This window comes from Oryzias latipes (genome assembly GCF_053564925.1).
Source record: "Oryzias latipes strain Hd-rR chromosome 1 unlocalized genomic scaffold, Olatipes_Hd-rR_3.1 chr1_Y".
In the NCBI taxonomy this organism is placed as follows: domain Eukaryota; kingdom Metazoa; phylum Chordata; class Actinopteri; order Beloniformes; family Adrianichthyidae; genus Oryzias; species Oryzias latipes.
The window spans coordinates 2727701-2799442 of record NW_027616335.1 but is presented as its reverse complement, the minus strand read 5'-3'; the positions used below and the strand labels follow the sequence as shown (position 1 = coordinate 2799442).

The 71742-nt window shown below is 39.1% G+C and overlaps 3 protein-coding genes and 1 long non-coding RNA gene across 5 annotated transcripts; all 4 read left to right on the top strand.

Moving 5' to 3' along the window:
- Positions 1-9910: 9910 nt before the first annotated feature.
- On the top strand, positions 9911-22440 carry LOC144990251 (nephronectin-like). The gene is made up of 7 exons (XM_078943288.1): positions 9911-10719; positions 11643-11767; positions 12571-12663; positions 12780-12902; positions 13087-13206; positions 19073-19204; positions 21891-22440. Exons 1-7 carry the CDS (start codon positions 10634-10636, stop codon positions 22097-22099), a joined length of 888 nt encoding a protein of 295 aa, XP_078799414.1. The 5' UTR covers positions 9911-10633; the 3' UTR covers positions 22100-22440.
- On the top strand, positions 14185-18452 carry LOC111948193 (uncharacterized). Its single transcript, XR_013654257.1, has 3 exons — positions 14185-15026; positions 15522-15746; positions 15913-18452. It is a non-coding gene; the product is annotated as an uncharacterized LOC111948193 (long non-coding RNA).
- Positions 22441-39965: 17525 nt separating the features above from the next.
- Positions 39966-60245, top strand: LOC101155989 (mothers against decapentaplegic homolog 1). The gene is made up of 7 exons (XM_004065930.5): positions 39966-40248; positions 45831-46392; positions 50956-51219; positions 51322-51438; positions 54920-55153; positions 55961-56217; positions 57366-60245. Exons 2-7 carry the CDS (start codon positions 45993-45995, stop codon positions 57507-57509), a joined length of 1416 nt encoding a protein of 471 aa, XP_004065978.1. The 5' UTR covers positions 39966-40248; positions 45831-45992; the 3' UTR covers positions 57510-60245.
- Positions 60246-62236: 1991 nt separating this feature from the next.
- Positions 62237-69364, top strand: LOC101173367 (metabolism of cobalamin associated A). Of its 2 annotated transcripts, none has more exons than XM_023957606.2 (7): positions 62237-62363; positions 62673-63098; positions 64449-64571; positions 64728-64898; positions 65404-65489; positions 66542-66691; positions 67764-69364. In XM_023957606.2, the coding sequence occupies exons 2-7, from the start codon at positions 62693-62695 to the stop codon at positions 68046-68048; spliced, it is 1221 nt and encodes a 406-aa protein (XP_023813374.2). In that variant the 5' UTR covers positions 62237-62363; positions 62673-62692; the 3' UTR covers positions 68049-69364. The 2 variants fall into 2 exon arrangements, with proteins under 2 accessions (XP_023813374.2, XP_023813369.2); XM_023957601.2 differs by having other exon boundaries at positions 62256-62400.
- The last annotated feature ends 2378 nt before the right edge of the window (positions 69365-71742 follow it).

Sequence of the window (71742 nt, the reverse complement as noted above, 5' to 3'; positions counted from 1 at the left end):
CGTGGTGACAAGTCTCTTTCAAAACCACTCAAGAGACAAACTGCCAAAGTTACATTCACAATCAGACATTTATGAAGTTGTGCCAACCTAGCCTAACACATGCAATTTCTAGTACCAGTACTGCTGAAACATTCTTTCTTCGTATTTTATTTAGAACAAAAAGACTGAGCCAACAGTTCCAAAACGTTCCCATTTGCAAACGTTTTGTTTAAAACAATAGCTTGGCATTTAAACATGATTTTTATCAGCATGATATGACATGTTATGGGGAGACACAAAACTTTGTCTAAAAATTGTAAAGCATCTGGAGTAGTTGTGCAAATTGTGAAAGCTAAGCTCAAACTAATCTTTATTGCTTTAAATGTCAGCTGTTGTCACTGATTTAAAGTCCCCCTCTGAGTTCCCAGTGGTCTTTAATTAGGATTTAGAAGTTTTTAGCGAAAATCAAAAAACCTATATTGTTTTCAAGGACATAGTTTCTACAGATCGACAATACTTTATTCGTCTGCGTCGTGGTTGGGTGTGTTGGTGCAATCAATACGACCCTTTGACCTTTTATGAGATAAATAAGCCATAACTTATACCTAATGACATTTCTTACTAAAACTCTTGATTCACTGTTGCATAGCACCACTAAATAGTAGGAAGCTCCTACTACAAGTAACCAAAACATTAGATAAATCATAATGAAAGTTGCTTTAAAATCACAAAAACTCTTTCTAATATTCTAATACCCTGCAGTGAACATAAGATGGAGCAGGTACAAATGCTGACTTACATGCATAATTTAAAACATGCATATTTTTCTTCTTCTGAGCAGCCAATCCAATTCCTCATCAGTGCTTTCAGTAGTAAAACTATGATATTACTGTTTTGTTTTTGATTTGTGGTTTGGATAAAGCTGTTTGCTCTGTCTTTTACAGGGAACACCATGACCACCATGTCTTTTTTTCTAGCTAATCAGAAGAAGGACCAAAAAAAAACCACTAACCCTTTTTTTTTAAGTCTGGACACTGAATCAAAGCTACATTATAATGAATATTTCGGAACTGCAGCTGCAGTTGTTGGATGCCACCCCTGAGCACAGAGGACACAGTGTTTGAAACTTATCCTGATGTTCACCATGATTATGACATCTTTACTTGACTATCTGTGCAGCATGAGTAACTGTTTCCACTGTGGTCGGGCTGCACTAAACCACTCCACCACAGTCTGACCAAAAAATTGAAAATAACGGGTAAATGTGTAGTAAATTGTAAGTTTAGTTGATGTCACATTTCAAGTGATTAATTTTGTTTCCAGTTTTTTTGTGTGTATTATTTTGCACTTTTTAGTCTAATAGTAAATTTCATTGTTGGATGTCTGTGAGTGCACTATCTTGTATGAGTCGATTTCCAAGCCTTATTGACTGCTATTGCTAAAACAACGTAACGGAAGCATCATCTCATCAACGTTACAGACGAAAAGTGGAATTTCTGTATGTTTTTTTTGTTTTCTCTGTTCCTTGTGTCTTTTGAACAACAGGACCGTTAGTTTTTTCATAACATTAAAAGGGCACATCTCCACCCTAAGATAGAGTACTAAAAGAAAGAAAATAAATGAATTTTTTAGCACAAAGTCATAAAAGTACGAGAAAAAAATTGTCATTTTACACCACTAACTAAAGTTGGTGATGTACATTACATGCCGACCAAATCCATCAATGCAGCCATTTATGGTGATGCCATAAGGCTTTAGTTTATCATAGGAATTTATGTGCCATGATGCAAATTTTGGACCTATACTGCTGACGACATGAATGGAAATCTACTCCTTGTGGGTCAAGAATCTTTATCGCCAGTCTCTTGGGGAAGCCACAAAGCCCCTCTGAATTGCTCATAACCAGCGATGTCCCTGAAGTCACCCAATCCAACCGTTTCTTTCTCCACCCAAGACACGATTTCTTCCAAATCTGTGCGACATTTTCCTGCTAATTCTTTTCAATGTCCTTGTTCAAAAATCTTATGTTGACTCACTAAAAGACTTAGCATTTCTTTATTTGTGACAAAAAGGTTGAAGTAACTGATAACAATGCGGTCCACGTCTCTTAAACTAAAATATGATTTTGGTTCTTTTTTGTTGTTATTGTTTTTTTTATTTTTCTTAGTAGATTAATAAATGTATGACTTTAATCTCATAAATTCTCAATTTATGACTTGTGAAAATATAACTTCAAAACTTTGACTTGTTTCCCATAACTTAATGACTTTATTCTCATAAATTTTACTTTATTCTTATTTATTTATTTACTTTTATGGTGGCCCTCATAGTCCTTGTTCATCTTACCTGTTTCCACGGCACTCAGTGCTGCCCATAGCTCAGCGTGTGTTAACATAACAGATTGAGCCCCAGTGGGCACCTTAATTTCATCATTTCATTGATACGAATCAGTTCTGTGGTTAGAGAGAGTAAACAAGCATTGAATCCAAGAACCTAAAAGTGGTGCCAGAAATTTAGATGAATAGTTGATTCAAAATGCAGAATGGGACCTTTGAGAGCTAGAAAATGAAACAAGAATTATCATCTAAGGAAATCAAACAAGAAAAATGGAGAGCATAAATCTTTATAAAATCAAGAGCTAATAGAAAACAAGCCTCTTAATAGGGAAAATGCTCAGGGAAGAGGCATGTAAGCAAACCTTCTGAGCTCATCTTAGCGCTGGTCAAGAGGGTGTTTTTATATCATTGTTATATCAATTAAATGGGCAGGGAGAATACCACAAAAAATGATGAAAATATCCAGGAAACTCTAGGTCTAAGTGTCTGAAGCAAAACAAAAATGTGCACTTGTACAAATTAACACTGTCAATTACTCATTTACATTTAAAATACAGGTTAACGTATGGCAGAAATGAACACAGCATGCTGCAGTAGCAATCCAACCACGGATCTTAGGTCATGAATGTCATGAACCCTAAAGACGTTTTCTGATAAATGTACTGCTGTGCATCATTGTGCTTTAGTGGAATCTATCAAATCCATTCTTGCATATGAAAGTAGACCAGCTTTAATGTCCATGAAGACTCTCATTCATCCAGGTTGATTCCATCATAGTAGTAGGTTTAGGGGCTGTCATCTGTACTTAGTTTTAAAGTTAGAAGGCGTTTCACCTCTTATCCAAGAGGCTTTGTCAATTCTTGAATTGAATCTTGCCCATTTCCTTGAAATTGGATCCATAACCTAAACACAGCAGAAAAGCCCATACTTGTTAGTATTGTTTGTACTGTCTAGCTGTCCCTCTGGGGCTAAACGTTGCAGCTCATTAACCCTTGTGCTATCCTAGGCATGTTAACATTGGGAGTTGGGTCATCTAGACCCCACAAGACAGTGTGCTGAACCTTTTTTCTTCAATGATTTGTGATCTTTACTGGTGTCCATGATTACATGAAATCTTTCCACCTTTATCCACCTTTGTCATGGTAGGGAGAACACGTCAATGTAAGGGTGGGGTCATCTAAGATAGCACAAGGGTTAATGTCCATAATAAATAACAATAAACATACATGTAGGTCAATCATAGTTGAAACCAATTACCTGTATTAAATGACCTGGTCATTTTTTTTGCATAATCATAAAAAAACAAAAACGTTTGGATTTCCTTAAGTTATTTAACAAAAATATTAACTTTCATTTTCTAAATAAAGTATTATGAAGGGATTTTTTTTACTATATTTTTCATGAATTTTGAAAAAGTCGTAAATCAAGTATAAGTGGGCCTGTAGAGAACATTTGAAAAGTTACTAAAAATTGTGCATCAGCTTTGTGTTGAAACATTTTTCAAAACAGAAATCAATATTTCACATTTCATGTTTTAACATATTCATTCACACATTTTTTTTTAATTTTAGACATGCATCACATTGAAAATTGTGCTTGAGTCTTTAGTCAGTGTGCAGGAGTATCCGGGTCTTTATCCTACCTAAGTATATCAAATATATTTCTGCATAGAAGCCACACGAACATGTGTGGCTGCTGTCAAAGGCAACACTTCCCTCAAGGTCAGCTTCCCCTTTTCTGATCCTCTGTTAGGTAAAGTAAACAGCTGATGTTGACTGAAACAGACCACCAAAGAATAAGTTTCCATGAGGGGGTACGTCCTCTCAGCAGAGACGAAATTTTCCGAAACACATTAAAAGAAGTTATGCAAATGGTTTACGCCAGTGCTGGTGTAGCTGTATTGTTATAGTATTCTGTATACACTGTGGCTCATCTTGGCAGGAGTCTGGGTTTGTCTTCAGTCTTAATCTGCAGGGCTCATCTCGATCTTACATCACTCACAGTCAATGCAGGGACACACTCACCAGTCTGCGGCCCAGCATTCTCCGTGAGCGCATGCAGGCAAAGCCAAAAAAGGATCCGCAACCTGGATAAACGTGTCTGCTAACGCTCACCAGCACCTGACCTCTGCAGCACAGAGCACTCTTTCCACTCTGTCACAAATATGCATGTTCTGATAAACATGCCTCCATGCCTATTATCTCACGAAACAAGCATTTTCTCCACTTTAAAGGGTGTGAGGAAAAGGAATAGAGGTACATTCTGTCTTTGTGTTCTCAAAGTTGTGGTTTGCTGTGGCAGAACCGGGGTCATTGGCATCACCCTCCTGGTGTTGTTTGTGTGTACACGGCAGTGAACTTTGCCAGATGACTGCCGCCTTTTTATCTGCACTGGCATGGCTTGATCTAGCGAGCTGCATGTGCCAAACAGTTTATCACACGGCGCAAGAAAATAAACAGAGGCTTTGCGTGAATGCACAAAGAACAACACATAATGCCAAGTAATGTGTTTCTTCGAGATTTAAAAATAAAACTTGAGCAAACGCTCCCTATAATTACTTTAGCTTTAAAATATTAAAAAAATTACAACATTTTTTAATTTTCCTCACATAAATCTGAAATAATATACAGATGACTGACAACGTATAAATCAGGCAATTAAAATCATAAGAACTTTTGGTTTTTTACTTTTCAAAATGAAACTTTATCTTTAATTTTCAAAATAACTGCTTGTTTGTACCCTTAAATATTCTCAAATATACTGCATGTTTAGCTCACAGAACCGAAACAAATATAAAAGAGCTTTCAAAAATAAAAATACAAAAACACAACATATATGCTTTTTTACGTCCAAATGTCAACCGCAGCCTGCCTTGCAGAACATTGAGGCTGCGTTAGAGCTTATACTCCACCATCATCGGGCTCCTGAACTTCTGTAAAACCCACAGGTTGGAACGTTAGCTAGTCATCTATCAATGTCTCTTTAAGATTTTCTATTTCTTTTTACCTCGCACAAATGATTGATTATTTGTGAGATTGCACAAAATCTCTTGCACAGTTATGAATATTGCATTTAGACGGTAAGGGATACGCCGGTTTTTGCCAAAATTAAAAAACTTGTGTTGTTTTCTAGGATATAGTTTCTGCAGATCGGCTGGAGTTAATCAGACATTTACCTCTGAAATGTGGCGTGGGATTGTTAGTGCAGAGGAAGCCCATCCCTACTTCCAGTCATACTTTTTTTAACTCTCTCTCCTGCTAGCTTTCAGGCTCTCACAACCCCATCCTAATTTTACCAGTGCAACAAAAATGGCTAGGTATATTGGCGCTTTCCAGCCGTACAGTTTGGAGTCAGATGCCAGCTCAGACAAGGAAGTTGAAGAAGAACATTGATCTATTTGTAAGTGGATGGATCGAAATGGAGCAGAGCAGGAAGCTTATCACCTGCCGGTTCCTGATTCACTACCATATGAATAATGAAAAACCCACATGACACAAAACATGGCACAATGCCATTTTAAGCTTAATTTTCATTATTTATGTCCTCCATCATTACAAAATGCTATAAGAACATGCTAAAAACACCAAAAACTAGATTTTCATAAGAGTGGATCTTTAAGGGCAGGCCTTTTGCAAACCTGACAGATCAACCTGAATCAGTCCAAGGGGCAAATACAGACATCAAATGCACCTTTTGTTCTATAAAAGGGGCTTCAGCCTGCTATTAGGCCATAGTTTCTAGTTTGGTTTTAGTTCATATAGTCTAAGCTTAATGCATAGCTCATAATTAAAAAACTAAACGTACTGTGTTCTGATACTTCAAAAGTGCTGGTAACAGAATTTCTACTCTGTAAATTCTATGGTGGTCTAAGATAGAAATTTACAATTGCTTCACAGGCACATTCTGAGATCATTCATCCTGGACTGCAATGGTAATAATCTGGTAACATATAGTGTGTGTGAATACTGCCAGAGGAGCTGCATGCAGTGGCATTGCCAGTAACAGTTTGCAGCATCATGTATAAAGAGCCCAAATGTATTTCTAAACATTTTTTAGAGGTTTAACACGTCACCAGATGGCATTATTCATATCCCATTCCAACTGTGTATTTCTGCAGCAAAGTTCACAGATGAAGACGAGATTTTGGAAAAGCAGATCTGCATGGCAAATAACGTTCACAAACAGTGACAGTTGTTTGCGCCAGCTTATAAACACAAATCGAGGATGTTAAGACATCACCTTGCTGGAGAATAGCAAGACAAATGTTGTGATGTTCTGTGCAGAAATTCTTTAGCTTTGAGCACATGATTAAATATTTTTTACCAAAATAAAAGATGTTTTAATTTCAGCTGTCATGCCAGCATTAACACAAAGTTATCATGTGTTAAACGTGACCGGATGATTCCCATTTTCTTATGTACGTAACTGCACAAAAGGATGATACAAATCTGTGTTAGAAACAAATCTCACATTTGATCTGTTTAAGGTTTTAAAGCCAGAGCACGTGTTTCTTTTAGTTTGAATATGTGGATTTTACCCCAGAAACACATTTAAATATGAATAGTTTAGCATAATTCCCAATCTAAACATTGTAAGTGGATACAAAACTTTACCTTTAACCACAAAGCAATATCTGCCGCTGAAGGCACCAAAAAAGATTGGTGCATTTTGCATAGCTTATTTTAGTTTATTGCAATGTCATAACTCTTGCTGTAACATCAGGAAACAATTTCCAAATTGACTAAATAAATCATGTCGCTGCAACACTTCAATCAATTTAATTTCACACTTATCAGCATTTTCTCTTTCTACAGAAAAAGAAAGATAACCCAAATAAAAAATTTCCTGAAAAATGAAAGCTTTTTGGCAGAGCCACCTCAACTTGCCAAATCCTTAATCGTTGTTTTGGTACAGAAGCTGCCTGTGGTGTTGTGCTAAGCTCTGAAAAGCTCTGTATCTAATGGCTGCTCTGCCGCTCAGTACACTGTGTACCTCCACTTCAAGTGAAGCCCACAGCCATGCAGGCTGGTGTGAAGAAAAGGTTCTGACACAAAAAAGGAATAAAGGAGTTTCATTTTTAATTTTAAATACTCAATAGCTTCCTTAATAGAAGTATAAGCAAAAATGTATCACATCCTCTGGAATAATATCAGCCTTTGCAAGCTTAGAATGTCTCTTTTTAACCAGCTTTGCATCAATGTTTTTGCCTTAAAGTTGGTAAAGCGTTACACAACTCTCTTTTGGAGCGTGCGATGGGAGTCAGCGTGAAAGCTTAAAGTTGATGTTGACAGAAAACGGCAACATTTTTTTCTTGTCAGAGCACCCCTGCTGTCCTCATCACGCCTTGGAAGGTGTCCTGTCTGGTGACCTCATCTCTGGCCTCCGACCTTTAACCTCTCACACCTTGACAACTCCTTTGCTTAGCCTCTCTGATCCCCGACCCCGGATTGTTGATCATCCGAGGGTCACCTGTTAAAAGCATTTTCCAAACAAAATCTGTCACGGGTATGTGGTGGTGAAAGTCCCAGGTCATAAATCAGCGAAGCACCCTCAAAAAGCACCTTTTTTTTCTTCTTCTTTTAAAAAAAGGAAAAAGGGATAAGTCAAAACACAGGGGTAGTGTGTTGTTCTCTGCTTCTGTGAGGATTTTCAATTCTTTTTTGGGGGTCTTCATTTCTTTCCTGCGTGTGAGTTTGCCATCACATGCTTCATTTTTCCTTACACTCATCCATCTTTACAACAAGATGCAAAACATCTTTTTTTTCTTTTCCTTTTGTGTTTTTTTTCTCCTCGAGCAACGTTTATCCCAAATTTGGTACAAAGTGTTCATCTGAGCTCCTACATCAAGTTCTTGTTCTGGAATGTATTTAGTTACCTTTGCTTGACATTTCCATTTATTTCCCTTTTGTAAGCTCTTCATAGTAGGTCTAAACTCTGGCTGCTTCTTCTTGTCTTTCTGTCAAGCAGGTGTGTATAAAACAAATGATTCACAAGCACAAAACATGAAGACAGCAGTCAGTTTTATCAAGATTATATTCCCAGGTTTTGAGTCTTTCTTTGAGAAGATTTTTTTTAACTGCAAAAGTTTAAATCTACGACAAAAAGATCTCAATCATCGTAATAAATATTAAGGTTTAGGAGAGAAAACAAAAACAGTTTTTGAAGGGATGCAAAAAATCATTTTCTAGTCATAATCCACAAATCTTATTAACTAAGAAACAAAATAACTGTAAAATTAGCACAAAAAATCTTGAATTTTAAATATGATGATGGAAATGCAATGATTCAACTTTTTTTTTCTTTAATGGAGAAGAAACACAAAGCACAACTCTTCCACTTTGTGGTGTCATTACAAAATACCACTACTTGTATAAACATGTACAAAAGTACAACTGACAGTAAATATGTAGGTTCTGTGTAAATAGACTCTAGCGCAGCAGTAAAACCTCCAATTCTTGACAGAGTTGAATCTTTTCAGACATCTAGATTGTGTTTTTAGGTTGTTCTTTTTTGTTTGATTTTTGAATAAGTAAAAGGGACTTCAGTTGATAACTGATCCTTTTGTGAGACATCCCTTTTCAAGTTGAGGAATCAAAGACCTCCACTGGGGTACTTGTCTCATGCACTTGTAAATGGTACAAGGAATTGAACTGGGGAGGGGGGAGGTCTCTCTGCTCTTAATCCTAAAGGCACCCACACAGACCCTGAACCAGTGCTAACAGATGAAAGACAGAGCTAAATTCTCAGATGACATTTGCACTTGTCCCATCCTGAACTTGCATCATCGCTGGGATTTGACCCTTTTTTGACAGGCAGGTCCTGATACAATTGTGGTGTTTGACTTGGTGAGGTTTAAAATTAAATCAAAGAACATTTGTTCAAGTTATACTTTTTTTTAAATGACTTGTTGGTGTGTTCAATTGAACTAGTGCTTATAAGTGAAGTTGATGTTTTGTTAAGGTAAGGTGAAGTTAGGACTCAAAGAAAGGAATCACAGTCAAGTTAATATATAAAATATTGTAAGGCAGTTACTTCAACATAGGATAACCCCCTGTCAGCCAATTCTTACTGGTTAAAGAAGTAACGCGATACTTGGAGTTCAGATTAAGTTGTGGGTAACATGAAGAGATTTCAGTAAGTGCTCACGCTCATCGCATGGACAGGTCTCTCTGCTGTTCTGTGCCCGATCAAGAGCCTGAGCAAATATTGCAAGCCTGTTGCTGTTAAAATGCGTTACCTGTACTTACCTGCTCAAGACGAGTAAAAGTTTCCGAGCAAAGAGTGCTTGTCGTGTGCAGTGATTTCCCTCCCCATGCACGTCCTGAAGAGTTGCGCAATCGCCATCACCGGGAAACCACAGTACGACAATATCTATACACATGTATACATCTAAATAGCAAACTGTGATGCCCCCATTCTGTGTCAGTAGGCATTAACAGAGACATACTGTACCAGTGCACTGTGCAGATCCAAGTTGAAATGAGGGCAGCTGTCAATCAGCTGACTCTGCACTTCCAGCATCCACGGCTTAAGTCAGAGACGTCCAAACTTTTTGCAAAAGACAGATTTGGCTAGGTGAAAATGTGAGGGGGTCGCCAATGGGGGGGGGACAAGAATAAAATTAGAGTATCTCTTTATTCTTGTCTCAATGCAAATAAGAAAAACATCTAAAAGTTCAGGACAAGAGCAATTAGATTATCCTCCATGTTGGTTTTTGACTCCACCCACTGATCCCATCATTAAACATGTCACATGCCCAAAGCTTAGTCTCTGATTGGTTGCCACTGACGGTCTGACGGCCACACCCAACGCTCAAATTGTGCTGCAGGACCTCTTTTTTTTTTTTCATTTTTAAAATACAACCGTTTTAAACATGCAGCCACATTTGTCTAGCTAAAGTGAAAAAACTTTTAGATTAGACGTTATCAGTGTCTCGTTCACTGAACAATAAATCTCATCAGCGAGCAGCTTTTGTTCCCGTTATAAGACATCTCAAAGGACAACTTTTTTTACTCCCAACCTAAAAGTTGCACTTCAACTGACCTCACCATGTCAGAGACATTTATGAAAAAGAGCTTTGGTGATAACCCTAACATTTTTTTGTGCGTTCCTCTGTATTTTTCTCTACTCTCACAGGTAACACACCTTTTACTGTCAGCACCATACAATTACACCATGTGACCCCCACTTCACCGTTCAGACAAACACAAACTGCAGTTTGTAGAAGACGCTCTTCAGAGAACAGCGACCTGGTTTGACAGGATAAAGATTTCAGAAAGATCTAACATGTAGTTTTAGGCTGAAAGAAATAAATTCTGATGGATAAAATGACTGATCTCATGTTACAGTTTTTGGGGGTGATTGGACATTTGATTCTATTCTCAGTGGCCCATCATCAGGAAAGGTGAGAGGTTTTTTTATGTCGTCTGGTTTTACCTTGGAAAAAAAACATTTGAAATTGTCTAAAAATTAGGTTGTTGTTTCTAAGTGAGTAACATGGCAATCAAGCCCAGAATGTGCAGGTAATTAACTTCTTCACTGCAATTAGTGTGAGTTAGTTATGCGATCAATTCTTTTTTTAAACCCTTTTTTGTTATTAGAAAGTGAGAAAACTGGATGTCATAAACACCAACCTTAGGAGATGATGGAAAATTAAAGCATTTTCGTAATTAGTTGTCATCCAGTGGTCTTCAATACACCAGTTCAAATTAATATGCTAACTTGAGTAGAATAATATGGAATTTAAATAAGATTCATCAACTTGTATTAAAAATCTGCAAGAAAGAATTAGAACTTCTACCAAAAACAACTCTTTCATAGGCACTTACTAATAGCAGTTGAGTTCTGATTGCAGCTCCTTCATGGCAATTTTGTTCTGTAGCTTATTCAAGCTCCTCAAAACTTTATTTTGTATTCTTTACTTATGCTTAACTTTAAAAACTGCATAGGCTACAGTTTACATTGTTAGGTTGGTTCTTAAAACAATTCATTTTTACATCAGTTGCTAAAAGTAAAGTTTCTTTTGTATATATAGGAAATGTGTTAAAATTCATTGTAGACAAACAGCAAAAGGATTATGTTTGGCTATATCTAAACATGTGTCCCTAGCCATCAGTAAGCCTGTAAATAACTACAATAAACTGGTTTTTATTTTATACCACTGAAATAAATAAAAAAATGTTAATTAAGTATTTTAAAAAATTACAATACCATTTTACATTAGCTCTATCTGACATTGTTTACCCTCTTAGATAACGCGTTCCTTAAAGTTTAGGAAAGGCACTTTGTCACATGATTTGTCACAATATCCTGACACTCTTACCTCAGTTTCCACAGGTTATTGAAAGATACTTTGGATCCCATTCAGGGTCATGGACAGCCTGGACTCTGTAACTACGGCTGGGACATTTCCTGTTGTTTTGGATGGAGGAATGTTAATGGCCTTTGTCAGCGTAAGCCATTTTCAGTGACTATTTGTCTACAATGATTTTTTAGCCAGAAGCCTTTAGTCATACAACAAAAAGACACAAAGGCAAGCAGTAATAATACATTTTTTGGAACTGCAACTTTTATGTCTGTTATTTCTCTTTAGAATTTAACCTTTTCCCCCTAAATACTTCAGTATAATTTAACTGATTTTGCCATTCCAATCTTTGTACTGAAGTGAAAGAGTACTGTAAAGAATTTTTACTCAAAACTTCAGGCTGAAATATTTGGATCTTTGACTCCAATTTCCACTTCCAATTTACACTTTGAGCACAGAGTCTAGACGTCTATCCCACTGAGGATCTTTGAGGATGTGCTGGTAAAGGCTTTATGCTATAGTCCATCTCCTTTCCACATTTATGCAAGGCAGAACGTGACATCTTTTAGTAGACTAGTGGGACGAGCTCAGGCATGATCCTGGGCTGAGCCCCGCTGTTACTGTTTTGAGATGAACAGCCTGTTGTTGTCATTAAGAAACCCGGTCTACACAGCCTGCCCAGCAAATGGCAGATAAGTTAAAACGTACTTGGTAAAAACATTTGAGCATTTTGCTTCCTAAGGGCCATCGGGAGACAGGACACACAGCCCCAAACGAATGATAAAGTTGCATGCTGTGATTGGCAGCTGTTAAACTGCTGAAATAAATGACCTCTCAAAATTACCTTGCGCAGAAGATTTATTAACAGTACTTTTGTTTTCATAAATCAGAAAAAGCAAGTAGTTATTCTTTGCAGATTTAGATGTGTCTTTTGTTTGCCGTCTTCCACAGCTGTTTGTAGAAAGCCCTGCGTTAACGGGAAATGTGTGGGCCCCGACAAGTGTTCTTGCTTCACGGGGTACCGAGGACCACATTGTGATGAAGGTGGGGTGCGATTTAGCCTTATGTTTTTCATTTCTTACCATTACTTGTTTCCCTCTGCATCATTTACCGCAAGGATTTTTACCAACTGCTTAAATGATGTTCCATATTAACTGCAGATGTGAATGAGTGCGGTTTGCTGGAGAGGCCATGTTCCCAGCGCTGCATGAACACACCCGGTAGCTATCGTTGTTACTGCGAGTCTGGATACTCGCTAAATGCAGATGGATACACCTGTACCAGTGAGTGACAACGTTTTAACCAAGGAAAGAAATCAAATAATATCAACAGTGAATATTTCTTAATTCAGTAATGAGACGACAGTTTAATGGAGTTGGCAAAGGTTTTTTTTGTGTTTGAAGCAACTTCTACACTCTTGTTAATGTTGCTTATTCCTACGTCGGTGTTTACGTTTTTGTGTTCCAGAGGAGAGAGATTGTTTCTCAATGCGCTGCCAGTTTGGATGTCAGTTCGACAGAGCTGGAGCAGCTCGCTGTCTTTGTCCTCCTGGTCTCCGTCTGGCTGCTGACAGTAGAACCTGTGAAGGTAGAGTTTCAGCAGCGACACATTTCATGACATCACAAAAGTAGTAGATGGTTTACATTTCTGCACTGACCGCATTTAATCTGGTTATCTCTCTGGAGTTCTATTCAAATTTAGTCACTTTTCGGTGCGACTCTGTCCGTATTCGGGAGAGGTTGCTGTTTTGCCAAATGATATATAAAGTGTTGATATATTCATTTTCGATCAAAACATAAGCTGCAATATGTGTTCAAAGACAATGTATGGTATTTAAGTGACTGTGCAAGCAAGAACAGTTTCCTTTGAAGCTGTTGTGGGGACTGTAGAGTAGGTTGAGTTTCATGTGTGTTATTGGCCTACTTCCATATTCTTCACCCGCTGTCTCCTGTTCAGGGTCACTGAAGTCTACTGGAGCCAATCACAGAACCCACTCTAAGCAGGAAACGGGGTACACCCTAAACATGCTACCATCCTGTCACAGGGCCACACAGAAGCAAACAACCATAGACAATTATTTGTGTGACCACTTTTCAGAATCCCTATTTAATTAACTGACATGAATCTTTTAGGACTGTGGGAGGGAAGCCAAAGTCGCCACAGAAAACCTACATGTTGTACCCACAAGCTCCACACCCAGGATATGAACCAAACTGTGAGGTGTCCATCCATCCAGAGAGTCCTTCAGAGTTTTGTCAGTTTGGAGTTATGAAACAAAACCCGCTTGTATTGAGCATGTAATCTCAAGAAAAGCAGAACTTGATAAGCAAATGCTTCATGACCTTCAGTCCCCTTAACAATCAGAAAGTTGGGTTTAGATGGAAAGAAAAACAGTTTCAAACTGCAGGAACTGTTTCAGGAATTATTCAATATCCAAGGCAGAAATAAATGAAAACCATTTTCTCAGCTCTTCAAGACTTTACTTCAGCTGACCACAAAGGCAACAAACAGAAAAAAGGCACCTTCAGGAGTACAGTGTTCACATTATCGGTCAACAGTAGCGGTTCTAGGCACGGGCCGTCCGGGCGGTTGCCTGGGGCGGAAAACTGAAGGGGGGCGGCACCGGCGGCTCAGCCCTCGTAAAATATTATATGCACCACTATTGGTTTACTTATGTCACAGTTTGTGAGTTTGTAACAGCCTGAACCTGGCCGCGCCGCCGCCCTCGCCCCGCAGCTGCGCTCTCCTGTCTTTGAGAAGTAGACACAAATGTGTGTGAAGAAGGAGAAGGGAGGGGGCGCAGGGTGAGCACGGAGCGCCGCCGCGTTTGCGCATGCGCAAAAACTTGCTGGCTCATCTTTCAGGGGAGGCGACGGTCGCGGGCTTGATGAAAAAAATAAAAGTAAAAACTGCGACTGCGCCGTCATGTAGCGAATCAGCGCCCCTGGCTATAGCTGCACGCGCTCCTGCTGGAAATGTGTGAAGAAAGGGGGGGGGGGGGGGCTGCGGGGAATCAGTTCAATTGTGGGACGCTTCCAAATTAAGTGGCTAGGTGGGGACAAGGGCGAGGGTTTGAATCTACTTTATAAAACCTTTTTATAAGTCAGTCATAAGGTGACATTCTATAACCTACATTTTAATAAAGGTATAAAAAAATATATTCTGCTTTTGTGGGTTAATTTTGTGTGAAATGCCCAAATGAAAAAATGGCAACACAAAACAATGCTGTCACTAAGGTGACAGTTGGTTCAGTCGAAGGACTTGATGCCTTCTCGTGACGTGAGGACATTTATGCCAAACAAACGCCAAAAACATCTAAAATATGGAGAAAAAAAGGTCAAAGCCATCTGGTGCCCAATTTAGAAAGAAAAGAAAAGAAGAAGAGGAGAAAAGAGATAAAGAAAAGGGTAAGTCCTCACAGCTTGATGCATGTTTTTTCTAAATTCTAATGCTACCTGCCCTACAACAACGTTGCCGATGAAAACTTTATTTTGGTCGATGACCAACACTGAAGTAGGCCCAAATGTTGCAAATAGCATCATTTTTTTATTTTTAGATTTTATTCTTAAAAATTTGAGCCTGCATATGAAGTTTATTTTTTATTTGTTTTACAAATGTGTTATATTTTTAGCCAATAGAATTTCCATAAATCTGTGGGTAGTTTTAAAAAATAATATTTACCATTTACTGCAACTCTATGGGGACAAAACATAATGTAACAGGTCATAACTAAAAATGTGCCAATCAAAGGATTGAAGACGGAAAACATGAGCTAGTTTTTCTTCTCTGAAGTAGAGATCGATATAGAACATGACAATTTAAATTTCCAATTCATAAATGTTTTTATAAGGCCTATATTGTAGTCTATGGTCTTTTGAAGTCAGTATCAAATGCAATTTCAGGGGCACTTCTAAGATATTTTGGATCGTCTACCACTGCTCAAGATGAGACATCTACCTCCCTGCCAGCTATCTCATCAGCCACAGTCACAGTCTCACCCCCTCAGGATGAGCTACCATCTACATCCTCTGCTACTCATGTAGTTCCACAGTTGTTACCTGAGCAAAGTTTTGATAGTGAGGCTGAAGACGTTGTTCCATCTACGTCTACCCAGCTTGAGACTTCAGGTGGGTTTTTGTGTGTGTGAGTGTACATGTGTAGGTAAAAAGACAATTGTTCAACTACAATTGAATGTAATTTTTATAATTCCGACTTTTGATGAGTAGGCCTATTAGTGATGTTTGACACCAAAATGTGCTTTGAGTAATGTGCCAATGTGCCCTATGATGATAGAAATGCCTGGTGATGAAACCCCACTGACCCCGACTGCTGAGGACCAGCCTCTACCAACTGACCCTGCAAAGTGGCCCTCACCTCTGACTGACAGGATACGGATGGAGCTGGTTCGAAGAGGACCAAGTAGCATACCACCTGACTTTGTTTTCCCAAGAAATGACAGTGATGGGAGAAGTTGTCATCACCACTATTTCAGGAAGACACTAGTAAGTGGTGAAAAAATAGCAAGAACTTGGTTGATGTATTCAAAAGTGAAGAACAGCCTCTTTTGCTTTTGTTGCAAATTGTTTTCCAACAAAAACATTAATTTAACAACTTCTGGTACAGCAAACTGGAAACATGCAAGCACATACCTCACAGCACACGAAAAAAGCCCAGAACACCTCAATTGTATGAAAGCATGGAAGGAACTGTCAGGGAGGATCAGAAGTGGGAAAACAATTGATAAGCAGGAGATGGCACTTCTGGAAGAGGAGCGGGTGAGATGGAGAGCAGTGCTAACCCGTCTCATTGCTATTGTGCAGTCACTGGCAGTTCGGAATTTGGCTCTAAGGGGACACACAGAAACACTGTTCACATCATCAAATGGGAATTTTTTGAAAGAGGTTGAACTGATGGCCAGGTTTGATCCCATAATGAAAGATCATCTTAACCGTGTATTAAGAGGAACAGCAAGTCACAACAGCTACATAGGCCATCATGTGCAGAATGAACTTATTGATTTGTTGAGCAGCAAAATCCTATCCGCTATAGTGGATGACATCAAAAAGGCAAAATATTTTTCAATAATTCTGGACTGCACTCTGGATATAAGCCACACAGAACAGTTGTCAGTTATAATTAGAGTGGTGTCACTGATGGAGAAGCCTCAGATCAGGGAACATTTTATGGGGTTTTTGGAGGCAGAGGAGTCCACAGGCCAGCACTTGGCATCCATGATCTTAAACAGACTTGAGGAGTTAGGAATTTCTTTTGAAGACTGCAGAGGACAATCATATGATAATGGGGCAAATATGAAAGGCAAAAATAAGGGAGTACAAGCCAGGCTCTTAGAAAAGAATCCCCGTGCTCTGTTTTTGCCATGCGGTGCACACACATTGAATTTAGTTGTGTGTGATGCTGCTAAGAGATCTGTTGATGCTATGAGCTACTTTGGTGTCCTGCAAAAGCTTTACACTTTATTTTCAGCCTCTGCCCAACGATGGGCCATACTGAAGAGTCAGGTGAGCATCACTCTAAAGTCGTGGACAGAAACAAGGTGGGAGAGCAAAATCAAAAGCATCGAGCCCATGAGGTACCAGGGAGCTGCAGTGAGAGAGGCTTTAATAGAAGTGAGAGACAAGACCAAAGACCCAGTTATAAAGGCTGAGGCCCAGTCTTTGTCTGAAGAGGTAGGGTCGTACCGCTTCAACATCTGCACAGTCGTATGGCATGACATTCTATCTACAATAAAGCATGTCAGCAAACTCATGCAGTCTCCAAATATGCATGTGGACCTAGCTGTGAGTCTTTTGAAGAAGACTGAACAAAGTCTCCAGAGCTACAGGGCAAATGGCTTTGTGAATGCACAGATGGCAGCCAAAGAAATGTGCAAGGAAATGAATGTCGAGGCTATTTTGAAACAAAAAAGAATAAGATCCACAAAGTGCCAATTCTCGTATGAATCACACGATGAGCCTTTCAGTGACGCACTTAAAAAGTTGGAGGTTGAATTTTTCAATGTTGTTGTTGATGAAGCCTTGTCAGCCATCGCGGAGAGGTTTTCCACATTGGAAGTTGTACAAAACAGATTTGGGGTTTTGACCAATTTCCCAAGCCTTGGAGACGAGGAGCTGACGGAGCAATGCGAGGCACTAGGCAACATACTCCATTTTGAGAAGAACTGGGATTTGGACAGTAGAGAGCTTGTTCAGGAAATCAAGAACTTGCCTAACTTACCATCAACGACTCCAAGTCTCCTTGAGCTCATCTCTTTCATGTCTGATAAGGATCTATCAGAAATCTATCCGAACTTTTGGACTGCTCTCAGGATTGCACTCACCTTGCCAGTCACTGTGGCTCAAGCAGAGAGGAGCTTTTCAAAACTAAAATTGATCAAGTCGTACCTGAGGTCAACAATGTCACAGGAGCGACTCACTAACCTTGCCGTTGTTAGCATCAATCACTCAGTAGGGGAGCAGATATCATATGATGATGTTATTGACGAGTTTGCATCAAGAAAGGCTAGGAAGGTTAGGTTTTAGTTGGTGTTTTCTGTTATTGTATTGGTGCTGCAGTTATATTTATTTTAGCGTGTCATTTGTGTGATAAAAGGTTTGTGCTTTATAATATTTATTTTATATTATTTATTCAATATTGAGTTTGATTCAATATTTTCTTAGCTAACTGTATTTTTGCCATGCTTATGGTCTTTTATTTTTTGTGTTCTTATAACTATTATAATGCTGTTCAGAATTCTGACATCTTTTGTATCCACTTCTTAATTTCAATGACAATAAAACATGTCAGTTGACAAAGACAAACAAAGTTTTGTTGTGACTATGGGGGGGGGGGGGGGGGGGGGGGCGCCTGGGGAGGGTCTCGCCCGGGGAGTAATTCAGGGTAGAACCGCCACTGTCGGTCAAACATCAGAAAAAGCAACATGTCAGGCTTTTTATGGCAGTTTGCAACAAACAAACAAAAAAATCCTCTAACACAATTTATGTAAGCGTTTAGAGACAAATGAGTTATACTACAAAGGCTGCAATGGTAACTAGAACTTAATAAATGATTTAGATTCAGGCAATTATCAGAAACATATCCTAGTCAGCTGTGATACTGTAAGTAAAGCTGTTTGGAAAATCCCCTAAACAACGTAAGGGAAGCATGTGAGTGTTTGTGTCCATTCTTGTCTTTGAACAGCAGCACACCTTTCAGAACAAAGACAAAGCTGCAGGGCCTAGGTACTAATTTGTGTCCTTTGGAAACAAATTGCTGTTTTGAGCAAAAATCACTGGCCGTGTGTCCTTAAAAGGTTAGGCATGTGTGTGCATGTTTGTGGATTTGGAAAAAAAAAAAAAAAGGTAAAGGGCAGACTAAGATGTGTTAACAAGCAGAGAGAGATTTTGACTGCCATTGTTTTGTTTTGCTTTTTTAATCACGTTTTTTTTTTCTGCAGATGTCGATGAGTGTAAGGAAGGTGATGTGTGTCCATCACGTCAGACCTGCAAGAACACTTTTGGCAGCTTTGTTTGTGTTTGTGCGAAAGGTTTTGTGATGGCGACTGTGAAGAACTCTGTGGAGTGTCGAGGTAAAAAGTTGCTTGAATGAAATGTTGCTTTGTGTGGGAAAAATGCAGTTGTTTCATGTTTTTGTTGAGGTGGATGGGTTATGATTTGGGCAGCCTGTGCAATATGCGCAGAAAAAAGGATAGTCAAACATGAGGGAATCCTTCCATTAACATTAAAATCATGTTTTTGGTGTTTTTAACATGTTTTTGTAGCATTTTTCTCATAATGGAGGACATGTATTAAGAAAATTAAGCTTAAAATTGTGTTTCTGATTATTTCCTTATTCAAATTATTGTGAATTTAAAAAAGCCATTTGAAAAACCTGTAGCAGTGACGTTAAGTCCTACAGTCAGCGAGCCACAAGCTCCTCTGCTCAGCTCCATTCTGATTCATCACCTGCAGACAGATAGATCCCCGTATGTCTTCATTTTTCTTGTCTGAGCTGACATCTGGCTGAAAACTGTACGATTGGATAGCTCTAAAATTCCTCGCCATTTTTGTTGCACTGGTAATGTTAGGTTGGGGGGTGTGAGGGGCTGGGAGCTACCAGAAGAGAGTGTAAACAAAGAGATGATGGGAAATGAGAGCAGGCTTTGTCCGAGCCACCAGTCCCGCCCACAGCTCAGTGGCAAATTTCTAATGAAGTACTGCAGCTCTGCAGAAACTATGTCCTTAAAAACAAAACAGTTTTTATTTTATTTTAGCACAGTCATGAATAAAAGACCACTGGTAACACTTGCATAATACATCAAAAGATGAATGGAGTGAAACTTTAAGGGTACATTCAAACTGAACACATTTGGTTTATTCAAAGTGAACCAGAGTTCGTTTCCCCTGATCTGGGACAAATGTTCCGTCTGAATACACCCAAGCAGACCCTGGTCTGAGACCTGGAACCGCTCTCTGGCCCTTCTTTTGAGGTGGTCTCCATAGGTTTCCAATTGGACTGAGCTCCACTTCGCTCTGAGTATTCTCAGTCTGTGCTCAGAGTGGAACAACTGAACCAAAATGCCCACCATAGCCTGTCGTTACAGGATGTTAACACAGTAGCGGAGCAACAATGAGACACAGCATCTCATTGAAATGCAGTCGACTCATTAACACAACTCTAACGTGATGCACAAGGCTTCTCACACTGTTTTCCACATAATCTATGTGTCATTAACACTTATCAGCGTACCTTCTTGGCCGATGCCTCCTCAGTAACCACCTTACAGCATGCCTCCACTGGACCAAAACAGCAAGTAAAAAGTGCAATAAAAAGAGACAGACGTTCAAAATTGGTCAATAAGTGAGACATCCTGACAAGGATTGCAAAGCGCAGGACTTCCATTATTTTTTCCTTTATTGGCCTAAAGAGAGATCTTTAGTCATATGGTTTTGTTTACAAGCTTTGGTTTAGAGCTGAAAGGTCCGGTTGACGGCAGTCTGAACCTGGACCAAACGCAAGGTGAAGGATCTGGACCAAATTAAACGGACTCGCTCTACACCAATTGACTTTTTCAGTCTGAATACACCCCAAAAATTTGTTCACAGCTAAAAGTGTAGAATGTTTTTGTTGAAGAATGCTGGGTAAAAATGTGGTGATAAAAAATACTATTTTGCACTAATTTAAGATTAGTTCAAACAGACCAGTTAATTTAAGTAAGTGCCAGGAGATGAACATGACCAGAGGGTTGAAAGTGAAGGAAAATCTTATCAGCTTGGTCCTAATTCTGATAGAGTTCCTAACAAAGAAATGTCAGTGTACTATTAGAAAAACAGGGAATATGATATAGAGGAATGGCTAAAAACATGTTTCTTCAATGACTTCCCAGAGAAAACAATGACCACAAATTCATTTTCAAGGCGGCTAAAAAGCTTCCAAAACATTTTGCCCTTTTGCAAAAATGTTTTGAAAAATCTTGGATCTTGATGATTACAATACTTTAAAATAATGTCAAATGTGACCATTTTGATTAGTTTAATTTAAGTGAACAGCAGCAAATAATGAAGTTTCTCTCAATTGAGCCCAGTAAGATTTTAAATAACCTAACATGTCAATTCAGACGGAGAAATGTTTTCCAAATTGCCAAATTTTACATTCTTTTTAGGCTTATAAACTTTATTATTTTTGTGGGTTTGAGAAACTTTGACTTGACTGTGGTGAGTTTACGAGTTCACAAAATGCCCAGGTACAATCAAACATTTTTAGAAAAATATTCTGCTGGTAATATTGAAAGGAAATATGTAAGTGATCGTACAGCACAGGCTGCACACCAGAATCAAACCAGGAATCCATGATGACCACTAAGCCACAGGATTTTTCCCCACACTCTCAGATCTTCACCATGTCAGCACTGTAAATGACTAAATGGATCACAGTCCATCCCCACATGTTCCTCTCATCAGTGTTAATTGGCAGCGCGAGGGATTTTGCAGAACTGCTTGGCACCAGAGAATTCAGAAACCATGTTTATTTGATGAGCACTCATAGCTCACCCACTCAGCTGTGGGCTCACCCACAAGCTGTTTTTATTTTAGTCTGTGTGATGAGGACTGCAAAAATTATCTCTCAAGCAGGCTCGGAGCAGCTGGTCCGGACATAACAATGAAGCAGCTCCAGCTTACTTTCATGCGTTCCCAGTTATTCATTTATCTGCTTCACAACAAAAGAGGCACATTTGACAGATTTTCTAATCCCTTCTCCTCCTTTTTCACCTAAAGATGAGAATGAGTGTTTGACTGGGTCTCACACGTGCAGCCGCCATGCTCGGTGCGTCAACATGGACGGTTCCTACACCTGTCGGTGTTTGGGGGACTTCTTTGGCGACGGATACACCTGCTGGCCCAGAAGAATTCCACAATCCAGGAGTATCCACTACTTCAACTACAAACTTTCCAAAAGGATCAAACCAATACACTCTTCACTTTAACTCTATGAGGGCCTTCAAAGCAAAGCAAGGGGAAGTGGATATTGCAGACAATTTAGCTGACATAAAAAAAGCAAAGTGAAATTTCTATTAGCTGTTGTTAGCTATTTCATTTCTTTTATGAGGAAAACTTGTTGCCACGCTTTACGTTTTTTCTCTCCATTTCCTGCGCCTGCAATATTTTGCTTAAAGTAAAGTTACTTTATTTCTGTTTCCATTCTCCCCCCAGCTAGTCACAGAAATGAAACCCTTGAATGTACATTTTATATATTTTTTCATTTATTCAAAATGAATTTTAGTGACTTTAAACTGTGTCAATAAAAGGCTGACCTCTGCTGGATGAATAAGGGTAGACGATGTGTCTTTTCTTTCTTTACATTCAGGAGTGTAAACTCTCTACATTGACATAAATAAAATAAAATTCAGATATTTTGAAATTAAGGCATTTTTTAAAACTCTCTAAAGAAATCTATAATTAAAAAAAAGTTTTTTAAATGAGTTATAGATTTGATCAAATATGAAACACTGAATGGTTTGGAAAGCTTTAGCTCACAACAAATTTTGTTTAAAATCTTATATTAAAAAAATAACTGAAAATATTGTTCAAAAAGCACACATTTTTAACAAGGTGTAATTGTGTTATAAAGAGTTAATTATCAACAATTTTTTCATTCTTTCAATACAGCAAGTAGTCATTTTAAAACACGAATAACAATAGATTAGTTATTCTCATCATAAAGTTTTAAAAATGATCAAACCTTTTCCCGCCAAAATTTGACGTTTCATGGAAGCAGCCATTTTTAAAAATAAGCAGGAAAAGCCCTTCTACTGCCCCTAGTGGAAGGATAGTGTACTATATGGAAGAAAACATGGATCGTTATTCACAATTTGTTTTTATGAAAGGTTTTATAGGTGTTGATCATGTAAATGAAAAGGGGGTCTCAAAAATGTTTGTAGCAAATATGATACAAATGGTTCTACGATGTAAATTTACAGTTAGGGAGCAGATGGCGTGCAGTTGGTTTAGAGGCATTTGAAAACCAAGGCAAAACAAATCGCAGACTGATGCTTTTCATGTGTTTATTCTCTGCCCCTCTCCTCCTGCCATGCCATAGGGAATGTTTTCAGACCAACTACGTCACATGCAAGGCAGACTACCACACAGCAAGAGAGCATAGACAGGTCAGACTGAGCAAATACCAAGAATCTTTTCCTGTCAGCAGCTGTCTGGAAGCCTCTTACCACCTGCAGAAGGTGCAGAGAGTGCCAACGGAAGGTTGCTTTTGATCTTTTCCCTTCATGAAATCAAGATTCAATTTTAAGTTTCCTTCCCAGCCTCAAAGATCTTGACCCTGTGAGGGGAAGGGGGGACTGCAATGCTTGAAGGTAATGGCTGTAATGATAGCAGATGAAGGCAAAGGGCACCGTGTGTTGGGTCAGGACTTCACTGGTAGTCCTGGAGGCTTTGATTCACTGAGAGAGTTGGGTTTGTAGTGACAACAAGCAGCTGCTGCCTGCTGAAGGACCCTGCCACTGACCCTATTCATCGCAGCGGCAGGTGTCACATCAAGTCCCCGCCTCGCCCTTGCATGCACACATTCACACATGTGCCCCTCTGGCGCACACATATGCCCATGTGGAAAAGCAGCAAGGATTGTGCACATCACACACACACAGGCCCAAGTGTGTGTGAGAGGGAAGGGTGGGTGTGTGTATGGGGGGGGGGGGGACCTGGAACTACTTACAGAGAACAAAGAGCGAAATCAGGAAAAAATGCAGCCTCTTAGAATAAATCTCACCACAATGCTGAGAAAAATCCCTAACCTCACCCCCAGAAACGCTAGAAAAACCTGGTTTCTCTCTTTTCAAAGCAGTCAAAAGTGTCTTACAAAAGCAGAAATAAAAAACATTTTAGATAAAAGGATCCAGGCCCCTTTAAGGAAAGGACCTCACACCGAGATGTGTGTAATTCCTACCAGAAACTGGTTTATTTACCAAAAAATAGTAAGAGTTAATGCCGGAGTACATAGGCCACAAATAAAGGACAGCAAGGGATGTGTGTGCCAAACAGGGCGTGTGGTAAAATGGGGAAAATTTTGATTTTTTTCTTCTGCTTGTTATTTTCTCCTTCCCTGTTTACACGCCACACAGGACTTCACACGGAGGAGCAGCAACAAGAACAGTGGACCGGTATTCGAAAATGACTTCTGCGAGAGAAAACACAGCAAAAAGCATGTCAGAGGATGACTGCGGGTGGACAAGCACACTAATGGAAGCTGTTGCAAAAATCCAAGTTCTGCTGCCTCAGCTTACCTTGCATGAAGCAGAATCAACATTTATCCCCAAGACAGTGAGCAAAGAGGCTGACAAGTGCATAAAGCCAATGACAATACGTTAGCAGAGATGCTTGGAACAACTGTGCCACCCACGTTGCTGAAAGAGTGTCCTTTCAAACGCCACCACTGAACTGTAAAACCACTAAAACCCTGTCTTCCACATACTGTCCTTTCACTTTAGCATTTAAAAAAAAGCCTGTGAATTCTCCCTGTTCTTTATCAGAAAAGGCTTTTTCACAAATGATTTCAGTGTTATGTTTCCATTGAACCTTTGAGACTCATGCAGAGGAACGCTGTGGTGTTTCCATAAACGAATTCAAACTTTTAGATGCTGACCACTTAGAGAAAAAAACTTGAAACTTTGGCGTAAAATTATAAATCTTGTTAGCAAGCGCTTCGCCTTGCCTCGCCTCAGCCCAAAAAATCAGCAGTGGAGCTGAAAGACTGTGACAGCTCTTTGCCTGCAGCATTCACATCAGATTTTTTGTTACACACAGCTGAATTTGACTGAAACAAGCTTAACTAAATAAAGCTTGCCGTATCGCTTCTGGGGCCGTATAATTCAATGTATTCATGAGGCTTGATTTGAAAAGAAGGACATGAAAATAAAGCTTTTGTTGGATTTCAGAGGTGAAAATAGAACGGCATCACAGCGGCTTAGCCAACCTGATGTACCCGGTTATGTGCCACCATTAAAGTCTGTTGGTATCATGAAGGCAGCAGTGTCCTCTCTGTCACTTTTAAAGCATATTATGTTGGGTAAAACCATGTGAGACACTGCTTTCTGTGTGACCCCGAGACAAAAAAAAGCCTCTGAGTCTCTCTGTCTTGTAATTCCTTCTCAGACTAACATATAAAAACCAAATGAAGTCTTTGAACTCTATTCAATCTGTTTTTTTTTTCTTATTTCCTTTTACTTTCTCCAAAAGGTACGTACAAGAGCAGAAACAAAGGCATCATGAGATAAAAGCAAAGATTTAAAGTGACCGGAATTCAGTTTGCCTAAATCATTCTTAATATGAGAGAGGGAAAGCCTTGTTTGAGGGATTATCCCTGATAGAACAGGAAAGATTTCCTCTTAATCTATATTGGAATGCCCACTCTGGAGAAGGTGAGGGGAAGTGGTTGGGACCAAAGGTTTTTTTTTTTTTTTGGATGCTGGTATACTGTGCAACAATAAAACCCAACGGCATTGAAAAGAAGCACATTCCATTTTTCTGTAGCTCTGATTACATTCTTTGTCCGTTCATATTTTTGTGCGTCCATTTCTTGACTAAATATCATTTTATTCCTAGGAGTTCAATTTATTTGTATTTTAGGCTTCTGTCTGCAGGTGGTTTAGTGAAAAACATGCTTTAAAGCCCAGTCGTACGATGTCAACGGCTGCAATAAATTGTAGTTCCTAGAATGTGGAGTGGATGAGTGAGCATGTTTTTCTGTGCATGCGTCCATATAACCGTGTGTGTACACTGTATTTTGGCAGGAGTAAGTTTTAGTTAGTGCTGAACAGGACCAAACAGTGCAATCATTGTTAGAAAGACCACAACAGCTGCAATCGTGGTGAGCTGGCTAATAAACCTGGCCTCAGTCATGCCATGCACACATCCAGCTATATCCCTGCAGCTCTTTCCATTTCTCCTCCATTCCAGCTCTAGTTAAGAGGCCTGGGGCATCAAAGAAAGGATAGAGTGGGACTCGAACTAACTGCAGGAGCTGGCAGCGGTCTGCAGACTGAGAAGCGGGAAAGATCCCATGCAATTCCACTTCTAGTGGCTTTCAATAACAGAAATGCCACAGTAGGGCCCTCTGTATAACAGCTTGATACACATTGTGCCACCATTCCCACCTGTTTTAAGAGGATCTGAGAGGTGAAAACTTAACTTGTGAAGTTATATCCACCTTGACTGAGCCAATAAGTAGAAAAATATGCAATGCCCCTTAAACTGACACTATTTCAATGCATACATGCAGTGCATAAGCTACTTAAAATGTAAAGACATCTCCATTTGCTTAAGAAACCTTGCCATTCCTAAGCTCACACAAAACAAATCAAACCAAACACCAGCGTCTACCAAAGCTAAACTTGAGAAGGAGCCGACAAACCTCAAAACCTCACCTCAATCTGACCACACTGCAACTGCTGCGGATTGCGTCTCCCATCACTGACAGGTTTTAACCAACTGCTTTGGTGGAATGTCGTTTTTTTTTTTTTTTATTTTAGCTTTATTCTGTCTATTTTTGCTCCAATGGCCCCAATCAACACTGACCTTCAATGTTTGCTTCGTGTTTCTTGAAGCCTGATTTACAATCTGATTTTCCATCAGCATGTAGAAATGTTTAAAGTGAGTCAGGTTGCTGCCAAGACGCTCTCAAAGACATCTTTGGCTCACTTTCTAGGAACACTTGAACTTTTCGTTGTGTAACACTGACATCTCCTGGGTGACGTGAAGATGTGCATTCAGTCAAGTTTACAATGTGATTTCACTGCCCATCCTATTGAAAACAGCACAAGACAACACATATCAGCTTTAGCCTACATATGCATCCCAACATACTATGTATAGTAGATTACATAATAAAAGGAAGGGAAAAAGAACAAAAGGATTTGTCACAAAAACTCAATGTAAAAGTTACAAGACTATTCCAGAAAAAAGGGAAAATTAAAGAAAGATAAAAAAAAACATAGAATATTTTCTGAAGTAGCACATTTGTCTAGGGGAGTGCCTAAGTTTGCAATTTTCTTGAAAAAGATTCTGTAATACATAAAGTGCTTAGCTTCAAAAAGCAGAACATGTGGCATTTGCCACCTTTCCTCGTTTGTTCTTGTTCTTATTTGTTGTAACTTGCTCCACTGATGAGATGCCTCAAAGGAAAAAGATTGAGGTGAAAATAAAAAAAACAAGCCCCGCAACTGACTGGCGACCTGCCCAGTGAGTACCCCACATTTGTCCAACAGGTGCTAGGATAGGCTCCAGCGGCAACAGGACCCAGCAGGTTCTGGAAATGGATGGATATAGAAATAAAAAACTCTGAAAACAGTCTCACAGAGATAACAGAAGAAATTATATAAAAAAAAAAACATTTGACACAACTCTATTATGTAAAATTTGTAACTGAAGATCTATGGTTCTCTCTTCAGTCCAACATGCAGTCTTGATCTGTACATTAAACCACCATATATCACATTGGGATTGGGATTGGGACTCAAAAAACCTCTGGGAAAGGTTCTCTGTTTTTTTTTTTAAAGACTCCATTGAGACTCCCCACCTGTGCTTGTGTCGGTGCACACATCCAAGCTTGCTTTTTTATTTAGTGGGTTCCTCAAAATCAAACATAAAGAAAGAAAGGAAGAAAAAAGAATACTATTTCAAAATCTTTTTTTTAATTTCAGAAAATTCCAGGACTCAAAGAAGTGCATCTTACAGATGTAAAAATCCACATGGCCTCTTCTGCCCACATTAGATCTGCTGATCCTGTCAACAACCTCCAAACTGCATCTGTAAATTTATCAGTTCCACTGCCGATTAATATGATGTTCTCTCTCTAAAAACAGCACCAATTGAGGGCCACAGATGGGGTAAATGTAGGCCAGCTTGTGGCACACAGGACAAACTATCAGAGAAGAAACCAAGCAATCTTTGTATAAACCCTGCAGGGGAGTTGAACAGGTCCTGACAGGAATTGACAACAATGACCTTCTACTTTACAGTCAAAGGAGTAGTCGTTTTATTTTGTTTTCATATCTGGAGAACAAGACAATAGTAAAAAGCAAAGTAAATGAAAAGTTGAACCCCAAAACAGTAAAAACCTTTTCCTTCAAACTAAAACGAAATGTGAATCTTGTGAAAAAAACTGTAGAAATACAACAATAGAAGTTTGTGTTTGTGAGACAACAAAAAACAAAATTGTAAACTGCAAAGAACTGAATGTTAAGTAAGGGATAATGGCTGATGAGGTGTCTTTTATCAGGAATTAATGGACAACACACATCGGATGGTTGCTTACGTGAAGTCTGTTAATTTCTGATAATGGACACTTCGAAATGCTTAATACCACTTATGCTATGCTCACTCACAGAAGAAATAAATATTCAATCTATTTTAGTACTTTATTTTTGCTATTTTTTTGTTTGTTTAAAGGGCCTATACTATGGTCATGGTAATGGCTGCGCCTCAACTCAACTGCGCAGCAAAGTAAAGGAATATGCATGCTGAGCTTCAGGATAGACGTTAGATAAAGCTGTCAAGGTGTTTCAGGATAAACCAGATGCAGGACTAAACAACAAGGTTGAGGGAAGTTCTTTTAATAACAGAACACACCATTCTAGGTGGGGAAAAACTCCACAAACGTAACAGGATTCAAAAACAACATGACTCAGGCCAGGAAACCAGGACACCAGACTGAAATAAAGCAAATCTCCCACACAGAGAGCACGTAAATAGAGCTCAGACAACCTGCACACAGGACCCAACAGGTAACACTAAACAGAACTGAGGATTGGGACAAAAACATCAGTTCAGAGAGAAAGTTCACCTCTTTTTTTTTGTCCAGATGCTGAAGCTAAAGTTTGTTTCAAAGAAGCCAGCACAGTGATATAGAACATTTAAACTATGTGACCGGAATCTCTTTTTTCGGTGTACATTAGCATTGTCCATTACCACTTTTTAATCCACACCCAGCAGCCAATCAGAATCAAGCATTCACCCGGACCATAGTATAAGTAAGGGTTAACGGCCGACGGAGTGTGCATTACCAGAAATTGACGCACGCCATTAAAGTCTGAACCGTCCAACAGTGTGATATTTGTAGGAAACTACAAATTTGAAGACACAACATCTGAACACGAGTGAGCACAGGCAGATCTTTACAAAGGATGGTGAAATCACCAGTCTTAACCCTTGTGCTATCCAAGGCACTTTAATGTTGGGAGTGGGGTCATCTAGACCCCAATAGACACTGAGCTGAACCTTTTTTCTTCAATGATTTGTGATCTTCACTGGTGTCCATGAATCACATGAAATCCTCTCCACCTTTGTCATGTTAGGGAAAACACTTCAATGTAAGGGTGGGGTCATTTTCACCCCACAAGATAGTACAAGGGTTAAGTTGATCATTGTGCTTAAAGTTGTCATCTGACCTTGCAGCATTCGACACGGATTCTCACATGCTTTTCTGTTTTTCTTTACGCGGCACGCGCCGGACAAGCGCTGCTGTGACGTCATGCTAAAAGCTAGATTGTAGTTCCTTAACAAAATTCCCTTAAAAACAATGGCAGAACACCACAACAGTGAGACACACCAACACTTTGAAATGTGGACGGATGAACGCAGGCTCATTAAAACAACTGCTAACTTGATCCACATTGCTTCTCATTGTTTTCCCAACAATCTATATGCCATAAACTCTTAGCAGCCTGCCTTTTTAGCCAATGTCTCCCCGTCACTGCAGTTGCTGGCATCCTCTGAGTGAAAGCACACATGGCACATCGCCTTGCCAGTAACCGCCTTGCAGCACGCCTTTCACCGTACCAAAGTAACAAGTAAAAAGTGTTGTTCCCGACAGTCAAAACTGGTAATCAAAATATAAAGTTAAAGATAAGAATGGTAAAGCGCAGCACAACCGTCTTTTTCTTGTTTTGATCAGCCCTCGTAGGTCCTGGCCAATTACTGAAGAGCTCTTTAGTCAAGTGCCTATGTTTACAAGCTTTGGTCTGTAACAGAACGGTCCACTTGATAGCAGTCTGAATACAGACCAAACGCAATGTTCGGGACTCGATCCGGAACAAATTCAGTGGACTTGATCCGGAACAAAGGATTTTTCCAGTCTGAATACACACTGAAAGGAAAAAGAAAACGAAACCACTGAAATACACTTGCAAAAAATAAATCAATAAATCCAACAAAATACAAAACAAATAATTCATCAGACAGGTGATCAATCCAATCCTACAAATTCTTATTAAATATGCCAAACTCTACTATGTTTCTCTTTCATTTCAGAGGTTTATTTCATTTATGCAACAAACTTACATGGTAAACTTCTCTCCATTTGCTTATTTCATCAATATTAGTGACCAAAGTGCAACACTTCATTCTGTATTTATTTCTGTTGGCTGTGAACATTATTCGTAAGTCTTTAACAAATGAAAAATTCTACAGCGATAGGCTCCAGTAACCCTTGTGATCCCACTCACGATGTTGTAGAGAATAAATAATAAATGAAAGTTATGCACTTATGGCGCTAATATTGCTTTAAAATGCATAAACTACTGATCTGTTTGCTGAAAAAGTTCCAGTAGGAGCTTTGGAAGTTTTCTTTCTTCCTTTTTAAGAAAGAAACATAAATTTGATGTTATTTGTAGCAATACATGTGTTAATTTTTGTGAATTTAAACAGTTTTGAATGAATAACACTGATTACTAAATTGAAATAAAATGTAATAATCGAAACAAATGACATTTTGCTTCAAATAAACAAATGAAGATACAATGTTAAACAAAATAATCTTTTTGTCCTTCTTGAGTGAACAGCCTTCACTTTACAGAAGGAAAATTCAACATTTCCGTTCATATTGGTGTTTTACTGTGTTTTAGTGTGAAGCACTTTGTGATTTTTATCTTGAAAGGTGCTATACAAATAAAGTTTATCACTGTAGTTATTATTATCTTATTAAAGACCCACTGCAATGTATTTTGGTGTTTTTACTGTAACACGTTCTTATGGCATTATCTCATTGAGGACAGGCGATATTCGGGGCAGGCAAACAGAGTCAGAGACAAAACAGGGTCAGGAAAGCAGAAGATCAGGTCTGGCTATAACGCTCAGTAATGCTGGTAGAGTGGCAAAAACAACACACCGCACTGAGTGAGGCACAGTGCAGTGCTTAAGTGTACTGTGAGTGATTGCAAATAAAAGTCAGGTGTGTGTCCAGAAACTGTGCGCCAGGATTGCTGGAAGATGAAGTGTACTCAGAACTCTGGAGACGGTTCCCGTTGGTCACCAGAAAAAGGAGGCAGAGCTCTGACTTCTGACAGATAGTTCCAATATTGCTTGGTGTTTTTGTTGCACTGCTAATGTTTGATTGAGGTTGTGAGGGGCTGTTAGCTAGCATTAAGAGTATGAACAAAGGGATAATGGGAAATGAGGGAAGGCTTACTTCGTACCAACAGTTCAACCCACAACAAGTTTCTTATGAACAACTGCCGCTCTGTAGAAAAACTATGTAATAAAAACGACACAGGTTGCTTGCTTTTGACTAAAAACAGCATCATCTTAAATTAAAAGACCATTGGGAACGATTTTAAAATAGATCAAAGATTGTCGGTGTGGGACTTTAAAATCAAAGTTTTTCGGTTTTGTTTTGCTTTTTCTACTCCTGCATTATTTGGTCCATATCCTTATGTAGGAAATACTGCCTGTGATCCATTGCTGCATTTGGGAGTAATTTTGCAATTGCTCCTATACAGTTCACTGGAACTTTGGCACCTGGCAATGAAAGTTGCGTCAATGGTGGTGGCAGGCTTTGCCAGGATGCATCATATCTCCATGCTGACTGAATCAACCACAGATCTGTTTTTCCAGCAGCCAAACTCTACAGAGTCAAGCAGGGACCCTAAGATAAGTGACTTCTTGGGTAGAGGGACAATTTTAGAGTGCTTAAAGCATTGGGACAGTTCCAGTAGATCTTGATCTTTTGAAAACATGAGCAAAGATGTACCGCAAAGGTTTTTAGACAGTAGGACAACACTTTCTTTGTGAAATACCTGAGGCAGGAAATGGAAATGAATGTAATTTAATAAATAAACAGTTGGTGTCTGTCTGTGCTCTAAATGTGGGGAAGGAAGACTAAGAGTCCCTAGAGACAAGATTCAAATATTAACACCCTAAGTATTATTTCTAGAAGGACTTGAAAAAAGCCAATCCAAAGGAGCCATGAAATGTAAGCTGACCAGATGCTCTGCAGTCATGCTTCGCATTGCTCCAAAAAAATGGATGGACCTGCCAAAAACCTTGAAGAGCTAAATGAATTGCATACTTGAAAGAGTGCGTCAGTCATCGCAAAGTGTCTGAACCCTCCGCTAATTCATGGAAGTCTTTGTAGCTAATGCTGTAACCAATCCCACCCTTGGAGTCCACTCTCACTCTGTCTGGTTAGAGACAGGCAACTCTCCAAGGTTTCTAAATGACTCCTTCTCTCTAACTCTAACCTAGTTCAGATTACCCCTGTCTTCTAGCTTCATGGCCAGCATGTAGGTCTTAAGGTCCTATTTAGGTCAATGTTAATAGGAAAATGCCTGACTATTTCCAGTGACCCAAATTAAAACTTTCTTCCCCACTTCCTGGGATATTTGTTGGGTTTAGTATATGTGGCTCAGCGTGAGACTTAATCAAGATGATATTCCATGGACTTGCAGTTAAAGCTGGACAATTGTTCATTTGAGTGAAAGCCTGTTAAAAAAAACATGTTTCTCATTGCTCTATTTTTCAAATGCTTTCTACACACAAAGACACCCTTTATTGTATTCTAGCCAGAGAAGATAGGTAAAACTGACAGTTTCACAAAAACAATTATTAATACAATAATTATTCTTTAATTAACAAATCTTTAATTAACAATTACCGCCTAATAAAACATTATTACAGCAAGCTTTGCATTCCATTTATGTCCAGGTTGCCCAACACATTTTGGAAAAAAAAATCAAAAACAGAAAAAGTTACGTTCAGTAAACTTTGCCACCTCTTGCAGAATCATGATAGCATCCAAAAATATGAGGTGGACTCCAGTGCCTCTTCCTAAGGTTGTGGTGTGTTTTCCAAATTTAGTCAAAGCAAGTAAAAAAAAAAAGCACATTTTACATGGCAATGCCCTTCACTAATTGGAAGATGTGATTTTTTTAGTATAAAACTAAACAATTGGTGCATGAGCAACTATAGTCAGTTGTCACCTTGCAAAAGCATCTGTGTATTTGCTCATAGTCACAATACCCATCAACCTAATATTTTTGACACAGCTAAAGTTGTTGTACATGGTCCACAACATAAGGGTGAGCTGAGAACAGCAGGACTGAAATGTACCAAGCTTTGCAGTCTCACCATGGCTTTGTGATACATTTCATTAGAACTGTCCTCTGAAATGTAGCTTTTAGTGTTGGTCTCATTAAAGTCCTGTGACTGATCATGCACAAGGGCTCACACACAGGGGCTCAGGCATCTGTGATCATGCTAGTTATGGTTATTTTAGGGTTTTTTTAAGGTTGAATTTACTTTAAAATAAATGTTCTTGTAATTTATAAGAATCTGGGTTCAAAAAGTCAGATGGGTGTCAAACTCCAGGCCTTAAGGGCCTACTTACTCTCCACTAAACCTGTCCTGTCTTTCTTTTTAGTGGCAAAGCAAACCTGATCCACATGTTCAGCGGCAGATTAAGAAGCAATTTCAGTAAAAAAAAAAAACAGCAAAGCGTAAGCTCCCAAGGCCTGATGTTTGACATTACAATGACAGTGGCTGAGACAAGGTAGTCTTCCAAAGAAGACGACCGCTTTAGAACTCCCACATAACAGGTGTGATTGTTCACACCTGGTCTCAGTTAATTCCCACACCTGTGGGATTTTGTTCATTACCTTAAGTCACAGTCCCATTCACCCATTCACACACTGGTAGTGGCTCCACTGCCCCAAACTGACACAAACCTATAACCACCAGAAGCAATGTGGGGTTCAGTGTCTTGCCCAAGGACCCTTGACACAAGGGCTGGTAAGGCCTTCAAGCCTGCAATTTTCCAATCTGCACCACAGCCACACGGGATTCTGGGAGCATCAAATCCTTTTTAATCGTTATCTTAAAAAACTGTATGTTTTAGGAAAAAACATAGCAAACAGGCATTAGATAAAGCTAAAATCTTTGCAAGTTTTCCTTTTTGCTGCTGCATACTAGAACATTATTAGTAAAATGTTTTGATGATGTCCCCAGTCTTTTGTCTTTGCAAACAGAGGCAACATCCCATGATAAAACCATCTTTGTACTTCCATTTTCCTCATTTCTTGGAACAAATCTTTTATATTTTTACACACGTTTAGAGAGGCTGCATCGTGCAAAAAATATTTTATTTTATGGATGTATGACTCACACAGCTCCTGCTCCATCTTGAGCTTTTTTGGGTTCTACAGTGGTGGACAAAATTGTTGGTACCCCTCAGTTAGAGAAAGAAAGTCCTCAATATTCACTGAAATGACTTGAAACGTTCAAAAGTAACAATAAATTAAAATTTACTAAAAATTAAATAATCAAAATCAGCCATTACATTTGAGTTGTTGATTAACAGAAATATAAAAAAAAAACTAATTAAATAGGGCTGGACAAAAATGATGGTACCCATAACTTAATATTTTGTTGTACAACCTTTTGAGGCAATCGCTGCAATGAAACGGTTTCTGTATTTGTTAATGAGCCTTCTGCACCTGTCCACAGGTATTTTGGCCCACTCCTCATGAGCAAACTGCTCCAGGTGTCTCAGGTTTGACGGGTGTCTTCTCCAAATGGCATGTTTCAGCTCCTTCCACAGATGTTCAATGGGATTCAGATCTGGGCTCATAGAAGGCCACTTCAGAATAGTCCAACGCTTTTCTCTTAGCCATTCTTGGGGGTTTTTGGCTGTGTGTTTTGGATCGTTGTCCTGTTGGAAGACCCATGACCTGCGACTGAGACCAGGCTTTCTGACACTAGGCAGCACATTTCTATCCAGAATGCCTTGATAATCTTGAAATTTCATTTGACCTTGCACAACTTCAAGACACCCTATGCCAGATGCAGCAAAGCAGCGCCAAAACAGAACTGAGCCTCCTCCATGTTTCACAGTAGGGTCAGTGTTCTTTTTGTTGTATGCTTCATTTTTGAGTCTACCAACAGCTGATGTGCCTTATCAAAAAGCTCCAGTTTTGTCTCATCTGTCCAAAGGACATTTTCCCAGAAGCCTTGTGGCTTGTCAACATGCATTTTGCATGAGTTGCGATGTTTGTCTATAATTTTGTTTCTAATGTCCTGGGACAATTCTCTCCTTGGCTTTCTGTTGTCCATGTTCAGTGTGGTCCACACCTTTTCACCAAAAAGCAACATGACTATTTGGCTCCCTTTAAATAGGCAGACTGACTGATTATGGGTTTGAAAACAGCAGTGATGTCAATTATAGAACATACCTGAGTTCATCATGACCCCCTGGGCAATAAGTTCTCAGTCTTTTATGGAGGTACCATCATTTTTGTCCAGCCCTATTTCATTATTTTGTCTTTTTAAATAATTCTGTTAATCAACAAGTCAAAAGTAATGGCTGATTTTGATTATTTAATTTTCAATACATTTTAATTTATTGTTACTTTTGAACGTTTCAAGTCATTTCAGTGAGCATTGTGGACTTTCTTTCTTTAACTGAGGGGTACCAACAATTTTGTCCACATCGGGTTAATTTTTTTTGCTTTTGTCTCTTCTTGTTTTCTATAGGGGGTCAAAGCAAAACAAATGCCTTAACTGTGCCTGCTTCCTGTTGTAGAGAAATCTTTTTGCCAATGTCCTCTTGTGCTTACTAAGACGGTATCATTTTAATAGGTACTGTTCCATTACAGGTCGATTTTTAACTGATTTTAGAAGATAAAGCAGACTAGATTGATCTATTCTGGTAAAATAAGAAAAATGCTATTATATAGGAACATAATTAAAAGTGATAAATGGAGTTACTTTTAAAATCTTTCCCCCTTTTTGACTTGTTTTGTAATTTTACAAAAGATAAAAAAGAAAAGAATGAGGACCACTTCTGTTTATACCTGAACATTAATGAAAGCTTGTTTTTTATTCTGTGCTTTCAAATACATTATTGAATTATGTCCATAATGTCTGCTGCCCATAGTCTTGGGTTGAAGTATTATGATAATTTTATCTTTGGAAAACACCTAAATGGGATTCAGCAAAAAAACGTGCATGGCCTTTTGGTAGACTTGAAATATTATTAGTGTTTCGCATGGCAGGATCAGGGGGATGCACACCAATGGAATAGGGAGAGCGATGTTAAGCACAGACAATGGAAGCATTTCATTACACTAACATATGTTTCCTTCAATGTCCTTTTTTTCCTCCGACCTGAAAGCTATTCCACCTCCTCCTTCCTTTAGTCCCCAATCTTTTTAAAGGCACATCTGGAGATGAGGGCTGAAAAGATGTTCAGGAGCTGAAGAAATAAATAAATACAGCTTCTATCATCTTGAAGTTTCCATCAAAACAGAACAAATAATTTATAAAAGGGATTAATTTTATAAAACCATCTAGCTATTCCAATTACACAATAAAATATAAAAATCTGGAAGAAAAAAAACATTTAGTGTGGGATGTTTATAAAATGTTTGTATTTACTCTATTGGACTGAACCATTCCCTAAAAGACAAAAATGTCTCATCTTCAGATTATTTATCTTTGTTTCACAATTGTTGCGCAGGTCTGTAATAGTTATAAGTTGTTTTGTCCATGGCACTCCATGGCCCACACCAGGCACAATTAGACACAACGCAGACAATTCCATCCAGCTAAATAAACCTTGTCTCTAAACTAAGGGTGTATTGAGTCTGGATACATTCAGAATTGGTTTTCTCCAATAATCCGGAACAAATTTTCAGTCTGAATGCACACAAGGAGACCGTGGTCCAGGACCAGGAACCGCTTTCTAAACCAACTTTCGATGCGGTCTCAGTTGATTTTTTTAATCAGGCTGAGCTACGGTTTACTGAGTTTCCTCAGTTTGAATAGGCTCTGTGCTCGTACCGCACCAAACACCAACTGTAGCCGGTTATTATGAGACGTAAACATAGCAGGAAGTTAGCAACTATGACAATAAGACACAGCAACTCATTGAAATCTAGTCGGATGAATGCAGACTCATTGAAACAACTGATAACGTGGTCTACATCGCTCACACTGTTTTCCTGAAAATTTATGTCATAAACATTCATCAGCATACCTTCTTAGCCGTTGTCTCTTCAGTAACCGCCTAGCAGATTGCCTCAGCCGTACCAAAGTAGCAAGAACAAGTGTTGCACCTGACGTTAAAACAGACGTTCAAAATTATTCAGTGATATATAAAGTTTAAATAAGTCAACTATCCCGACAATGATTGCAAAGCGCAGGACTTACATTATTTGTAATTCTTGGCCAATGACTGAAGAGATCTTTGGTCACGTGCTTTTGCTTACAAGCTTTGGTTCGAATCAGAAATGTCCAGCTGTTTATCAGTCTGAATAAAGACCAAGCATAAGGTTCAGTTCAAGACTCGATCCGGACCAAATTAGGCTGACTCGGGCAGACTTTTCCGGTCTGAATACACACTTAGTGCTGCTTTTGAGCCACCTCATGAATGAGACAAGAATATGGTTGTGTCCGAATTCCTTCAATACTCACAGTGCACGGGGTGTGTTCGCCAATAGAGTGCCATATAAGTTTCCCTGAAGTCTCTGCAAAAAACCACTGTCTATCAATACTCTCTATTGCCAAATATAGACCACAATGCATTGCATTTGAATGATTTTTTTATGAAAAAAATTATGTTTGAGAAATAATTCATCTTTAAAACTCAGTGGATTCATTAATTGTCTTCATAAAATGTTCACATTTATTAGATTTTTACCTCGGGAAATCTTTGACTTACTTTTGATAAGAAAATATTCTGCTATCTGTAAAAATTGTGATACAACAGGATCTAATTTTTTAAACATAACATTTAAGTTGTTGTTGGCCATCAAGAGGAAACTCCATTTTTTAAAATGAATCTCTTAGTACTCTGGAATATGTGACAAAAATGAATTTTTGAGCAACTGCATCAGTGTGTGGTGGAGTGGACCATGCATGAATTATCCTATTTCATGATTTGATTGAAATAAGTCCATCCACCACCCTAATGGTGCTGTTCTGGATGGATGGGATCCCTGTGACAAAGGCATTTCAAGATGTTAGTGTCTGCTGCTTGGAATGGAGAGAGTAACTATGGGCAAAGTGAGAGAAAGGGAAATACATTCTGATCCATTCATTCTGATGAAAGCATAATGGAGTCCATTCCAGGCTTTTAGGGAGCTCAGATAGAACCAAAATGCCTTCCAATGTCTCTGTGATATTGCATTAGCCTGAGAGTGATGGGAGAGCTGCCACATCGCCTCCAACAGGCAGAAGGAATTATTATTTGCATAATTTTTTTATGTGAGAGGAATTTCCCTTTTAACCTGCCAAAAAAAACTAAGTTGTGTGCTATTGTTGTCTTCCAACATAAGGGTTCCTATCATCTACACAACATGACCTCAAACAAAGTAGTGAAAATACTTTTAACTATTAAAGATTTCTGCTTTGTTAGGATAACAATTGTATCAAGACGTTTTTGTAAGTCAATAAATAAAGTAGTTTTTAAGTGAGTTTTATATTACAGAAGGAAAACGTTTTGGGATGTACTTTGTCAACTAATCTGAATTTATCATGCCAATTCAGTGACTATGCTTTTAATAGCTATAGCTCTAGACACATGCTTTTTTTAACTGTAGTTTTTATTTTTGGCATATAAACTTTTGTCTGTGATAATAAAGTTGTGCATCTAGGAAGGTAAAATAAGAGGATGATAGTGGATGTGTGCGCGCGCCCGAGTGTGTCTGTCTGAAGGGAATCCTTTTTGCTTCAAGTTTGAAGAGCCTTCCCCCTGCCCCCGCCATCATGATCCCTATTATAACGATCATCATCATCATCCTCATCAGCGAGCCTCCACCCCTCCACCCCGTTCCCTTCTTCCCCCCACATTTATTCACGTGCTGCTCGCGCCCGCCTCACTCAGACATTCTGTCGCCAGCGCCGTGACGTCACGTGTGCCAGAAGCTTTCTGCGTCGAGAGCGTTTGCCTCCGCCTGTCTTCAAGATAATCTAGTCCCTCTCGCGGCGGAAACGCCAAATCTTAGAAAAACTATTTTAAAAATGTGACGTTTTTTTTCTTTCGTTTGAAAAATATCACATTATTACAAAACACTTGTATGTTGTTTTTTTATCGCAATACACAGGCAAAGTGGAGAATTTTAGCTTTACTCTGTATATACACTTCCTTTCATATATTTAATATCTATGATACACTATTAGCATTTATTCCAATTAAGATACAAGATATTTATTTCATTTCACGCTTGTATTCTTTGTTTCGTGGCACGTGTGGTCATGTTTCTATGACGTCTATTTAATTTTTTCCTCTATCAGGCAATTGCTTATCATGTCACAATCACAGCTTGAGGGAAACAAAATGCCTAAATGCAGTTCAGAAGTTCAGGATCAGACAAACTGCCTGTCAGGATTGCAGAAAAAAAAAGAAAAAAACCAAGCAGGCTTGCTCAATTCTCTTAGCAATTTACACTTTTTAACTCTCATTTAAAAGGTGTGTACGCCAACAAAATGCACAGTCCAAATAATATGGATTTACAGAGAAGTTATGGGAGGAGTTTTTATGCTTTGAAGTAAAAAAAAAAACACAGAACTGTTATGTAGTATAGGAACAGAATGGAAACCCTTTCCTTGTAAGAAATTGTTGACAATTTGCGAGAAGCTCTAACTGTTTTACAATTACATAATCCACTTATGAAGATGTAGTAGGTCTGCTCTGTGTTGGGGTCTGTGTCCCGCGGCGTAATACTGGCGCACAGGGGGAGTGTGAGGCGGCTCGGCGACTCTGTGACGCCAGGTCGATAAGACCCAACTCAGGCAGCGAGAGCGCTCAGGAGGGGCCCGGTGATTCCCAGAAAGCGTAAACTACACACAAAAAAAGGTACGGAGATATTTTTATTCCTTTAAATTTTATAAATAAAACTAATTCTAGCATATCTTGTTTATACTGCGCACCACTTTACCGAGAGGAAGGAGAAGGTTAGCAGGTTTAGGTTAGCAGTAGTCTGTCAGTTGGAAGCTTCAAACTTTCCCCCCATTTAATTCAAAGTCTCTGACGGGAGACTTATGTTGTTTTTCTCTTCTGTGTGGAAATCATGAAGTGATGATGATGAGAGCTCAGCATCGTTGCTTTCTAGAAAACTCTTATGAAGTACAGATTTAGAATGTGTGTGTGTGTGTGGGGGGGGGGGGGGGGGGAGCTGCAAATGCTGTTGTTTTCAAATCTCTTTAAATGACAGAATTTAGGCTTCATTTTGGTTCAATTTCAAAAATACTTTCTTTTCACATGAAAAAAAGCAATATTAGGTGATGTAATGCTATATAGTTGTATCCCATTTCAGCCACGTTATTTCTTTGTTTAATGTCAGAATACTGAATTATAAGGCCAAAAGTGATCATTTTGCAAAATGACTAATTACTTTGATCATGTAAACTCAGTTTATATGTGCATAAACTAAATACACTCAGCAAATAATAAACCAACAAGGCAGATCTACATCATCAACTTTTGTTGTTGTAGAAATTAAATCATCCTCATTATGAAACTCCACTTAAAGATGATCGACAAAGATACAAGCTAATCATGGAGTCTCCAACTTGAGTGTTTAATATATTTTGTAAATGAATTATTTAATGGCTTTGAAAAAATGAAGAACATAAATATTTTAATTTTTTTTAGTTTTTTTAGTCTTTGTAGACTGAAACAAGTCATGATACTAGAATGCACACAAAAATGATTGAGGATATGTAATAGACATTGTATAAAGATCAAATGACATTTATCTGTGCTTTCTTTTTGTCTACAAAAACACCAAAAATTGTAGAAAAGTTATTGATTTTACTTCGTTATGCAACATTCTGACATGTCTTGATGAAGTGTTATTTGATTTATTACACTGCTGTTAATGAGTAATCATAATTTAATCATGAACAATTTTCCATTCTATTTTAATGTCAAACAGTACAGCAATACTCTTAAAATGAGTACCTTGCAGGAATACTACTTGCTACTGTTGTTTGATTAATGATAACTACCTTTCGCTGAATTTGAAGAAGTACTTTTCCTTGCATTTGCACAGTAGTGTACTAGAGTTTTTCTGCAGTTGTGTCCATGGAAGGTAAACAAGGGAAAACACAGAGTGAGAGTCTTGCAGCAGCTCAGCCCAGATCTCCTGACATTATTGAAGATGACATATCAGATTACTCAAAGGACGGGATTTTGCCCTTGTTCGTGCTACAGCCTAAACCCTGTTGTTGTTTTGCATTCTCGGGGTATGCAATGATGAGTTATGCTTGAGAAATTGTGTGTTCTTCCTTTTTCTTTTCAGTCTTTTAGGACTGATAAGAAAAATAAATGTAATGTATTTATTTAGCTTATTGTCTGTGGGTTTTTTTTGTACACATGTTCGTAAAGAAATTTAGCTTTAGCATGTAGAGTTCCCAGTGTTATTGTTGTCTGTCTTTCAGCTGTGGCATTTCTTAGGGTGACTACAATCAGAAAACTGAGCTAAACTACACTGACAGATTCATTTTGCAAATGAAATATTTCTGACTATAGTGTAATGTACTAAAGTATGAATATATAGGATTAATTTGTTACACTTTTCTTGTGTGTTTGTGTGATCTGAGCACTGTGGCCTCATAGTGACAGGGGGAAGTGTCCACCCTAACACAACACAAACCCGACTCTTGAGTGCCAAGCATGTTTGAGATGGCTGCCTACAAACCCATGCGATTGCTATTTATGTCTGCTGTCCGGTTGCGTGTTGACTGATGTATCTGGAATGTAAAAATACGGCTGTAGCTTTGTAGTCAGGACAAATGTGATTCCAGGCCGTTTGCAGAGGCTGTTCCCATTCAGAGCTTCATCTCTAACTTATCGTGCAATCCTTGCCGAATCTGAGCATTGCACAGATTCGTGTTTGTGGGGGACCGTGGCCCGGTGACTCAAAGGAGACTCTGGTCAATGACTATGTCTAGTCAGAAGGCATCTTGTGTGTGTCTGTGGTTATTTTTAAGCTTTACTTATACATAGACCACTGGGTAAAATAGCTTTGGCAGAAATCTGCATTCATTGCTCATTGTGGACCCTAACAGATTTTAAATAATTGTGGATGTCATCTTTATTTTGTCCAAAATAATCTCTTTATACATAAGAATTAAAGATTTGAAAATAAACAGGATGCTTTTTTTTAACAGATCAAGCCTTTATTGTTCAAAATCTATATAAAGACCTGGTCCAATGAAAATATTTTTGGTGTTTTTATAGTATTTTTCTCATGATGGAGGACATGTAAAAAAAAAAAGTGCTCAAAATTTTTTTTTTGAGTATTTCTTCATTTAAATGGTTGTAAATCAAGAGCAGTTGGAAAAAGTCTGTAGCAGTGATGTAGGTGCTGCTGCAGCCGGCAGACCACAACCCCCCTGCTCCGCTCTATTCCCATAGATCCACTTGTAGATGCATTGATCCATGTTAGTCTTTGTTTTCCTTGTCCGAGTTGACATCTGACTCAAAACTCTCCTGTTGGATCGCTCCAATATTGCTAGGCATTTTTTTTTGCACCATTTATGGTAATTTGCGGCTAACAGGCCTGCAAACAACTCAGAGGTGGATTTCTAATGAACTCCTGCCGCTCTGCACAAACCATGTCCTAGAAAATGACCTTTTTTTTTCTTCTTAAAATTTTGGCTAAAAATGATTATGCTGAAGATAGCATAATCATGATTAAAAAATCCACTGGGAATGATATAAGTATAGATAAAAAGATGATCGGAGTGGGACTTGGATGTATTTGTCTTGCAATTCTCCAATGGTCAAGGTTACATTTTCAAAATGTTTTATGTTCTGTCCCGAGGCTATGGATAAAGTGCTAATGTTTACAGTATGGTGAAAGGAAGGCAAGCAGTAACTTTTTTGTTGCTTGGATTTAGAGATATATATTTTTTCTATTTTTCTTTTATAGTTATCAATATAACTTAAATAAGTATAACTCAATACTCATTCAGTTGACTTCTTATGTGTAACGTTTTGTCAATTTTAAAAGAAAGTATTCCAAAAAAGCCTTGGAGTCTATTTAGAAGCTAAGGATTTCATCAGAATTATATTTAATTGTTAAATATATTCAATAATTAGATTGGAAATTTGTTTTGGCAGTTCAGTTTTCTATGTATTGCTGATGGATTGTCACAAAAGCTATTTAAAAAAAAAACATTGAAGCATGATTATTCACTTGGTAATCCTGAAGTTTAAGTCAAATGCTCCTTACAGTCCCCTAGTTTGTCACTCGCCCCTTTTTTTCTCTTGATCAGTTCATCTTTCTTTCTCTTTATTTATCACCCTTTCTCCTACAGCACTCCGCTGTTTATAGCCACAGACTCCATTGAGCGGGGGTTAATGGAGGCCCCATCCAGAACCCTGCTGATAAATAATGTAGCTTCTTCATAATGCTGTTCCCCGGGGAGGGTCCAGAGAGCATCATTACTGCCTCCTCATCCTACACAGCCCAAGTTTAAATTGATTAACAGACACTGAAGCGGTGCAAAATGATCCATGTGGCTAGTGTAGTGGCTAACAGCTCGCACCAAGCGGGTCAAAGCCCCCGCCTGTCAGTGGCTCATGATCCCACTTCGGCCTTCCATTATTTTCGGTTTCTGTCCAGAGGACTAACGGGTGTTCAGAGCTGGCTGTGGGGGATGACAGAAGGGCATTTGTGGCTGTGTTGTTTAAATGAGGATGTGTGTTTTTGTACGAGGACAGACGAGTGTAACTGTGAAAACACTGCAGACATTTGTGTGACCTCCTAGTGTCCAAGTCGAACGGGCAAAAAACAAAAGACCCGATGGCCACATAGCTGTTTTTAAGAGTCCTAAAAAGCTTAGCTTGACCAAAAAAAAGTATTTTGAAATACATCACTAACAAGGATCTGCCATTAAACTCTCATTGTAGAATAGAGTAGTTCAGGCATCTGGATGGGACTAGTGTCTATACTAGATTATAAAAAGTCCTGAATATAGACGGAAATTCTGTTTACACTGCAAATGTACAATGAATTGTTCAGAAAAGTGCTGTTAGGAAAAAAGAAAAAGTATGTTCTTTTATGCAGACGTCCTAGTCTATACATAGATATAGGAAGAGCGGGGCGCATTGGCGCCTTCATATTTTGACTACCTCACAGACATCTCTAAACTAGCATTGTCCTGACTGGCAACACAGTGCCATATCAGACTGCTGAAATAAGCATGTGGTTAGACAAGCAGTTGGATATGATTGATCGCCAAGGGTTGGACACATGCAAGGAGGCCTGGCTCCCAGCTGCAGCTGAATCAAAGCACAGGATTGGTGAGGCTGCTCCAGATGTTGCAAAGCTGAATTTGGAAAACATTTAATTCAAAACAGGTTCCCTTTTTGTGTCTGTGCAGCTGTTGTGGAATTGCTGATAGAATAAGCCTTTACTCAAATGTAATAAACACAGATTTTAGTTAGTGTCCAATAAGGGACTGACATGGTTGCACAACTATAATAAGTTTTTTCTTCTACAGATGTTGACCTTATTAAAATGAAATCAACGGATGTATTTATAGAGTCTTTGCACCCTGTTAGCTCTAGGAAGTGGTACAACTTGTTCTTTTTTGAAGCCATGACAAATGTGTTGTCATTGTAAGAATTTCAAAACTGTTTAGGACCTAAAAGAGAAATGTTTTCCCAAAGATATTTGCATTTTTTTGTTTTTGGTTCTTTGCAAAATGCTAATATATCCATTTTTTAATTGGTAATTTTTGCCCTATTCAAGGTCCCCAACAGTATTACTGAAATAAAGAAGATCAGAACAACATGTTCACATTAGTGTACACAGAACTTTCAATAGTTGAAACATTCCTGCCTAGTTTACCAGTTTGTTGTTTTTTTTTTTTTTTTGTATGACACAGAAATCCAACTTCTTACGTGATCTTGAGGGTCAAGAATAACCACAAAGATATGTTGTCCGATACACAACAGTCTACGCAACGCATCCTCATCCTGTCAAAACGAAGGCACTCTCGGGCATATTTGTCCGTTTTTAAGAGGTGGCCTCATAGAAAAGTGCATTAAAAAAACTCAGTTGTGTACATTTTATTTGACTTTACTGAAGAAAAGATGTTTTTCTTCCACTCAGGTTTTTGTATAGATAACAGCTAAGGAAGAAACAATGCAATAATGCTGCGTGGGCTGCTGCTTCTAGTACATACAGCCCTGATGTGAGCCATGTTACTTATTAGCCGTAATGTGACAGGCCATATGGACGGGAAGCTTTTTGGAGCGGTGGCTGATGTCTTCTGGGTGTGTGACGTACCCTTAGCAGCTACAGTGATGACATTATTGTTTTCTTTGTGAGAGAAAGGAAACACAAAGAAGTGTTTATCTCTCCAAGGATGAGTAATTTATCTCCAGGTTAAGGATTTAACTTTCTCTTTTCTTTTTTCTAGTGACTGTCAAGAGGACACTGGACCTTTCAGCGCTAAGGAGTCCCTAAAACACACAAACAACAACAAAATCAAAGAACACTTTACCGTTTGCCTTCTGGAGGTGGATAGTGTCCTAACACTCCTCACACTTCTTTTAGGAGAGGAGAGGACAGTGCGTCCACCATGAATGTCACCTCACTCTTCTCATTCACCAGCCCTGCTGTCAAACGGCTGCTCGGATGGAAGCAGGGAGACGAAGAAGAGAAGTGGGCAGAAAAAGCGGTTGATGCTCTGGTTAAGAAACTGAAAAAGAAGAAGGGAGCCATGGAGGAGCTGGAACGGGCTCTCAGCTGCCCCGGGCAGCCCAGTAACTGTGTGACGATCCCTCGTTCACTGGATGGACGGTTGCAGGTGTCCCACAGGAAAGGCCTGCCACATGTTATTTATTGCCGGGTGTGGCGCTGGCCTGACCTGCAGTCCCACCATGAACTGAAGGCGCTGGAGTGCTGCGAGTACCCCTTTGGCTCCAAACAAAAGGATGTGTGCATTAACCCCTACCACTACAAACGGGTCGACAGCCCAGGTAAGGAATATCAGTGCAGTTACACAAGTATAGACTCTTAATAAAGATTTTCTTTTATTAGGTTATAAATGAATATGAATCATGCCGGCTGCACGGTGGCGCAGTGGTTAGCGCTCTTGCCTCACAGCAAGAAGGACCTTGGTTCAAGTCCCGGCTGGGGGACCTGAACCAGAACATCAATGGGGGACCTTTCTGTGTGGAGTTTGCATGTTCTCCCCGTGCATGTGTGGGTTTTCTCCGGGATCTCCGGCTTCCTCCCACTGTCCAAAAACATGCTTCATAGGTTGATTGGCAACTCTAAATTGACCATAGGTGTGAGTGTGAGAGTGAATGGATGTGTGATTGAGGATATTCTACCCTGCGACAGACTGGCGACCAGTCCAGGGCATCCCTTGCCTACGCCCAAGTGGCCGGGATAGGCTCCGGCAACCCCGTGACCCCGAAAGGGAAAAACGGTCAAGAAGATGAATGAATGAATGAATCATGCCTTTTTGGTTTCAAAAATTTGCCCACGACCTGTAGTTATTCATTGGCTGTTTACATAAAATATTATGAAAACTAATAAAAGTGATCATATGTGTTATATAACCAAATCAGGAATAAGATATTTTTAATTAAATAACGTGAACTTTGCTTTAAACTGACAACAAAGATATTCAGCATTCATTTATAATGTAACTGTAAAGATGAATAAAAAAATACTCTACCACTCAAAAGAATATTTCAATGTATCTAGTTACTTTAATGAACACAAAACACCAACTGGAGATGCAAAATGAATATTTAAAATGTAACCAATTTATACACCAAAATGTTCCCTTGACTTCTTCCCCCCCCCCCCATCAAACTAGCCACCTTGGACAGATATGCTTTATGTTTGCTTTATGTTCACTCTGGTTTATCCCAAACCAGCTCAAAGGGTTTGAGTCTGGAGACGTTGTTGGTTGTTGGTTTTTTGTTGGTACCATCTTCTTGTTTTGTTTTCAAGTAGTTCTAGAATAGCTTAAATTTAAAGACCCACTCCAATGAAAATTGTGTTTTTGTTGTTTTTAACATGTTCTTGCAGTAATGTCCCATCATGAAGACATATATAAAGAAAAGTACGATTAAAGCTGCTTTTCTGACTTTTTCTTTATTCAAATGGTTGTGAGGAGACGAAAAAAAGACATTTAAAAAAGCTTGTAGGTTTAAAAAACCTACAATCGGCAGGCCACAAGCTCCCTGCTCCGCTCCATTCTGATGCATCCACTTGGAGACAGATAGATCCATGTGTGTCTTTGTTTTTCTCGTCTGAGCTGGCAGCTGGTTCAAAACTGCACGACCGGATTGGATAGCTCTAATATTATTTGCCATTTTTGTTGAACTGCCTTATGTTAGGTTGTGAGGGGCCGTAAGCTAGCAGGAGAGTGTTGACAAAAACACCACACACCAACAGTTCCCCCCACAAGTCAGAGGCAAATTTCTGATAAAATCTTGCCTCTCTGCAGAAAATATGTCCTAGAAAATGACAGGTTTTTTGATATTGACTTCTGGGAACACCTTTACATTAGATCAGAAGATTATTAGAGTGGAACTTTAAGTTTTCAGTTGGTTTTTGTTGTAGAATAAACCCTCTGATCAATTAGATGCAGACCAAAGAGAATTGCATGGTGCTGTAGAATTATCTATGCACCACACCAACCCTGGATCCAGCAAAACAGCCCCATACCATCACACCTTCTCCCCCATATTTGACAACTAATTTCAAATTTTGTGGGAGTCGTCCTTTTCCCCTTTTTTGATCATGTAAAAGGGATTTCAGATTTTGGTTCATTGATCCCTAACACCTTCTCCCAGTCTTCACTAGTCCAGTGACTGTGTTTCCAGGCCAGGCAAGCCTCTTCTTCTTATCCAGACATCTTTATTTACTATAACTCATCCTGTCAACCCTATGGCTTAAAGTCTTCCTACAGTTACAATTGAGACTGGTCTTCTGCAACCACATTCAAGCTGCCCTCGAATCTGGTGTCTCTTGAGCCATCTATCATGCAGGTGTTAAGTCCCAGAACCTTCACCTCTGATGTGGTTGTGACTTTGGGTCTGCCAGACCTCTTCCTGTCAGAGTTTCCCCCAGTTTCTCAAAGTCCTTTGACTTTATGTGCAACCCCTCTGTAAAAAAAGACCCACATTTTTAGTGTATGATGGCTCGTCTGTCTGCTTTTGCTCCTACCGTTTTCGAAACTACACACTTCTTTCAGCAGTACAATATTGTTTGACTAAAGCAGCGGCACTGTGTTCTAGCACTACTTCCGTGCATAAAGAGGAATTCATTCATTCATCTTCTTCCGTTTTGTTCCATTGGGGGTCATGGGGCTGCTGGAGCCTATCCCGGCCACTTGTGGGCAGAAGGCAGGGGACAACCCTGGACAGGTCACCAGTCTGTCGCAGGGCCACGTATCACATATCCATTCACTCTCACACTTAGGGACAAATTAGAGTTGCCAATTAACCTATGAAGAATGTTTTGGGACGGTGGGAGAAAGCTGGAGACCCCGGAGAGAACTCACGCATGCAGGGGGAGAACATGCAAACTCCACACAGAAAGGTCCCCCATTGTTGTTCTGGTTCAGATCCCCCAGCCGGGACTTGAACCGGGGGCCTTCTTGCTGTGAGGCAAGAGGGCTAACCACTGTGGCACCGTACGGCCTAAAGAGGAATTTGTAAGTAAATATAAAAAGTTGGAACATCTTTATGAAGGAGTTTAGAAACACAACCAACTAGTATTGCAGAGAAAAAGCTTTCCATTGTTGATTTTTATTTTACACTTTAAGGCTAAAAGTGCCCTGAAATTTTTCATTGTTAATTAAATCTCTGACAAATCTTTTACAAGTCACTTTTCCACCATTTGAAGTTATTCATTGGACTTTGCCTTGAACCGAAAAAAAATAGCCTGGTTAATTGTGGTGTTTAAACACTTTTGACTGGAAGTGTAGTTCATATCAGTTCCTGTGCTTCAAAGCACTTCAAGTTGCTATACAAGCGTGCTTATTTTTCCTTTCCAAAAAATCCACTTTAGATTGTAAACATACTGCATTAATGCTGAAAAAAGGAAAGTTAACAAACCTTTATAAGGAAGTAAAGGTAGCAAAATAATTCAAGATGCTTGGGTTTGATAAACGAGAAGATAAGCAATGCAGAATGTGTCTGCTTGGGTTTCTACAGTGTTTTACAAAACTACTACAAATCAGATTGAAAACAGAAAATGAGGGTCAGCTGACAGACTAAAAACAACTGTGTTCAGAACACTGAGTAAAAGGAAAAAGGTGTGTGTGCCTGTCTGTGCGTTTATGTGTCAGGAAATTCCATTTGAGGGGAGAACGGGATCTTTGTTTTGAACATGCCCAGTACGTCAGGCCCATCTTTTTCTCGCTCCTTCTCTTTGTACACATATCGACACACAGGCACACCCAACTCTTGCACACTTTAAACAAAAAACAAAAAAGGCACAGTGTGTAAAATTGGCTGGAACAGGAAAACGGCCACTTAAACACAATGGGAGGAAACCGTTGCTGGCGGAGTCGCACACGTTTTGTTGTAGAGGCGGCTGCTCGACACAGGGCTAAGGTGATTCAGCCCCGCAGCACCTGTCTACCCACACTGCTCCCCTCCTTTTCCAGTCTATTTTCCCTCTCTTGAACCTCCCCCCACACACTCATCCTGTCAGACACCCCCCCCACACGCACACACACACACGCACACACACTGTTCTAAGTAACACCACAGCTGTTCTTCTGTTGAGCATTTCACCTCAGAAATAAATGACAACATTGATGCTCTGGCCTGTTGGAGACCACCTTTTGGAAGACTGACAGCCTGCTGCACGTCCTCTGAAATTTCAGCACCAGCTTTATTTATCTGCACATTTATTTATAGATGCCAGTGGAGCATATCACTGCGGTTTTTCGCTGCACCTCAATAGCCTTCAGTCAGTGATGAATTCCACAAGAATGGCTCACCTCTTTGACGTCTTTCAGAGCAGAAACATGAGAGTCGGGGCCGAATACTGCTGACCAGCTGCTCAGAAGCTGACACTTCGAAAAAACCAGCACTGTCTGCATTTAGGATCTTGAATTGTGAACAACTCCAGAAAGAGTTTCAATTTTTTGTTTTTGTGTTGTTTTTTTTAAACCAGAGGATCTTATATTCATCTTTGTTTGGATTATTCACAATGTATGTAATTCAAAGTTAGATGCCAGAGATTATCGTAAGACAGCAAAGTTTTAAAATTGTAATCTTTCTGCAGAGGAACCAAAATTAATCGAGAGGCTAAAAAAGAAAAAACAAATGTAGTTTGCATTATTTTGTGAAAGTCACAGTCACTCTTTAACTTTTCTGGTGAGAAGACTTTTTAATATTGCCAATTTTTTCAGATTTGGGTGCTTATTTGGTTACATTAATATAGAAAAAAGTATTTTAACCTTCCTGGAATAGAGTAAGATGACATGCACTATTGAAAGCTCTGTTGTGATGCTCTGTTGGTCTTTATTTATTGTCATTAAGCCTTTTTCTTTCTCTCTTCCTCAGTGCTTCCTCCTGTCTTGGTTCCAAGGAACAGCGAGTTTAACGCTAAGCACACAATGCTTCCTCGATTTCGCAACCCTCTACAGCAAAACGAGCCACACATGCCCCAGAATGCCACCTTCCCAGAATCCTTTGCACAGGCCAACACTGTGCCATTCCTTCACTCTCCCGGTAATAGCTACCCAAATTCCCCCGGCAGTGGTAGCACCATCACCTTTCCTCATTCACCCTCTAGCTCCGATCCTGGCAGTCCATTCCAGATGCCAGGTGAGTCACCCGTTACATTTATTAGCAAGGTAAAAGTTAACCTCTTCTATTTGTCTTTACAGAATCCTAACAAGTTCTCCTTATTGTGTTCCCCACATTTAGAGACTCCTCCACCCGCTTATATGCCTCCAGAGGAGCAGATGACTCAGGATTGCCCCCAACCAATGGACACCAACCTCATGGCTCCACCCTTGCCCTTAGAAAACAACAATCGAGCAGGTTACCATGCAAGCTTAAATTATTTTTCACACACACACGCGCACGCACACACCCACACACATCTGTCTTCAGTCTTAACTCATGGCAGAACAATAAACATTCAGGAGCCAGCAGCTTCAGTTTGGAAATTCCCTCTATCTGCTGATAAACCAACAACCATAAGGTCCTAAAAGCTAACCAGGATACACGTGGAATCAAAATCTAAAAGTTTTGAAATGTACAATAATTCATAAAATAAATCATTTAAGATAAGACAAAGAAAATGAGGGGAAAACTGCTATCTCAATGGGAAGTCTTCTACCCAGGAGGACGATGTGTATCCCTCATTGTCCTATCTTCTTATAGATAGTGATCTTTAGATGCTGTGGAAGAGCTCTGGACCCTCTAAGGTTTCACTCTGTAAAACTCAGGAAATGTTTTTCACTTTACAGCAAACACTTCAGGTGTCTCTCCTTTGAACTTGGGGAAAAAAAATTGCCCTGAAAAACGTGGACATTATTCTGATGTGACATAAGTTGTGCTAATGGCTTTATTCTCATTTTACTGCCTTGAGTGCAGAAAAAAAACATCTGCCGTTTAAACAGGTGTTGGAAGTGCAGTTGCAGCTGCAGTGCTGCGTGCTGCAAAACAGTTAGGATGGTGGACTTGAGCCACACAAACACCTCCACCAAATGAATGCCCAGGAATAGAGCAAATGTCAAAAAACTTAAATAATTAAATTTTCTTTAAAACCAGTAATTTGGAGTTTATGACATTATTGTTCATATTCCTAGATGTTGACGAGTGAAAACATGAAAATCATTTGCAGTTCTACAGTTTTTGCCGGTTCTACAATCTAATCCATTATTTTAAAGATACCGGCTATTATCCATCTGTTCTGGAGTAGATGTTGGTTAATAATAGTTACTGAACCTATTTACGTGCCCACAAAAATTTGGATAACAGGAAGTAAACAAAAATATGCAAATTGAGCATGGAAATGGCAAAAAACTACAACAATAGTAATGTCCCTTAATTGCAACATTGGCAGCTCAATTGCCTAAATACTCTTGATTTGGCTTGATGTCCTTCAAACTGCAGGAACTCATCATCTGCCTCTGGCTTTCCCTCATGTGTCACAAATGCACCATGTCATCATTAGCATGAACAAACTGAGGCTTAAGTTCTAGTAATCGTGTTTAATGGGACGACTCTCCGCCTGTGAGGGTTTTACCCTCCTCTTGTTATGTTTTTTAGAAAAAAGATAGTTTTTCCTTTGATTTGGCAAAACTAATCAATTTAACTTGTAAAATTCATGTGACAACAAAAAGAATTTTTTTTATTAAAATTTAAATATAAGTAGTTTTTAAAGAATTTGTCACCATCTTTTTTTGCAGAGAAATGCACAGTATCTTCTGCTTTTCTCTTTCTGGTTGTCTTTCATTTATATTTTATTTTTTATTTCAGAAGCAATCAGATTGACTGATATAAGTCTGTTTGTAGGGGTGTGTACTGGCAAGAGTCTAGCGATACGATGCATATTGCGATACATCCCAAGACTGTACCAGAACAATTTTTCAATATTTTTTTAGAGAGCATGTCTTAGCAAAAAAAACTCTGAATAAACACTTGAATATTAATATGCCTTTCATTGTAATCAAATGGAAAAATTCAATTTTTTGCAATGATCAGAACCTTAAGCACTGCAACTGTATCTCATATACATGTTGCTTTTACCAAGGCAAATTCAGAGTGCTTTTCTTTTGGTGAATGAATATATATTTGTTCTTAAATGGAACGGTCAAAATGATCCAATTTACACAACAAAACATTTTTCAGTATAAGAAAAAAGCATAGAATTATGTGCTCTGTGGGTAGTGCATGTCTTATAACAACAAAACCACGATGCTGACTGAATATTTAACGAGGTGGTTCTCGCTGAGATCTTGTAGTTGTTTTGTGTGGTGTAGAGCTGCTCAAAGAGGCTCAGTGGGCGGTGCTGACAACTAGCGGTCGGAGGTTTCAGTGGTAAACAAGAGTCAGATGCTGTAGGAAGCTCATAAATAATTAAATAAATATCGCCTGACAGCATTTTAAATTGATACACATATCGCGATATATCTGTGAGTTGGTATATCCTTACACCCCTTGCTACCTGTGGCTGGGAGTTTCCTAGATTCATACCTATATTTGGGTATCGTGCTGCCACCCTGACAAGTGGGAGTGTGCAACTGCGGTTGCACATAATATCACAGCCCAGATCACATTCTGTTAAACAGCTTGAGCTTGTGTTGCTAATCTAATTAGTGGTAGTGACCTCCACTAAAATATTTATGCAGGAAAAATCCTGTTTTAAAGATCAAAAACTTAAGGATGTTAGTCTATGTATTCATATACTTTTAATATTTTTTGACTATGACGCCTAAACTCTTCATTCCATTATTAGTGACAGTATTATGAAAAAATATTACGTGCAAAAATGTGATTTCATTAATATGAAAAAGAAGCATTCAGCTATTGCTAAATCAAAAAAAAAAGATGGATGGACAGAAAATAAAGACACACTTTGTATGCTTTTGCCAAACTCCAATCTAAATATTCATGACTATCCCTAATCAGACTTACAGCACCTTGTCTGGGTACTCTGGATTTTTTTAATTTTGTGTTTACTTTTTTCTAAAGTTGCTCAGTTGTCTTTCATCATCTTCAGGTTCAATGAACTAGAAGTGTATCTATTACGCAATAGGTGGGAACACCTCAATAGTCAACAGAACGGACTGTGATTGGCAGCCAGTTGTTCCAAAAGGAATCCCACACAACAGAACTCCGGTCCACACAGAACCAAGGTTCTTATTTTTGTGAAGCGGCTGTGCTCAGTACCCTCATTCATATAACAATAAAGGTCCAGCTCATAAACGGCTCATTTATAGTTTTATTTTAAAAAGCCTCCCAACTCTCTTGAATAATATCAAACCCATGTATGTTTTTTTTTGTTTTTTTTGTTTTATTGCTTCTACAAATGTCTACAATTTTGCACACCAAATCTCAGAGATTCTGGACACTTCTACAGATAATGGTACCGGGCGCAGCTGCTCAAAACAAATCTGTTGCTGGAAGTGGGAGTTGGTGCGTCTTTTTCTGCTCCACAAGCTGCATCCTGCACCGGAAGCAGGTTTCTATTGTGTACCAGCTCCAGTTAGGCAAAAGACAAAACACACCTGCCAGTCAGTGCCATGCTAAAGAGGGATTTTGGGAGACATATGTACCTAAATACACATGATTTGTTCCTTTCAATTATGGGATGGGGCCAGCTCAGAACTCTGGCAAAAGTAACTGGAAATCCGGAATGACTGCGAACCTTTATGATGAAATTATTCATTTTTTCTGCTTCAAGTCTTAAAGATATTATGTTTTAATATTTAAAAAAACGATTGATGAGATTCTGTTGTAGGAGTGAGTTAGAATTGATGTGGACTGACTGACTATGTTGGAATGTTCTCAGTGTCCTCTCCAGATGTGCAGCCAGTGGCTTATGAAGAACCCAAGTACTGGTGCTCCATTGTTTACTACGAACTCAACAATCGAGTAGGTGAGGCGTTCCAGGCTTCCTCCACCAGTGTTCTCGTCGACGGCTTCACAGATCCCTCCAACAATCGCAATCGATTTTGCCTCGGCCTGCTCTCCAATGTGAACCGGAACTCCACCATCGAGAACACCCGACGGCACATTGGCAAAGGTAATCCCGTAAGCAGGTTCCTATGGAGCTTAGCTTTTGTTTCTGATATGAACACACAAACCTTAACTCAGTAAAATGGAATCACAAAAAGGGGGGGGGGGGGGGGGGGGGGGTTCAGACCAGGGCAAAGTAAAGACCATACCGTTTTAAAACCAGAAATATCACTGCGGACACCTAAATATAACTCGCTCTTTGACCTTTATTTGCATAAACAGTTGAGAAGTGACGGTAGTTGAAACAATGTCAAGCTCAGGTGGGAAAGGGTTAAGATAAGATAAGATAAGATAAGACTTTATTTATCTCATGATGGATAAATAAAGTCCATCATGGACTTTATTTCCAATAAAGTCATCCAAATAGCAAATATTCAGTAGCAAATATTTGATTATTAGTACATTAACCAGATGTGTAACTGGATCCCTTCTGCGTTGTTTAAGGAGTAAAAAGATGTTGGGACACAGCAGAACCCATGGAGACCACCTCTATTAATTGCGGATCTGACAATTTTCCCAAAAGAAAATAGAAACCACAGTGTTAGCATCCCGTATCAGCTCCTCTCCCACGGGACTATAAAACAGAAAGGGCAGGGGATAACTCATACCTGACAATTTTCTGAGAAGAAAATGATATATAATAATAAAAAGGTACAAGGTACATTAAGCCCATTCATATTTTAAGTGAGGGTCTGCACCAGGATAAAAAAACAAAAATGTCACCTTAACATCTGACTGTTTTAGGTTCATGGCTGATGATTCTGACATTGAAGTTATGGTGATTAAACGTTTGTCTCTCTGTTTCACCTCTTAGGCGTCCATCTGTATTATGTTGGAGGAGAGGTGTATGCAGAATGTCTAAGTGACAGCAGCATATTTGTCCAGAGTCGTAACTGTAACTACCAACATGGATTCCACCCCACAACTGTGTGCAAGATTCCCAGCAGATGCAGCTTGAAGATATTCAACAACCAGGAGTTTGCTGAGCTTCTGGCCCAGTCTGTCAACCATGGCTTTGAGGCAGTTTACGAGCTCACTAAGATGTGTACCATCCGAATGAGCTTTGTTAAGGTGAGTTGGTTCGGCGAGACTGAACGAGAACAGGAAGTTGGGGTTGTCCTTAACACTCTCCCCACTTAGTATGATCTGTGCTATTATATCTTTTCTATTTATTTTAATGCTTTGCCTGTAGCCTATTTTTTATTAACAGTTATTTTAATTGTCGTCTTATGATTCCTTTATAAATGTTATTTTTAGCTTTTAAGGTAGACAAAGAAAACAGATAACAAATAACCGCCGGGCAAATTCTGGCTTATTGCAGGGATGCTTTTAAATTGAAATTGAAATTGAAGTTAACTTTTATTGGCAACAACAACCACAGATGGTTGGTGCTGCCTGTACTTACAGGTTCCTTTTGTAGCATAAATGCAAATGTCTGTCTGATGTTAAGCACTAAAACCAAATTGATTATCAGTAGAAAACATAAAACAATTAAAGTAATCTGAGTTATGTTGATTTCAATTACTATTTGTATAAAAAAACATTTGTATAAAAAGAAATGTTTATTTTTTCATCAGTGAATCCCTATTTGCAGAAATAAAAGTTACAAACAAAATACACAGATTTGCATCGTTGAGCACCAGCTGTTTCCAGCATCACTTTAAACTACTAGAACTGTCAGGACACGGTTTCCCACAATGCACTGTTTTGTAGTGATAAGGTGCCTCGCAGATACAAATTTAGTACTGCGCTGAACTGGGTAGGCGCATTGCACCCGCCCTTTTTTCTCGAGATGCTTTTATGATGATTGACATGTGACGAAGCATAAAACTAACCAGCATACACCGCACAGCAGGTGATGTGTGCAGCACTGCGTCCGCCTGGGGGATCTCAAACTAGATGACTCTGGTGATCACACATCCTGATAGGCTGAACACACTTGATTTAGGTAGATTTAGGTAGTCCAGGGAGAGCTGAGACACAGGCAGGATTATGTAAATTATGTAATCCTGGAAACATTTGTTTTTAAACATTTCTTATATATTAAAAAAAGTTCTGCACATTTGTAATTCATGTGAAAACATAGTTTGATTTACAAGACATTCTTGCATTCCTATAAATAATTGCCAGTTGTTAAAAATATATTTTTTTAAAAAGACAAAAGAAAAATGAACAGATATAACTAGTTTAGTGATTTGTGCTGTTCTTTCTTCTTCTAGGGCTGGGGAGCAGAGTACCACCGTCAGGATGTGACCAGTACACCCTGCTGGATAGAGATCCATCTGCATGGTCCTCTACAATGGTTGGATAAGGTCCTGACCCAGATGGGCTCCCCCCACAACCCTATATCCTCTGTCTCCTAGGCTTCTGTGGCCCCAGTGGTCTCTGTCCTCAGCCCTGCGGCTGTCCACACCCCAGCATTTTTGACTAAGTAGCAAGAATAGCAGCTAACTGGTCCCAAGGTAGTTTGCGGTTTACTCCTCACTTGTAGAGTTTTGACGAAAACCCAAACTGATCTGGGACCTGAATCATTGAACAGGTCATAGGTAGGTTTGTTTTGTACTTGAAGGACACCAGAATTGGGCACATTTACAGACTGGGAGAGGGATAAGCAGAGTTAAAAGATGCAACTGGAAATTACTTGATCTTTGTGACCAATCATTTGACCGACCATCACATGCATCATGAGGTGAGCGTCCTCTTAGAACTGGCTTTCACTGTTCCTTCTATCAACTGTTCTGTCATTCTGGAAAACAACTCATTTTGTATCCAAATATTTCACTCAAAACTCAACATGAGTAGTGACAGTAGTTATGGGACCAGGTCACCAAATGTTACAGTCGGTCGATATTTTCCGTGAATTATGTTCTGCAATGGAATATATAAACGGAAAGTTATTTTAAAAAGTACAGAATTAGCGGGGAATTTAGTTATTGCTAACTAAATTCTAACTAAAATCAGCTAACTCTGGAAACTCAACAAGCTTCTGAAAATGTTTTTTTAAAAATAAAAATGAATCATAACAACAAAACAGCCTAAATAAATCAGAAATAATTAGTGTAAGTGTAAAAAGTAGCATTTAGTTAGAGGCATGAGACTCAAAGGGCAATTCAGTCAATAAAAAAAAAAAGAAATTGAAATCTCAGTGTTGTTACTGTTGTTACATGTTTTCTTTTACGAGAATGATTAAAAAATACTATCATGACATATTTACTATTAAAAAATGTGCTGTGCAGTCTGTTTTTTTTGTTTGTTTTTTTGCGATGCATAGTTTGTTTAGTGTAGTGTTCTGCATTTAGGACTGATAACATGAAACTGCAGCAGTTTGCAGAAAGAAACGTGCCCGACATGTGGTGGCACTGCTGATGCACATCTATATACACGTCACTGTTTAGAACCATGCTTCCAGTGAAACCCACCCACCTTCATGCACTGAGACTCATGTATAGAACAAATGCATTACAGAGAGGGAAACATATTTTTTTGAAAAATCTTTAACCCTGTAACCTGTGTTGTGGAAATATTGTCACTTTTGTTTTGTCAATGAGAGTAATCATGCAAACATTGTTGATGGTGCTCCCAAAATATTTGTCATTGTCAACTTTTTTTTTTTAACTGGTCCTCCTCACTGTTTTCTTTATATTGTGGAGCATTAAAAACCTTTTTTTTCCTCAACACATTTTTAATCACCCTAGTGGAACTTCCTTTGCCTACTTCCTGGTATTTGCTTCCCTTTTCACCTTTGGCAAACCATCATTGCTGGTTAATGTTAAAGGATTTGCCAATGTGGGAGGCTAATTGGACTGAGTTCTTTATTTTGCGGCAAAACGTATTTGTGCCCATAAGCGTTATCGACATTTTACGAAATTCTCTGCTCAGATAAATTTATTTAAACATATGTTTAACACTCCAATGAAAGTTTTTTTCAGTCACATTTCATTTCTTCATTTTAAGGATTTTTTGTTTAGGTCTTGATTTGGTTTCTGACTTTTCTAGCTAGTTTTTTGTCATTTTTTTTTTCACTATTTGTCTAGGGTCCTTTCATTGTTTTTTTTTTCATTGAAATACTTTCCCCTGACTTCCTATACTCACAGACAGCTGAGTTTGGATTTTGTGAAGTGTTGTCCTAATCCTATGATGGCGGTGCAAACAAAACAAAATAAACATTTCAATTTTGAAAAAAATAAAAATAGTGGTAAAAGCATATTGTAACGGGGATTAATGCTTTTGCAAACAAGCAGAGTGGGGACTGGCACGACATCTTCCTCTTTTGGCTTCTCCCATCAGGGGTTGCCACAGCGAACAAGTCGCATGGTATATTTGGCAATGTTTTACGCCGGATGCCCTTCCTGACGCAACCTTCTCAAACCGGGCTTGGAACCGGCACAAAGGGGACTGGCACGACATACTCTACAGAAATAATAGTGTTTTTGTTTACCGCACTTAAAAATTCCTTCAAATCCCTAATTTTAAACTCTGAAAGAAGGTGCGATCTTTTTAAATGCAACTATTATCAAATACAGATGAGGTTTGCAACAAAAGTTACAATTTGTTGGATCATATTTAGAGCCATAACTGACTTCCACTGCTGCAACACAGCACAGCAAGTTCAGAAAAGCTGTTTGTTTGTTTTTGTTGGAGGAGCTGAACTAGTTTTCCTTTCGTTGACCTCGGCCCAAAAATGCTGATTCACTGAATATGGGATTGCTTCACATTTCTGCCATTACAGTGTAAATATTTTATTAAATCTCTCATATCATTTTTACAGTGGTTGGAAAAAAAACTCATTAAAATGACTTAAGTAAAAAAAGATAAGCAATCAGATGTTAACCAATGAAAGAGAAAGTGTCACTTATTCATGTCAAACTATGTTTTATTGATGTCTCTTTGTCTTGTTTCTTTTCTTTTTTTTAAGATTTGTTCAGTTTTCATCCGTTCTTGCTTTGCTGAACACATAACATTCTTTTTTTTGTATTTTCAACATTTTTGCTTTGTCTGCACTTTCCCATGTTGCTTCATTGTCTGTTTTGCTCAATAAGGCAGTTTAGTTCATGAATATCAAGTCTCTACTGGAAAATTCAATAAAACTGTTTCAATAATTGTTGTGTCTGTTTTTTCACCAATTTATATCAATATTTATTTAATCAATTTTCAAATAAATTTACATAAATACATTGGTCATGCACATTTCGTCGGCCATTATCCCTTACTTATTATCTAATATATTCATTTGTAGATGTGCCAAAGTTCAAAGTCATGTTGCCTTAATAAAAGGTCAAAAATAGAAAAATTTGAAAATAAAAGGATGTCTGGTCAATAGCCATTCATTTATTCAAAAAATTAAAAGCAGAAATAGCAAATAATTATCTTAAAAACCAACATATGCTAAAGTCCTCACTGTTCAATAGATGGTGAAGGGATCAGAAGCAGGTTAAGGAACTACAATCGACCCAAAAGGAGACAACTTTAATCCAACTTATGGAACCAAAGCTTGACAATTTCGTAGGTTTACTGGTGATGAACACAAAAAGATAGGAAGATGAGAGAAAAATACATGTAGGTCACGATTACTGAGAACACAAGTGCTATTTCTCATTTTTCTGAAAAGCATTTTCTTGATAAAATAACCAATTGATATCTTAAAGCTTGTAAAAGAATGATGGGCAAAGCTCTGAAAGGCTGCAGGAAATCAGAAGAAATTGAAACTAAAGTCTTCATTTATCATTTAATGTATGAAAAGGTTGTACAAATACTGTGAAAACTATGAGCATTTTAACCCTTGTGCTTTCCTAGGCACTTTAACATTGGGAGTTGGGTCATCTAGACCCATTGAACCTTTTTTCAGTGATTTGTGATCTTCACTGGTGTCCATGGATTACATGAAATCCTCTCCACCTTTATCCACCTTTGTCATGGTAGGGAGAACATGGCTGAGTTCTTAGACTTTCACCAGTCATCAGGTTGTTATTTGCTTTTGTCAGGCTTGATAAGTTTCTTTTTCCCTTTAACAGAAACACTTTGCTGCCACTTGCTGGTTCAAACTGTCCATCGACAGGCTGCCTTCTATTGGTTATTCCTCAAATGAATCATGTAGATGCCCTACTGAGTTTATTGATATAAACTTTCTTTTGACAGCTATTACACTTAAGTTAAGAAGCCACATTACATAAACATTAAAGGATTTGTTTTGTCACAGGCTGAATTTACACACTACATGCACAGTGTGCCGTTTTTCTAAAAAAACACATTTTTACCCCTTCAATCGCTCAGTATTGGTTTTCTTTATTAAAACACCTTTAACATAAATACTGCAGTTTGCTGCAATTATCTACTAAAAATATTTTTGGCATCATGAACTGAAGTAAAAAAATACCACTGATTTGTAAGATAGACCAATCATTTATATTCTTAATTATTAAAAAGTATAATTTATGCTCTCACCAAACTGCAAACATAGATTACTCAAACTCACATTAAACCTTGTCTATCAATAGAGAAGCTTTTGATTTTATTTTGTTCAACACCTATTGCACAAGTAGTTTATTTAAGTGTATTACACATGTAACAGAATACATGAAATTTACCGGTACTATTCAATACTATCAATATAAAGTAAACTTAAAAATGTTTCACTTTTGTCTCATTCAGTTAGTACATTTTCACTACATGTTCATGGTCTATGGTATAATTACTCTGCTTTCAAGATTCATAATTCATTTTATTTGTCATTTTCATTGTAACAATGAAATTGCTTACCTAAACTCAAATATGCGTGACAAAATAAACTTCAGGTCTACTACCCGTTGTATAAAGCAGTACACCTTTAGTCTTTTTTATTAACTATACTTGAGGATAAGTATAGACAGCATAATAATACTGTATGTACAGTGTGTAAGTTTACAATAAATAGACAGCATATGAAAAGTAAACAAGATAACAAATAGTACAAAAATGATCATATTGACTACATCGATTTTTTTTTTTTTACTTAAAAATTGTTCAAATATCAAATAAGTTTTTCGGTTAAATTTCATGTTATTAAATTTTTACACACAAAAAAAAGAAAGGAAAAAAATCAGCGGAAGTGCTTTGGTGGGCGGTGCCCATTTGACCGGAAACCGGAAGTAGATGAATGAAGCAAGGTCGGTGTGTAACTTGTTACATCCCAAATCAACGAGTGCAAATTCAGAGGTATCTCTGGGATTTAAACTGAAGGGGTAACTAACTTTCACACCGTTTTTTATTTTTAACTTGGTGAGTCAAATTATCTTTTGAGGATAAACGAAACCGTTGTTGTGTTGAGTTAGCATAAATCTTTTTTACCTGCAGAAGTTATCGTTACCCAGTCAGTGGATTTATTTGTCCACAGACATGTAGTCATGTCACTGCCTGCCAATAGATGCTAATATTTAAATTCAATTATTTTTAGCCTAAAAATCTGGAAAAGATTTTCTAAAATGTTGTCACTGCTTTAATAAGACAGAAAATAAGTTGTTAGCCAACACACACAGTTATGTTTTTTCCAGCTTCCCCATATGACTACAAAATGAGACGGCCTGCCTTCTGCCTCCTACGCCACTTCGCCTTTCCCTCACTTTCAGTCCACAAGGTCACCAGGACCTGCTACCCTCATCCAGGGGTCCTCCCAGCTCCCCTGCTGTGTTACAAGAGCAGCATCCCGGGTCACAGCTGTCCCCACAGGAGGACCGTGAGCAGCACCGCTGACAGACACTACACGCAGGAGCTGAGCGGGCCGGAGCAAAGGCTGCTGAACAGACTCTATGATGGGCTGGTCTCAGGGCAGCGGGCGTCTCTAGCAGAGTCCATCACTTTGGTGGAGACCCAGCATTCCAGGAAGAAGGAGCTGGCTCAGGTGCTGCTGCAGAGGGTGCTGGCGTACAGCCGGACGCAAGAGAGCTGCAACGGAGGCAGGCCAGTGGCTTTCAGAGTAGGTACGTGTGCTTGGAACAATTCATTTTTATAGTACTCTGATAGGGTTCTGAGGATAGTTATATGAAAGTGAGCTGGCATAGTGAGTACCATTCACCACATTCTGCTGTGGAGGGTGCACTTTAACCTAAAATGTCTGATATTTTTTGTTTGTATGTGGTTCTGTCCCTCCTGACACTATGTATTTTCTATCAGGATTGAACTTTATAGATGTCAGACCTCAACCACTGTGTGAATGTGTGGGAAAAACTTTGCATGATTTCATCATTTAAACACTTTGTGTTCAAATATTTCATTACAAAAAGATGATTCTGTATTAAGCTCAAGTCTTGATTTTCTGCCTGACTGAAATGCAGCCTAACAATCTGAGTGCACGACGTGGAACGATTCATTTTAATGATCCGATTCCTGTCATTTGTGATTAACGATAAGCTTCACAGTCGTTTTTGGTTCTTTTGAACGATCCGATTCACTGACCTAACATTGATCTTTAGCTAAAACTTCAACCAGTGACTCAGAGATAAATACCTGGTACAGAACAGAGCAGGTGAAGTTTTCCAGATTCCTTGTATTTCTTGCAAGATAATCAAGTGTAAATTAAATATGTAAACAAACAAGAATTAATGTCAAATCTATTCACATTTTAGCTTCCTAAAGTTCAGCCCACTGTTGTTTTTCCACATCAAAATAATCCAAACTGAAAATTCTTAGAACATTCTAGCACACTGTATGGTCACATGTCTTTGTTAAATTCAAAGTGTTTCCACATATTGGACTGGAATGATGGACTGATCGTCACATGCGTGTTGTCTGCTGTGATGGAACTTGGTTGTTTTTCCCTTATATCAATATAAACCTACTGTGTCTCACTCCAAACAACATTTTCCAATATTGATTATCGATTGATCTCATTTTGAAGATTCCGGTCTGTTGAGGGTCTTCATTTTTTAAATGCATTTTGTTATTAACAGTCAGATTTTTTTAGGTTTCATTTGTTTAAACTGGTCTTATGCACATTCAGTGAGTTGTGGATTTCTCAAATAAACCATCAGTAAGTTTGATGAGTGGGCTGAACGGTGGTGAAGGGGTTATCTCTCTCACCTAACAGTGAGTGGTTCAAATCCCTGCCGGGACCTTTCTGTGTGGAGTTTGCAGGTTCTCCCGGTGCATGTGTAGGTTTTTCTTTAGCTTCCTCCCACAATCCAAAAACATGCTTCATAGGTAAATTGAAGGCAACCTGTCCGGGGTGTACCCTGCCTTTGCCCAAAGGTAGCTGGATTTGACCCCAGCAACCCCGGAAGGGATTCAGAAAAGGGTTGGATGAGTGCTCTTTCTCTGTTCTGATTTGTCAGGGCTCTCTGGTCCCCCTGGTGCTGGGAAGTCATCCTTCATTGAGGTAGTGGGGAAGATGTTAACGGGGCGTGGTCACAAAGTGGCTGTCCTGGCTGTTGACCCGTCCTCATGCACCACAGGAGGTAACATCTGACCACACTTTTTGTCAGAACTAATGCAAAGTTTGTCACGTTTTTTTTAAAGAGTTGACACCTTTCATCTACATCACAGTTTCATGAGTTCTTCTCCTAATTAGCTCTTTAAGCTGAAGTCATTCACCGACTCCAATGCTTCTGCAGGCTCCCTGCTGGGCGATAAAACTCGCATGACTGAGCTTTCTCGAGACATGAATGCTTTTATCAGACCGTCGCCGACCTCAGGGACGCTCGGCGGTGTCACCAGAACCACTAATGAGGCCATTGTTCTCTGTGAGGGGGCGGGCTACGACGTGATCCTCGTGGAGACCGTAGGTGAGCCTCATCCCAAATGTCCTTCCTCCGCTGCAGCATCATGTTTATTAGCCTAAAGATAATTGTAATGTTGTTTGGACGGCTTCATAAAAAGTAGGAAGTAGCTGTCCAAAAAGGATTCGCGGTACTTCTGACTCTCTTGCGGTCTTGAGTGAAACTATTAGGGACGAAGCTGTGCCAGTCTCATCTGCGCATCAGAACTGCTTTTTTTTTTTTCAAGGAGGAAATTTATTCACTGTGAGGAATCTCAAGTTTGTCCAAGCTCATGATTATTCAAAAGCATTTTTTCAGCTTTTCAGGAAGTCTTGATTAAAATTTGCATGATTTTACTCTCACTGTACAGGCGTGCAACAGAATATGTGCTAATGTAACCGATCAGGAGACTTAATTAGATTGAGGAGGGGGGGTATGAATAAATTTAGATTGACATGATTTATTTGTTCATTTCTAGGCAGCAACAATATGTATATATATATATATATATATATATTTTTTTTTTTTCCAGGTGTCGGACAGTCTGAATTTGCTGTAGCCGACATGGTGGACATGTTTGTGCTTCTGATTCCACCAGCAGGGGGCGATGAACTCCAGGTGGGTTCGAGGAAGATCACCTTTTTTTTTTTTTTTTCCTCAAACCTCTGGTCTTGTTCAGCGGCGGACGAGACATGGAGCTTTGAGGGTTTATGTATATCACTCATGTTTGTTCTCTGTTGTAATGGCTGAAAATGAAACTGCATCAATTTATCATAATTGTATTTAACAACCTGGAGTTTAATGTAAAAACATCAGCGTTTGACTCAAATCTTTTTATTTCTGTCTCTCCTTCCTAATGTGATCAATCCGCTTTTTTAGGACCGCCCACATTGTCCAACAAGCCGTCACAAGAATCCAGAAGTTATTTTTTGCTCTTTTATAAAGCAACAGACAAGTATCTCATTTTTCTGACCTTTTATAGAAACAAACTTGCATTTATTTCTGATGCTATGCTTTGTTTTCATGCAGACGTATTTGTCTTCTTCGCTCTCACTCTTGTGACACATAGGGTCATACTTTGATCAGGACGGCGATGAACGAAGCGGATAAACAGTTTTCGGTCAGAGTTGTCTGCCTGCAGATATCAGTTCTTTTGTAAACTGATCTTGCTTTTTTGTGCTGAGAACAAACATGTTTTTGTTTATTCATTGTAGATGTAGAACACAATGCCCTTTAACTTTCTGAATCCTACAAAATAGTTGATTTCCACTAAATTGATAGTCCAGGACGTGTTTTTCCTTCATCTTCTCTATAAAACCATCTGCAATCTGAAACATTTGACGTCTTTCTTTAAACCATTTCAAATGTTCATATATCTCTGATGTCGTTTCCTTTTTCTTCTATGCATTTTCTGGCCCTATATAACTATAAAGGCCCACAGTGCTTTACAGTCACAGCTCCGTTCACTCACTGATGGCTGAATGTGCCAACCTATAACCACCAGCAGTATCCCCCAGATACACATAGTACAGATTTAAAATATTTGCATAAGTAAAGTGTGGTGAAGAACAACAGAAGAGCTGAAACATAAAAGATGACGTCTATAAACTGGACAGGCAGTAAAGAAACCAGACCTAAAGTGTGGTTTTAAAGCTTAGGTCTTTGTCCAGGGCATCAAGAGGGGCATCATTGAGAGGGCAGACCTGGTTGTGGTGACAAAGTCAGATGGTGACCTTGTGGTGCCGGCCAGAAGAATCCAGACGGAGTACACCAGCGCGCTGAAGCTGCTGAGGAGAAGGACTAAATCCTGGAACACTAAGGTGTGTGAATTTGCTGGTTCAGATGAGACTTTCTTTTTTACCACTTGCAGTTTCCTGTTGATTATTTCAAACACACTGTGATCAGAATGATCACGACGGTGTTTCACCACACAAACTGCACTTAAACCGCACAGCAGCCTGTAAAACTGGAAGAGCTCACAGTAACATTGTGCTGAGCTGAAAGCATCACAAAAATCTGAAATCGCCGGCAGCTTCATCCTTCAGGGTCAGCCTTGTGTTTGTTATTTATGAATGTGAACCAGGCTGCCCCACAAGCAAACCTCTGAAATGGCATATCAGCTTTGTAAACTCTTCCTGTCCTGGGAAACAAACGGACAAAGGAAACATCTGAAACTCCATCTTCAAACTCAGAACAAAAAATCCTGTTTTTTTAAAAGAACTTTCTGGTTGGACAGTGGAGCAGATTTCTTTCTAACTGTATTTGGAACTGTTCACTTTTGTGGGCAAAGAGAGATGATGTTTTCTGGTGAATAATAGACGTCAGCAAAAAGTAGAAAATCGACGAAAGTGCCATGCAGCCGAAACCTGGAAGACATTTCAGATGTTGGCAGTTCCCCAGACAACAGATTAGTTCCACACATATAAGCTCTTTCTTTTTTGCGTTATCATACTGAGATGTTGGTTATGTTTCTGAAACAGGATCTACTTTGCAGGCCGTGGTCTTTCCTGGTCCCAATGTTTAAAGTCTGAATGAACAGTGACTTTAGTAAAAGTCCATTTCTGGTGCATGGAATAACTTTTTCTTTATTGGACTAAAGAGCAGTTCTCATTAAAGTGTCCTCTTAATGATGTTGACAGAAACTCTCTAAATCGTTTGTAATCCATTCTTTGCCAAACTGTACTTTACATTATGCCATTTATTATGACAAATGAATGCACTTAAGGCAGAAGCTCTTGTCAGCAGATTCTTGCAGCAGCAGGCGTTTTATGAACATTTGTAGCACAAAAGTGAGATGATCAATAAAAAGAAGCCCTTAACAAAAGTGAGGATGTAGTTAAATATCTTTGTTTTATGAAACCCCACTTTCCCAATCACAAACTTCATCCAAAGGTGGTGCGCGCCTCCTCCTACACCTCTGAGGGCATCCCAGAAGTCTGGGCCAAGATGGAGTCCTACAGGCACGCCATGCTGAGCAGCGGCGAGCTGCAGGACAGACGGAGGGCCCAGCAAAAGGTGTGGATGTGGACTTTGATCCAGGAGAACGTCCTCTGTCATTTCCAAAATCACCCAAAAGTCAAGGAGGCTCTACCTGACCTGGAGGAGAAGGTCACCAGAGGAGTCGTCTCTCCTGGACTGGCTGCTGACCTGCTCCTTAAAGCCTTCTCTGCACAGTGAGCAGCGGGCCGGAACGCCGTGGGATGCAAGCAGGTTTTGCTGCTGGTCCCAAGTTACAGAGTGAACATGTGCGACCCAGACAAAAGAAAGCCTTTACCTCATGCTGTGTGACAAGACCTCCCCTTTGTACGGTGGCCCTGAAGTGCAAATCACTCAACGCAAAAACACGTTAAAGCTCCCAATGACAATTAGAAAAGCAAAACGGAGAATAAAAAAAAGTAACATTACATTTGAGAAATGAAAACATAAAAAAAATGTTTTGTAAAACAAAAGGAATTTCCAGAAATCTAAATGACATCTTAAAAAATGAAACCAAATAAGAAACTGGAAGAGGTAGGTGCCATGGAACATTGCTGATCGGATGACTACGTTTGAGTTTGGAAAAAAAGGTAAAGCAGCATTGGATAATCGCTGAACTTCTGCAGTGGGTGTGGCCAGAAGCTGAAAGAAATACTGTCTGGGAGATGTGGCTGTGCCAAATAATGTCATCATCCAATCTGTGTTTCCCATAATAGCTCCCTTTTCCCGTTTCCTTTTTTTGTTTCTACTTTTTTTGCATTAATGCACTTTTGTTTCCCTTTTTGTTTCTTTAATTTTTTTTTAAATGGATTTAAGTTTTTATTTTGTTTATATTTTTTAAATGTCGTGCTTTTTTTATTTGTGTGTTTTTGTTTTTTTTATTTGTCATTGTGAGTTTAATTTTCATGTGTTTTTGCATTGAGGGATTTATTGACATGATTTGGGCTTTCAGGGCCACCGTAAGTTTGAGCTCAAGAACCACAGCACCTAGAACTGCTTTCATGAGAAAGTTTATGTCAAAGGTCATCTTTCAGTAGTTTGATTCTCTTTGTAAACATTCTTTGATTATAAGAAAAGATTTAAAAGAACAAACTGTGAGCAGCTCACACTGACCTCATCAATTATTGTAATCCAAGAGAATTACGGCAATCTTTTCAACTTTTTCTGACAAAAAAAGATTTTATAGAGAGATTTCATTTGATGAAGCTGTTTCTGCCTTGAATTACATTAAAGTTTGATGTGGATCTTGAATTGATTGTAGAATAATGTCAAATCCATCAATATATGCAGCATTTTCTCTGTTTGCTCATGAAATGAAAAATGGAGATTTTACGGTTGTTAACTCTGCCGGCAGACAATCCTAGCTGTTTGTTAGATCTTTAGTATTATTGATCTTTTTTTTTTTGTTCTGGTTTGAAACTGCTCCTTGCACCAAACAAAGGAACACTAAACTATTATAACTGAATTTTATTGAAATCTATGTTCAAAAATTAAAAATCTTTATATAAAATCTCCAATGGACCCTTGATAAAATGCATGTATATGTGTTCAGCTCAGCTCTGGCGCTGAGTGTGCGCGTATGTGTGTGTAGGTTTAGGCGTCTCTGCCAGGGGAACAGATGTAAGACAGAAAATATCCTGGAGCCGGTTTGCTCTGGACCGGAGACTCCTGAAGCGTCTCCCAACAGCAGGAGGGAAAACGGTCTGTGGGCGGGTGAGAGGCATCCATTCTGATGCCATGTGCTCTCCAAAAGAGACCGCCTCCTGTGGACAGTCAGGGGTGGGAGGTGGAATTATGGGTGCTGCCACTTTGGACCTCACGACGCCATTCATCCTGCTGCACTGAGAAAGTTCCAGAGTGCATTGATGCACATTCAACTGATTTTTATTTGAAAATGAAAGAACTTTGAAAATTTCAAAGATGAATATATAATATATAATTTAGCCCTGCGCGTGTTATGAAATGGTCAGATTATAACCACTAGAGGTCTCCCAAATACCACTGAGCCTGGCTGTCATTACCCTAATGATGGGACACTGCGCCATGCTCTCCCTCCTTCCCGACGCCTCTGCCTCCCGTCCTTTTAAGGCTGCTTAGGGTGCCAGGTCACTTAAGGTCAAGTTATCTCCTGCAGTACAGACTTCTGAAGTCCCAGCCGGCTGGACCGAACACTCTTGGTCACAATTAAACAGAAAGAAGCATGGACAGTGTGCTAAAAAAAACCCCAACATTTTTAAATCTTTTGTTGTTGAAGATACTTGAGTCTACTCTCCCTACCCCCAAACCCTGAACTGGCTCCCGGGACCCTGATCGCTTGTTCCCGCCTCAGCACAATATGCAGAACGGCCTTCTGAATGCAGACGTCCTTTTTTCCTGCAACGTGCTCCTCTCACAAATACGACAGCTTTGCAAAACAAAAGGCACAGTGAGTCCTGCAGCTTTAGATGCTCTGGAGCTGCTCGCACCAGCACACACACACACACACACACACACACACACACACACACACACACACACACACAGTTGTCTCCAGTGTAAACAGCATGTGGTTTCACTAGGAAAGATGAACCCGGCTCGTGTTCGTCCGGCTCAGCCTAAACAGTGCCTGCACACATGTGTTGAGCATTTTCCTGGATCTCTTGAATGTAAGCAGAGGACAGAGACTGGCTCTTTGATGAGGTTAGTCATGTTTAATGGAGGGCCTGCATTGACAGAATTTCTTTGTGTCAGCAGTCTGAAGTTCAAATGCTCCTCCTGGCACATGCAAGAAAAAAAAAAAGACTGTGCCACCATCAGGTTTTCATTTTCAAAAGCTCTACTTTTTTTCCTTGCAAAGCCTGGTGTTAGCCCTGAAAACAGCTAACATGTTTCAGCCACAGTTTGTGCTCATGCTCTGTGTTTCCGTTAAGATTTTTGTGCTCAGATCAGAGCGCGGGGAAAATGTCAGACTGGCTTTGCTACCTGCTTGATTTGGTAGCTCTGTGTGTGTGAACCGGTCAGAGCTGCTGATCCTCAAAGCCTCAGTCGTCTCTGCTGTGTTTACTCCACAACACACAAGCAGACACGTAACTTCACACTTACACACCGTCTTTTCCTGGTTACACACACACTCCGTCACCCGTCCACTTGTGCACATTCTGCAAGTTGTCCCACTTAAAAATGTAAGATGTCTGTAATGCTCATCCTAGATTCACATCTACCATGAGAGAAGGGATGTGAGAAGAGAATCCAGGAAATCACATACATTTATTTGCATAACGGCGCAGAAAAGAATTTGTTGGTCAAAAACAAAAGTTCACCTCAATTCTTTATAATGTAACTAATTGGCAATGACAGAGGGTCAAACAGTTCCTTCAGCAGATTTGACCATACTGTAGCTGCTATTTTGGTCCAGTCATCCATGCAGATCTGCTCAAGAGCTGTGACATTCCGGAACTGTTGCTGGGCAACATAAAACTTTCAACTCCATCCACAGATTGCCTTTACGTTGAGTCAAGGCATCTGGACTTAATGTATTCTTTTTTAAGCATTTCGAGGCCACTTGGATGAGTGGTGAAACGTTTCAAAAAAGACATTAGGCGGAGATGCCATAACTCAACTTCAATATACAAAGTAACCTTGATGAATGAGAATCTTTACCAACGTATGACTCAGACCGACTCGCACCAATCACTGCTTACTAACCTGGTTTGGCAGAAAATGGCTACTGGATTGGCTTTATTTAGCTGGAGCTGGAACTAAGGCATTTTCCATGGGTGACATCACTCCTGCTCAGTCCAGTTCTATTATACAGTCAATGCTTCCCACCAGGTGAGATCTGGTGCATGGAGACTCAGGAGGAGGGAGATTAATCATCTAGTGTTTCTTCCATTTCTTAATAATTTCTCCATTAATT

What these genes read in the sequence shown, in the direction of transcription:
- LOC144990251 (XM_078943288.1), top strand. Translation starts at nt 10,634, where the DNA reads ATGGATAAAATGACTGATCTCATGTTACAGTTTTTGGGGGTGATTGGA. An exon ending in AGGACCACATTGTGATGAAG is followed by an intron (nt 12,664 to 12,779) that starts GTGGGGTGCGAT and finishes TATTAACTGCAG; the next exon opens with ATGTGAATGAGTGCGGTTTG. An exon ending in AGATGGATACACCTGTACCA is followed by an intron (nt 12,903 to 13,086) that starts GTGAGTGACAAC and finishes TTTGTGTTCCAG; the next exon opens with AGGAGAGAGATTGTTTCTCA.
- LOC101155989 (XM_004065930.5), top strand. Translation starts at nt 45,993, where the DNA reads ATGAATGTCACCTCACTCTTCTCATTCACCAGCCCTGCTGTCAAACGG. An exon ending in CAAACGGGTCGACAGCCCAG is followed by an intron (nt 46,393 to 50,955) that starts GTAAGGAATATC and finishes TCTCTTCCTCAG; the next exon opens with TGCTTCCTCCTGTCTTGGTT. An exon ending in TCCGAATGAGCTTTGTTAAG is followed by an intron (nt 56,218 to 57,365) that starts GTGAGTTGGTTC and finishes TTCTTCTTCTAG; the next exon opens with GGCTGGGGAGCAGAGTACCA.
- LOC101173367 (XM_023957606.2), top strand. Translation starts at nt 62,693, where the DNA reads ATGAGACGGCCTGCCTTCTGCCTCCTACGCCACTTCGCCTTTCCCTCA. An exon ending in GCCAGTGGCTTTCAGAGTAG is followed by an intron (nt 63,099 to 64,448) that starts GTACGTGTGCTT and finishes CTGATTTGTCAG; the next exon opens with GGCTCTCTGGTCCCCCTGGT. An exon ending in GTCCTCATGCACCACAGGAG is followed by an intron (nt 64,572 to 64,727) that starts GTAACATCTGAC and finishes ATGCTTCTGCAG; the next exon opens with GCTCCCTGCTGGGCGATAAA.